General features: G+C 42.3%; 1 protein-coding gene across 1 annotated transcript; it reads right to left on the bottom strand.

Moving 5' to 3' along the window:
• Nucleotides 1-12,881: 12,881 nt before the first annotated feature.
• Nucleotides 12,882-50,273, bottom strand: SLC45A4 (solute carrier family 45 member 4). Its single transcript, XM_065399752.1, has 7 exons — nucleotides 50,030-50,273; nucleotides 22,621-22,809; nucleotides 18,814-18,993; nucleotides 16,114-17,186; nucleotides 15,927-16,026; nucleotides 14,295-14,506; nucleotides 12,882-13,244 (listed from the first exon to the last, which is right to left on the bottom strand). Exons 1-7 carry the CDS (start codon nucleotides 50,271-50,273, stop codon nucleotides 12,882-12,884), a joined length of 2,361 nt encoding a protein of 786 aa, XP_065255824.1.
• Nucleotides 50,274-72,089: the final 21,816 nt, after the last annotated feature.

Below are 72,089 nucleotides of genomic sequence, written 5' to 3'. Positions count from 1 at the left end.
GTTCTGCAGCTGGCTTATCTGGGCCCTCCCAGCCAGCGTACACCCACCCACTGTGCGCTGACTCAGCACGTCAGTCCAGCAGGGCTGCCCTGGGCCTCCCCCAGCCTTGGTTACACTTGGCAAGATGTCCCCCAGCCCCTGCCCCCCTTCTCCTGCCCTGAATTTCCCCAACACTAGGTGCTCAACAATGTCCCGCCCTCTCCCGGACCCTTCAGAGCGACACTAAGGGTTGCTTGTTCCTTTAAAGTGGGGGTACTCAAAGTCGGGGTAGGGACCCCTCAGGGGGTTATGAGGTGATTACATGGGGGGTGAGCCAGGAGTGTGCCAAGCAGCTGCTCAGCAGCTCCCCCCGCTGGCTGCCTGCTGTATCGCAGGGGAAGGAGGTGCGAGCTGCTCCATTGCTTGCCAAGTTAGGCCCTTAGGGACCTCGAGGGGGCATTGAGCCCAGCCCCTTGTGCTGAGGCAGGGCCCCGTAACCCTGGCCTGGCCCTGAGAGCCCACAGAGGTAACGTGCCCAGCTCTGGCTGAGTCTTGGGCACATGTAGCCACGGTTGGCTCCCCCTCCTTTAGTCACACAGGGGTCTCTGCTCCAGGGGCTAAGGAGAGCCAGCCCCCAACCCTAGCCAGCCTCTACTCCACCCCCCCTCGACACACCCTTCTCTGCCCCAACCACCTGTGGGGAGGGGGGTGCAGCAGCTCACTCTGTGTCTGCTGGGGGCCCCCACTCACGATGCATTTCACTCCCTTTGGCTGAGTGGAACAGGATAGAGCAGCTGCCCTAGAGCACGGATTGCTCCTCTGGGCCTTTCTGACATCATCCACCTGCCCAAAGCTCAAGACTGGCCCAGCGTTAGGGGGTTAGCCTCAGCCTCAGGCTACAGGATCGAATCAAGTCCCCGCTCTGCCTGTGACCATGGGCAGATCAGTTGCGCTGTGTTCCAGGTGTACAGTGGGGACAATAGCACTGCCCCACCTCCCAGGGTGTTGCGAGGATAAGTACGGTAAAGCTTGTGCAGCGCTCAGCCTGTGGTAGGCTGGGCTGGTTGGATGCCACAGAAATGATGGAGCGTTGGGGGGAGGAGGAGAAATAAATCAGGCTGCTGGCAGATGAGGCAAATAGGCGTTAGGCTGCCCCACGTCCAAGGCACGTAGCTAAGGGTAGAGCTAGGCGATGCAAGGCTAGTGCCTGAAGAGCCCTTTTGTTGGGGGGGGCCGAAGTCAGACACCCCCAACCCCTCCACCCACCACCCCATTTCTCCAACAGGGTGTGAGCAGAGCAGGGGGGCAACAGGAGCGCGTGGGAGGTTATTGCAGGAAAGACTCATGCCCCCACCTCACTAAAGGCAGCAGCAATGCCCCCCCCCCCCGGCTGAGTCCTACATCAGCTGGTCCACTGTGCGCAGGAGCTGCTCAGGGCACTCCACTGGGGGCTACTCAGCTGGGAGCAGGTTCTCCTTCAGTCATGAACCGTGAGGGCCCTTCTGTCCAAGCCAGCAGCTGGCTTTGCCCTTCCAGGGGACAGATAAGGACAACAGCTGTTCAGCTTTGCCTCTCTCAAACAGGATTAAGTCTCTGATTTTTTCTGGTCAGCCAAGGGCTTCCACAGTGGCACAGCCTGACGAGCCCACCCACGCCCATTAACTCGGCAAAGACCAGCATGACCTTTCCCTCCAGCTGCACCACCGACAAACATGCTTTACTGCAGCATGTGCAGGCAGATCCAGTGTAATTTTTGCCCTACGACTAGACCCTGGCCTTGAGGGATGTTTCTCATCAGTGTCAGAGAATTTCCTGGCAGCGTTCAGACAGGCCCTGCATGCAGAGCTCAGCGCTGTGAGCAGCGTCTGTCTGCACACAGCTTTGCTAGCCTTCCGTCAGTCCCCTCACAGCACACGGGCCATAGCAAGAGGGAGGGGTGTGCAGTTTCAGGCAGGGGCTCTCGCTGCCCCTGGGGAAACAGATCACGTTTCAGTGTTTGCACAACAAATGATGGGATTTTAGTTCCACCAACCTTTTCAAGTTTTTAGCTTTTCATCTCACGGTGGGATAATTTTTCTGGAAACTTCAACTATTGGACTCTAATTTTCTGTTCCACCAGCCAGCCCTACTCATAAAATACTATGTAGAGCGCGGTGAACAAAGCAGCACATCATGTGTAGCATGGGCTCTACAAGCATGCAAAATATTATTGCTCTGTGTTTGTACAGCACCTCCCATAATGGGCTTCTGGGTCATGACTCCTAGACAAATAAGTAATACCACCATTAAATGAAGTTCACAACCCAAGTCCCTCCCCAGGAGGAGGCAACAAGCCAGTAACAAACCAGAGGCATAAAAAGACTTCCATAGATGGAGACTGCAAAGAGCTGAACTGTTTGCTTTAGACTGAGACACGGTGAATAAGGGGACATGATAAAGATATGCAAAATAATACATGCTATATACAAAGTAGAATGGGATCCCAGCCCACTGTCTTGTACTGAATGTGTGAACAAAAGGACAATAAATCAATTAAATTAAGACAGCCGATTTAAAAAGGAAATACTTATACAATGCAAAATTTGCCAGTGGAAGTCATTGCCAAAAGATACCACAGAGATATCATGAAGAGCGTAGCAGGATTCATAAAAAGGATTAGATATTTATTTAGATAAGAACATCCAGAGCTTAAAAAAAGTTTGGAAGAGATTGAAACGGTCATGCTTCGGGTCATAGATCAACCTATAACTGAGGGGCTTAGAAAGAAACTTTCCCTTCTTGCACCATTGTCCAGCCACTGTCGGAGACATGTTACCAGACCAGGAGTCGTTATGTTCAGTTCTGTAACCATACTGTGATCATTTAGCTTCAAACTGTTGGACTATATTTATAAGATCTCCTTATGCTTTGTACTATAACCGCAAAAAAAGTCTTCTTATTGCCAAGGTAAAAACCAGGTATTTTATTCCGAGTCCCAGATCTAGACACCAGTAAGTGGTCGTTACCAGCGTAGGAGGAGCAGCAGCATTGCGGGATGAGACCGTGTGTCTGGCACAATTCGCAGTGAACACTCTTCTCTGGCTTGTCACCTCATGGAACAGATTTTAGTCCTGGAGTCTAGGGTGGGTCTATCGCTTTAAAAACAGCTCGGATACAATTCTAATGTTACCGGGCGAGTCTATGGTGTGGCATAACAAACACTGAATGCAGACAATAACCTGGGTGATGGAACCCTCCCTTCTCTCACGCCTTCAATGGCACTTTTCCAAAGATGCCAAAACCCCCCCCTCCCTGACCCGTAACATCCTTACATCATTAGCTGTTCCCGATCCTCTAGCGATAAACATGATGTACACCACCACCGGGCAAGGCTGCTCTCGCAAGGGGCTGATTCATTGGTGCTTTTTGAGGAACCCTATTCTGTGGAGAGATCATGTCATCCAGCACACAGGGCAGAGCCTGACACAGAGAGCCAAGCAGTGAGCAGGAGTATTAGTCATTTTTCCTGAGCTATACAATGGGCATTTTCTCCTCCCTTTGCAGTATTCTCAGGGGGTGCTGGTTGTATCCTCTGATGCAGGGATTAGTACTAGGGCTTGTGATTCTTTCTAGATCTGGATTAATTCAGGACACTTTCGTCTCTCATAGGATTTAGCACACCCTGCAGCATACCCCTCCCTTCTACTGCCATCAGTAAGGCACTTCTCCCCACTTCAGAAAGCTTTTCCTCTGAGGGGTTCTCCCCTGCTCAGCCCCTTTCTTTCCAGAGGGACACTCTCCCCCAGAGTCACTTCAAGCAGGACGCAGCAGCACAAAGGTTGACCAGGATGATCATCTCCACGCACCGGCTGCGTAACTGTGGTCAGCAGAATCTTTGTGGAGTCAGAGTTTGGGTACATGTGTAACAGGACCCTGCCAGAGGAATTCAAAGCGAAGCAGCTTGTTGATGGCCCCATGGGCTTCTGCCTCCCTTCTCTTGAAGCACAGAATGTGAGAAGATACTCAACTGAGTAAATGGAGCTATTATGAGGGTGAGGGTCTTTTCTTTAAGCAAGCTGCCTGAGCACACTGCCGTATCAGAGAGGAAGGCTACAATCTGTAGACTATACTCTTAATGGGGTACATTCACAGGCACCACAGAGCAGACCAATTGCCGGGGGGCTTAAGACTAGTTCTGTGCTAGGTTTTCCTTTCTATCACACTCCTTACCCCCTAGCACTTTGGTTTTATAGCTTGGCTGGTCGCAGATCGTGTTTCATGCAATCTCTCAGGGCAGAGCACGAGAGGTCCTGTGAATGCCAACAGAACACTGCACACTTCTCTTCATTCCAGAGTGATGGGGGGGGTTTCTTGGCATGAGCGTGAGGGGTTGGCAGCATCACTCGCAGCTTGCAGCATAAAGCCCTGGTAGCCCAATGTTCTGGGAATGTTCGCCTGGACAAAAGGGGGTGGTTTTACTAAAGAACAGAAGAGAGACTTACCTTTGAGGGGAGTCTTCTGAGGTATTTATAGCAGGATCATTCTAAGTTGGGCAACTTCTGGCTTGCAACACAGTAAGCTGCCAGCTCAATTAATTGAAGTTTTTTTCCCTTCAGGCACTGCCAACAGGCCTCGCCTGAGCAAGCACACCATGCCAAAGGTCAGATTTATTGCTATGATAAGTTTTCACCTATGCCGTAACCTGAGCAGTAGTTTGAACCCACTCCCATGTGGAAGAAAACATTCTGCAAATCCATGAGCATTCTGTTGGCTGAAGAATAAAGCTCTTGGGAGGTGGGTAATACGCCCAAAAGTGAAGTTGACCCAGATAAGTTTGCTCAGGGGTGTGAAAAAAACCACACCCCTCAGTGATGCAGTTAAGGTGACCTAACCCCTAGTATTGACAGCGCTATGTTGATGGAAGAATTCTTCCATTGACGTAAACAGCCTCTCGGGGAGCTGGAGTAGCTAGAGATGAGAGAACCCCTCCAGTCACTGTAGTGAGCATCTATAATCAAACACTGCAGTGCTACAACAGTGCCGCTGTACCGTTTAAAGTGTAGACATAGCTTATTTTAAAACCAACGCTAGGAAACACAGGTTATGTGGGTAGATCGGGATAAGACTGAAATGCATCCAGTCTCCAACTAGACAAAGTGAGCTAAATGCTGAGGTGGCGTAATGGGTGCAACTCCATTGACTTCCATGAAATTGCACCTACTTAGATCAGTTGTGAGTTGTCCCCATGAGAAAGGGTTCAGAATAAAAACCTTCCAGCAGACTAATAGCATTGGAGGTTAGAAGTGAGACAATATTTAGAGAGCTTCATGTTGCAAGTTTGCAAATGTCAGCTGGTAGGGCTAGTCGGATTACTGATGTGTCTGCAGAAGCCTTCAAGACTCCTTCAGGCTTCAGTCCTGCCAGTTTACCAATACAACCGAAGTGGACGGTCAATTTGAACTGGTTTCTTTGGACAAAGGCAGACAAACACTGGTTTCAAAGCCAAGCTGGGGTTGGTTTCCTCCAGATTAAAAAAATGACTGTGGATTCAAACGTGCCTCCCAGCAACATGGATCCTGAGTGGGTCAGAAATATAGGCAAAGTTATTGCCTAGTGATAGGTGGATCACTGTACCATCTAAGGTAATGAACTATGGATGCAGAACCACTGCCTCTTCACCGGAGCAGACCAGTTTCCAGAGCATGAAGTCTGTAAACGTGCTAGGAATTAAAGTCCCAATAGCAGTCTCTGCAACACAAGGTACCTCAGCCAGTTCACAGAGACTAAACGGGGGTTTGCAGCCAAGCAGACTCTACAAGGCTCAGACTACAAAGTATGGTATGCAAAAATCAAGGTATAATAGTACAACCCAAGGCCAGTATACTAGTGACAGACTTGGGTTTTATTATTTTATAGACTTGCTATTGAAAATGATAAATGAGCTCAAGTGCCTTTTAATGGTCTAGTTACAGACTTACGTTTTTGATAACTCAGTAAGTGACAGCTTTTCATTACACACAGGACTGGTTCAATCCAAAGGAGAAGACCCAAGCTATTCTGCGCTTACGTAGGTTTACTACGTTCCAGGCTGGTTTTGGTGTTTGACAGATGGTATGTTCTAATATTTCTCGCTGTGTCATGACCATGTCACAAGGGTTAGTCAAATATGTGAAGGGTGTAACGTGTTTGGAGCATGGTCGAGGCCTGAACTGTAACACTTTGTATTTAAATGTTTACACAACACAAGGTAATTAAGACTCTCAAACTTTGAAAGGTTGAGGAATATTATTTTCATTTGACAGTTGAGGAATGCAAAGAAGAGCGGTTAAATGACTGGCCAGAGACGGCACAGAAAGTGAATATTAGAGGGCAAGAGTTCTTGGCTCACTCTTAAAACCAAGTCACACCTCATTCACTAGTGACTCGTACTCTCCAGAACACTTGGTTGAGATATGCACCAGACATGCATTTTCAAGGACAGTACCGGCCCTTGTACTTAGGATTCAGACATCACACAAACTCTTATTTAAATGTTTATTAAGATTGAATTGTAGAACAACAGATTGGAACACAATGCAATGTGGAGTAGAGTATTTCTAAATCCATTTTTTTCTATGCATAAATGAGAAATCAAGATTATACAAAAAAGAGAACAAAGTGCAGAACACAGTAAAAGTTTCTCATGCAATAAAGTTTGACCTTAAAAACAGAAAATAAGCTTAACAGTGTAGAAATAAAAAAAGTATGCTGTCTACTCAAACACATTCATCTGTGACATTGCTTTTCTTTATCCCTTTTTCCTCATAAAACTTAGTATGTGTTTAACACACGCTTATAAACATTGCTAAACTCAGCAAGAGCTATTATACTGCCCCAACTTAATAAGTTGATAAAAAAGTAGTTGTCATATGGCCAGTTCACAATGGAACCAAATATTTTTTTCATTAGGAGATGCCTATATGCAGCTTTCTATTAATATGAGGCATTTTAAATAAGCTAGTCATTTGGCTACCAAAAGGGTTTGGTGTCCATGTTACATCAGAAAGAAAAATTAGGAACCACCAATTTGTTCAGAGTTAATGCCACCTGGGGTTTGTTCTACTAAATACAACTTGGAAATAATCTGGCACTGGTGGGTATTAAATCAATAAAGCTAATAGTGTTTTAGGGGTACATTCCTAGATCTTTAAATGTGATTTTAAAATTTGAATAAAAAGAGCCAGAGTTCATCAAACGTGGACTCGTGTGGTGGGTTCTCTCTTACGGAAGTTTGCACTGGAGGCCTATACGTTTGTATTAGGGTGCAATATTTGCTGGGGGAAAAATTTGTTTGTAGTTGTGTTACATTGACAGCAGCTACAGCACTACAAGAAGTCTGTGTTTACTGCTGGCATCAGAAATGACAGCTCCTATTGTCATTGGGTTAATCAGGATGCTGTATGATGCAACAGGTTTTCAGTCCCCTGTGCATAGACAAAGCTATTTGTCTCCCCAGAGGTCCAAAGCAACTGTTTGCAGACTGGAAAGGCCAGGTTAAAAGCAAGACAAATTTGAAGGTTGTTCAAGTCTAGAAATTCAAATCAATCTTACAGGAAATTATCTTCAATTTAAGCAGGGCAAAACCAAGCATCTTAATGGCAGTACCTTTCTACCCTGACTGGCTGAAGTCACGCATTAGTGACATTGTGAAAAGAGAATGCAGTCCTTCTCGGATCCAATTTCCCCTTGCTGAAGTGAAAAATCCCTTCAAATAAAAACAGAGAGTTTAACATCTGCGTTAGTAGAAGATGCATTTGCAATATGCTTATTCTGGATGCAACATGAGAAATAGAAAACTCTGGGTAGCTTATCCTTTCAGAATGACCCTTTTCAATGCAAATTTACAAACTTGCAGTGTGGCGGCTTAAGCTCAAGGACTATATATAGCCATAAAAATCACCTTAAGGAAAAATAAAATTTGGTATTTCTTACACAGTCATCAATACCATTCATGTGCAACATTTGGCGTGCATTACATTTATTTGGCCTATCAACAGAAAACAAGGGAAAGGCAGCTGCAAATAGAAACAATCACTCTTCCACAACAGATACTTCAGATGCTTGGAATTTCATGCAGGTGTTCTTGAAACAGGATATATATTTTATAGCTTAGTTCATCTTGCAGCAGACTAAGAAGTGGGGAAAATGGGAAGAACTCAAGTGAAAAAACAACATTACTTAGTACAATTTAGGAAGAGCCTACACCACCAAGGATATTTTGGCCCAAACTATATAATTCAGTGCCTAGTTTTACCTCTAGCTCAGTCACTGAAAGTTTTAAATTCTATATATAAACTAGAGGTAAAACTAGGTACTGTCATGCAACCAAATCACATTAAATTGCAGTTAGGAAAAATATGGAAATGTTGAAGAAAAATAACCTTGACTATCAAAATAGGTTTCAAGGAGGGAGCCCACCAGCTGTGCTTCTGTTGTCTCCAGCGAAACTATTTAACTTTCTCCTCCCGCCATTTGTAAATTTAGTCTTATTCCAGAGAGCTGCAAATGGGTATTAAGGACCCAATCCAAGGCCCACTGGAGTGAATGAAAGTCCTTCCATTGACTTCCCTGGGCTTTGAAGCAAGTCCTACATCACCAAAACCCAAGATTAGCGATATGGGTTCTAGCGAGACTACTTAGCCTTAAACGGCCTACTTCCCAATACTGCCACCTCTGCCATGTAGTTATTCAAATGCTCTGGGACAAGAGGAATTCCTCCTAGAGTGAGACTCCCCTTGCCCTAGTATCCATGCCCTTTTTATAAAAAAATTAGCTTTCTGGGGAATGTTTGGCATGTTTGACAACTGAATCTGTCGGCCAGATTTTCCATAGTGAAAGTCACTCATAACTGTGGCTAGCGATGGGGAAATTCTGATTCCCAGGAGCAGGAGTCTACGTTCAGGGTGTCCCTGCTGGTCAGACTTCTGAGGTGGGGAATGTTCCATATTTTACAAACAGGCCCATCTACGATAGGCCAGCAAGGACACAAGAGATTCAGAGAGTTGTAATTTGCACCGGATTTGTTGTTTCTCCTCCAAATGCTTGTTTGCACCTTGTTGTGAAAGGCATGCGTCTTTCCTCACCAATAGTTGTCCTGAACTGACAGTTGACAGAGTGGATCAGAGATAAATCAGCTTAAAATTATTTAAAGGTTATTTAGGTAATAAATCTCCATGAAAATAATTTGAGTAATTGGAAGAAAACATTCCTAAGAAATTATTGCTTCTATTTTTTGAAATCCTTACTGGGCTGCTTGGTTCAAATACAATTCGACTATGATAAACCAAGGCAGCCAATTCAATTTTATAATTTCCAAAAATGGTTATGTTCAAGCCTCTCTGACTTTATGCAGCATAATGCTAGACTTGATGCCTAGCAACTGGATATCTCACGCAAAGAGACTTTTAACTAATTTAACCTTTTAAGAACATGAACCTAAAGCTGTCAAGTGTTATCAACAAAGATTTTTAATGAGTGGATGTAACATACTATATGGTACAGAGAAACACAGGAAGAATTAAACTACCAAAACTTAAACCTGCTGAAGTATGCATCTTATTTGATAGCATACAGAAGATGAAGTGGACTAAGTAGTAATAGTGGCAAACCTAAACACTATTTAGAGTCACCAGGAAGTTAAACAGCTCCCCTCAGCTTTTTTCCTCCCTTCAATTCCACAACAAGAAATAAGGTGATTACACTTTAAGGTTGCACTAGTCAAACCCATCAAAGTAATAATCTCTTTGCAGGTGAAGATAAGGGATAGGATATGTTACCTACCCCAAGGAAAAGCCTGGGCTACAAAGGGAATCTCTCAAAATCAAAGAGCTCTAGAATTAAAAACCTCCGATAATCATCACTAGGAAGCAACCTGTCCAAGTTCAAAGCTGAAAAGCATCTTTAATTTCGCCAGGCTCCATAACCTGGCTAGGCTATAGAACTAGCTACTTCGGTTACAATTCATTGAAGGCCTAAGCAGGGCTACCCAAACCTGAAGTATTGCCAGCAGGATGCAAACGGGTTTACACTGAATGATTGTTTCCCTGGGACCTTCACTTTGCTGCAGCGCAGTAAAACGTTGTGCTACAAAGCAGCATAGCTAGTTTACATTTTAATGGGATAATCCAAACAATGCTTTCCCAGCCCAAAATATGCACATTCTAGTCTCCAATTCTTAGGAAAGAGGCTTGGTAAAGGCTGGTCAGCACAAAATTCCATCTGACCTGATTGAAATCCTCTGGATCTGAAATTGACTCCACCCCACAATCAAACCTTCACCTCCCTATTTTTTTGGGGAGGGGGGGGGAGAGAAGGGGAGAGAGTAAGTGTGCATGCGCCCAGCTCCAAAAAGCAAAGTTTTATGATCCCTCTATTCGCTATGTAGCAAGAGGCAGCCAACTGCTCTTTCCAAGGCTAAATCGTCACCAGTTGGTGATGCCAGTGCACATTTTGGCTCAAGAAAGCGCTATGTTGGGTAATGCTAATTTAAATAGCATCCAGTGAAACATTTGTCAAGAGGAAAAAAGGACCAGATTGGTATTACAGATTAAATTGATAGACAAATCTCACACGCAACGGTAACTTTAAAACTTGTTTCTATGTGTAAGTTACTAAGAACTACTGACTGTGTCCGTTTAACGAAGAAGCAGAATCCTTAGAGTATTTTAAAATAAAATATTGATGCCAAACTTTAAAACTGTCTAATTAGGTTTGTATTTCACAGGAATGCCAATTTTAGGTGAAACAGCACTGCAATTCTGTTATATGTGAACCCTACTAGACTATATACAGAGATGATAAAACTCACTCCAAGAGTTCAGTGAGAAATATTTCTGACTGATTTCTTCAATAAGGTCTTAAATGCTTCAGTAGTATTATTCTCCTGTCTGAACACAAAATTCAGAAGTGTTCTAATAAAAAAATATTCACAGGAAAAAAAAAAGAAAAGAAAGATTTTCTCCTTAACACACTTCAAACAAGAGTCCTGTGCAATTCTGTATACGTGGTGGAATTTCATAGCACTCAATGTAAAAACAGTATATTCACTCCTGTCAGAGACATGAGTACTGCCTAAAATCCTTCAGCTAAGAAGTAAACATATGATGCCATCAGTAATTTATCAACGACATTGGCAAGACGGCCAGTTAGCTTCAACTACACCAGAATATAGATCTTCTCTTAAATACACCTACGATTCAAGTAATTAAAAACGGCTTGTCATTTTGAAATATATATAACTTTGCTTTTGAATGACTACTGCAGCATGATTCAGACATGCATTCTAAAGTACTGCAACAATTTAATGAATTTGAGGCAGCAGAAATATTACAACAGTGGTCTGGATTTGCCTGATTGAACCTGTGAACTCGCTGTAGTCTCTTCTATTCCATGTGGAAATGAGTAAATAGAGTTACAAACACTTCTTATAAAGAAAGGACTGGAAGTTTGGTGGTTTTGTTTATAAAGACACTTTAAAAGGCTGCTGCGTCTGAGTTACGTCTACCCATGGTTTTGGGCATTGCTAAAAATTCGGATAAGCATTTAAATTAAAATAGTATCTTTCCTATCGCTTGTCACTGAAAGTTTCTTTGCACTGCAGCTATGTCCTGAATTAGACATCAGGACAGCAGCTCAAAAGAGCTCCAGCATACGACTCCTACGTAGGGACAGGAACTGCATTACATGCTCCTGGATTGGATTTTAAGGACCAAAACTATTTCTGACACAGATTTTTATATAACCAGACTATGGCATAAAGTTATAGAGGTAGGCCTTCGGTTTACCTTGTTGTACTGACACCGACTATACTACTGTGATTCCCAACCAGAGGGTTAAAGGATCCTAAAAGTGCAATCAACAACCTCCTTCCCCTCTAAAGAGAATTCTCACATCAATTCCATGAAGGCAACTGAATGAAATCCCCTTCTCCATGGCAGTTTCATCAAAATGAGATGATCAGCTTTAAATACCAAGAGAAAAATCAACCCTAGTAAGTTCAACACACAAAGCTCCCTGCTAAAATTGTCACAGCATGTTCCAATGCCGCTTGGTAAATTCTGCACTCACTGCAAATGCTTGCTGCAAGTGCTGATCACCTTCCCAGCTGCTGTTACTTCCAACAGCAGCTAAACCATACACCCAATACCATCAATTTCTGACAAGCAGCAGTACTTGGGAACAGATTTGTTGAACGGTTTGAATAAAAATTGACAGCAGTTCTCTTAAACTGTAGTAATTGCTTTTTTAAAACAATTAATTGCAAAGAAAAATACTTGGTAGTAATTGCACCCACTAAAATAGGATGAAATCCAAATAAAATGTTAAAAAATTGTAGCTGTCAAACCAAGTATTGGGTGTACAGGAAAAAGAAAAAAAAAAAGAAAGGCATCTATGCATTTGATTCACCTATTACATTAGCAAGATCTGAAATGTTCAGACAAAAAAATTAGCGAAGCCTAGGGTCAAAATAGCTTTTGTTTTCAATTACAGTCTAAAAATTGCAAGCAACCTTCATTTTTCTAAACTGCTAATTGTATACACTGTGAATCTGTCATGACATTTTCAAAAACATGCAAGAACGAACAATGTACCTGCAGATTTATATATTTGAAATCTGTGTGTTCTTAATTTAAAAAGTGTTCAGAAGTGACAATTTCTAAATTGTAGAGAAAGCAATCAGCATAATAGCTATCTGTTCAAACCTATCCTAGGACTACAGAATTTCATCTACGTTTTTGCATGAAAGAGCCATTTTTTGCTGCAATTTAAGCAAAAAGTAACTATTGAAGAGAGTCAGAATTTTTTTCCTTAAGAATGTCCTCATTCATGCATCTGCATTCATGCACCTGAACTGCTTGGAATGTGTATAAATAACAATGACCAGTTCAAACTATTGACTCGCTTTCTAATTCTGATGAGGCTGCCCCTTTACGCGAGAGCTTTACAGCAGTTGGTTTCTCTGCATCCACACCATTGCTTTTGGTGGTCTCTGGAGGGCTCAGTCCTTTCTGTTCTTCCTTTGGGTCCTCTGTGACATCAGGATAAATCACCAAAAATGTAGCGGTTAAAAAGCCCAGGAAGGATCCTACTGATGCCACCATTGGAATAACCTGGACTGTGCCTACTACATCCACCACTCCACCGAGTGCTGAGGCCACCAGGATCTGGGAGATGTAAACCTGGCATGACAGGATAGCACAGTCTATGCCAAATCCTCTCTTTGAGTTTCCAGGGCTGTGGTGAATATACTGAAAGACAAGGAATATACATTAGAAGTCAGGCATCTAAGCGTAAACAATCTTCCCAGACTTCCTGAACCACATCCCCTCCTGGACACACCATCTCTCTACCCAAGAGAGAGAGAGAGAGGGGAGGGGAATGCTGAATGGTTAAACAGGCAACACTTTCGCTTGAAGATTAAATGGTACACGGAGGCGATAAAAATACTACTATCCACACAGCTCCTATTAAGGTCTATCAGCTATATGGAATCCGTTATTCTGGAGTGATAATTCCTGCTTATTTTGCAGGAGACAGGCCATTAATCACTCCAGTTTAAGGGCCTTTGCCATCACAGTTGGCTCAAAATTAAATTTTATAAGAGGTCATTTTTTAAATGAATTGACCAGTAGAAACTTCAATGATTTTAGACAATGTCGATGAAAACAGATGTGTCCAAGAAGTACTCTTACAGGTTGGAACCCAAACACAGCAGTACTAAGAATCTGAAAGTGAAGTTGACTGCACTTCTGTTGTCCTGACTCATTTCCAGCAGAATCGTTGCACTTACGATACCTGGGATTGTATCTCCAGACTATTATCAGAACCTCTAACAGGTTTACAATACAGCAGATGGTGCTTAAATGGGACAGCTCTGTAGACAGCCTATCCTCCCAATTAAGGAGACAGGTCCTTTAACAAAAAGGTTGGCCAAGATTTAAGACATAGCAATGAATGAGTGCAATGACTGCATTCATTGCGTCACTTTTTCATCATCGTTTGACCACTCCTTTTTAATTAAAAGGCCTGCGCTCATATTTCATATGCATTTAACCCCTTTTACACCATCACTTAGCAACTTGGCATCAAGCTCATGTGTCCCCCCCGACCAGAGTTTATGCTAATTGTGGCCTGATTAAGTAGCAGTCATTGCTGTTCACTATCATAATCTTTTCTCTGGGAGATGCCCCAACAATGCATATATCCCAAGCACGTGGGTGTGGCAGATCTATTTTGTCACTCACACAATCTAAACAGAGAGGTGCAAGTGAACTGCTGTGATTAAATATTTCACATACCTCTTTAATATCATGGTATTGTCCTAAAAGCGCATAAGGACAGTAGGATATGCTCATAGAGACTATTCCCATAGTGCTGATCATTATCATAGCAACGTACACATTGGGGAACATAGCCATCACTGCAGTTCCAATAGCAAAACCCAGTGTGCCCAGAATGTAGATCACCTTTATACTAAGGTCGTAGTTGTCCAGGTATTTTTGTAGTAAAGCTGCAGAGAATTAAAAACAAAAATCAAATACACATTATCAGTCTATTGAATTACGTTTTACAATACTCAGTCCTTCAGTCTGACAACATTTAAGGATTACATGGCACTTTTTATATGTTCAGAGTGTTGAACAAGCACTATTAATCTTCACCACCTACCTAGGAGGTAGGAACATGTTATCCCCATTTCAAAGAAGGGGGAACAGACACAGGTTAAGTGACTTGCCCAAGGCCACAATTCAAGCCTGTGGCAGAGCTGGGACTAGAATTCAGGTGTTGCAGGATTCCAATTCAGTGCTATCATGGTACCACTATATGTGATCAATGGTATTAACTAACATTTTCTGTTAAAGGAAAAAAAGTGTCCAGATATTTTGAGCAGAGGATAGATTCAGTTCTTAACTCAGAGCTATTTACTAAATTACATGCTTTTGATAATTAAATAAATAATCCAGCCCCAGAGCCAGACTTCCTTTTGTATTTTAGAATGAGACATCTGGCTGGACATGCTTGAATAATGAGATGGTCCCAAGGATATTAAATTGTAATTCAGATGTGCATATGCACCCATGTGTGGGCTGCAAAAGGCAGATTTAAAGTAGGTCTAAAGCTCTATATTACAGTATATTTCAAGTGCAAATGGTAGCTCTAAAGTTTATAGGGTGCTTATCTGCCAAAAACTTAACACAGATTCATGTCTTAGAATGGTGTATATATAAAGTTTCTGGCAGATAAGCACCCTATAAACTTTAGAGCTACCATTTGCACTTGAAATATACTGTAATATAGAGCTTTAGACACACACTTTTTTTTTTTTTTTTTTTTTTTTTATAAACACACACAAGATTAACATTTTTGATAGGCATAGTTTTAGTTTTCTGATGGCTGGCTGCCTAAAAGTCACAAATGTCCTCAGAAGTGGTTTTAGGTTTTAAATGATTAGAAAGGAGCTGTTCATATTTCTGCATTTGAGGTACTTTGCCATACAGACACTTGAGGAGCCGCCTTAAGACTCCCATTAGGGGGAGGGATAGCTCAGTGGTTTGAGCATTGGCCTGCTAAACCCAGGGTTGTGAGTTCAGTCCTTGAGGGGGTCACTTAGGGCTCTGGGGCAAAATCAGTACTTGGTCCTGCTAGTGAAGGCAGGGGGCTGGACTCGATGACCTTTCAAGGTCCCTTCCAGTTCTAGGAGATTAATTTAATTTATGGAGATATCCTAATTATAACATGTGAAATGCATTTGCAAGTTTTCTCATGCCCCTCCCTCAATCTTGCAAGAACTGATTGGAAGGTGCACTCTGGAGTCTAGACAAAATTATATTTTTACATTGAAAAATATATTTAACATACTGTCCCAGCAGTATCCCACTCACATGATTAGTGAGAAATACTTCATTGCTTGTCTGCATGGAGTCTCTTACCTGAGCAAACAGCAGCAGTCGCAGCATAAATGACCAAGCCCCTGCAGCCCATCTGAACTCCGGCATTGTAGGCATGCAGTTCAGTAGAATTAGAAGGGCCCTGCATGAAACAAAGATTTACCAGCGTATAATCAAAACAGGATAATTACAAGCAGTTCTGCATTGGCTACATAGGCTCTTTGCTCACCTTGGGATCCCCTTTAAAGATGACCTGTCCCATGAAATCCGTATAAAACACTGCTTCAGCAATGATGGAAAACCAGGTTAAGAGGTGACAAAGGCAAAGCCTCAGGAGCTCATTGGGCATTTTTAGCATAGACAGCCACAGAAGTCTGACAGTGGTTTCAGTTTCCCCTTCTTCACTCTCAGTGTCTCCACTAGAATTCGTGGTGCCACTCGGATTCCTGTGCCTGTACCTCTGCCGCTGTCTCTTCTGCATGTCGTAGATATCATTCATGCTGCGGGAGGACTTGATCAAGACAATGGCATTGGCCCGTCGGAAACGATAGCGGTGAGAACCTATTTTGCCATAGTAGGAGAAGGTGTAAGATGGCTGACGATAGAACATGTGCCGTCGCCTGCGCATGGAGTTTGAAGTACTAGATTGCTTCATGCCAATCCTAGCATGTCCATTGAGGAGATCTTTTGGTAGGGAGCCATTGTCATTTGGGACTTTGGCTTCATTCAAGTGATTATCAAGCAACATCTCCTCTTTTTCATTTTCCCTGAGGAAAGCAGACAGGCGGTTAAATTTGCACTTCAGAAGTTCCTGGCTGGTGCTGAGGGGAGTGTTTGGGTATGAAGGGTCCTGAAAAATGGAGGGCTCAATGTCATGTAGAAAAAGCAGCTCTGATTCAATTTCCAGAGTAGCATCTGGCATGTGCAGAACAGAATCGCTCTTACTCCTTACAATGTCCACCTCAAGGAACTCCATATCAAGGTCCTGCTCTGACTGAACCTCCTCTGGGTACACAGAGGTCCCATAGGGATCTTCCTCGCTAATTACATTCAGTCGATTCAGAGGTGGAAGGCTGCCACTGAGCTTAACACTAGAAAGTGTATCTGCTTCATCTTCAATTCTGTCTTGTTGAGGGTTATACTGCTCTTCTTCAATGCTAAAAAGGTGAAGAGCAACAGAGACAGAGAAAATAATGGCTGCAAAAAAGAAAAGTACTTGTTCTTGAGATTTAAAAAGGTCACCCAAGAAGGTCTGCATCCAGTCCAGCCCTCCTAACATATAGCCAATGGCTCCTCCAAGACCTGAGGAAGGGAAAAAACAAACAGTTACTATTTTGCTGCATGAAAATAAAGAGGTTACATTCAGTCTGACCCTCCAGTCTGATCTCAAACTTAAGTTTCCCTTGAAATACCATCTCATCTAAAGCACTCAAAGGTGATCCAGAAATATACAGAAACAGAAAGTGAGACATGTAGAAGTTTCCACTACTAAGTTTAAGACAATTTCTTGTTTCATGGGAAGTAGGAGTCTCTGATTACAGGCAAAATATTTTTGAGACTGCCATGAATTATTTTAAGTGGTGGTGCACTGGAATTCTGGATTTCCCAGCTTTAATTTAATATATATTTCCAGTCAACTCTCAGTCTGGCAATGGGAAGAGGTTCAAGAAATAAAAAGCGGTCAGGCAAATTCTCACAAAATGGAAAATTCATTTTTTAAGTCTACAGCTTTAGATAAAACTCCGAGACCATATGTGATCGGTTAATCCAATGTTATCACGTGATAACAAGCTGATGCAATTGACAGAGTACATAATTTCAATACTGCCCTAAACCAGTGGTCCCCAAGCTTTTCCATGGGGCAGGTGCCGACGACTAGCTGCCGAGGACCGTGGTCGCCGGACAAGCATCCGCCGAAATGCTGCCGTGAAGCAGTGTCATCAAGAGGCGTCGCCGCCGAAATTCGGCGGCATTCAGTTGGTAACGCTTCTTGACGTTGCTGCTTCTCGGCAGCATTTCAGCAGCTGCTTGTCCGGCGGCCAGTAGGCGGGCGCATATGGATGCCCCGGAGGGCACCACGTTGGGGACCCCTGCCCTAAACCCACATATTTCTAATGATGTGGTTCATTTACAACTATGGGAAAACCAGAGTTTTAATATTAATGTCTTTGAGGGAACTGAAACAAATATCCATTTGGTATGTTACCATACATTTTAAATATACACCACACCCAATTTTCCTTTCGGTTACGCTGGTGTACGTCCAGATTATTCCAGATTTATTTTAGTGGAATAACTCACTGACAACACCATAACGGTGAAACTTGGGCCAGTTTATTATTTTTTGTCTGTCTTTTCTATTTAGATTGGAAGTACTTCAGGGAAGAGAATGTCTTACTACATGTTTGCAGAGCACCCAGTGCAACAGGGCCCTTAATCTTGACTGAGTCCTCCTCTAAGTGCTTTGGTAATACAAATACAGGCAGTCCTAGACTTTACGACGTTCGACTTATGACAAACGGCACTTCCGACATTTCTGAATTGACACCCTGATGCAACTTACGACCACTGGTTTCAACTTTACGATGCTCGGTCCCGCAATGGAGTGTATTGCGGTTCCGAGTTACGATGTTTCGACTTATGATGCAATTTACAGGAACCAATTGTGTCGTAAATCCGAGGACTGCCTGTAATCATATGATGCTTTATCCGGTCTCCACTTGCAAGTATTATTTTGCCATAGCCAGGGTTCTTCATATAAAAAGTATCAAGACCCTCCACACTGGGATGGCTACGATGCAGTATAGACATGAGGAGCAAGTTCAGTGAACATCTATAGCTAATCTTTCAATGAAAGTCAGACAAATGACGACTTGTCAACTTCATGCAGATACAAAAATTGCAGGAGAGATACAAGTTAACTGCATACCAGCTGAAAAGGCATGGATATTGAGTGCCATGTCTTGTTCTTCACTGTCCACCACATCTAGTAAATAGGCCCGAATTGGCCCCTCTGTTGCATCAGCACAAAAATCCAATACCACCACCCCAAGCACTGTGAGAACTATGCCAATGGGCTGCTTGTCTGGGACATCTCCAATGGCCAGACCTGTGGGGGGGAAAAACAAACAAAAAAAAACAAACACAGGGAAAAAAAATCTTTAAGCATTTTATCCAAAAGGGGCAAACTGCTCAAAAGCAAGGTTCATCTCCTTAAGAGAAAGGCAGCCAACACACTTACTGGAAACATTCCTTTACTGAATAAAATGGCCATTTCAGTTCTTTGGCACAGCTTCTTGCATGGTCTGGGACAGAAGATACGTTTTTACATTTATGAGAATGACACTTGTTTCTCAAGAGTTTATCTGTTTTAAGCACCTCAAAAAGTATCAGCTACTATTTTTCATTTCTCATACATGTGATCCTCCAAATTCCAAAGGCAGTTTTTGTGAAAGGTAGCCAGGGTAGAGAGGTCAGCACCCACAAAATTACATAACTGGTCAAAATACTGGTTATAAATGCAGTTATACGAGTTTCATTTTTCCCCATTCAATGTTATAGATTGCACCCTTCAATATAGAGCACTCCTAGATGGTCCCGCCGGCGTGAGCTACGCTAATGGTGCATTCCAAAAGTGGAAATGTGCAGAGGCCACTCAAACAATACTGCCCATTTCTCAAAGGCCCGCAATTGCTTCTGTGTTTTAAAAAGAATCCTATGGAACATATTGAGCATGATGCTATTACATGTATCTCTATTCCCTCGGCAATACTACAACAGCCCCGCCATAGTGACAAAAGGGTAATAAATTAGGACTGTCAAGTGATTAAAAAAATTAATCGCGATTAATTGCACTGTTAAATAATAATATAATACCATTTATTTAAATATTTTGGGAGTTTTCTACAATTTCAATTACAACAGAATACAAATAGTACAGTGCTCACTTTATATTTATTTCGGATTACAAATATTAGCACTTAAAAAACAAAAGAAATTGTATTTTTCACGTATTATAGTGCAATCTCTATCATGAAAGAATTCTACATTTGTAAGTTCATGTACAAAAAATAACTGTATTCAAAAACAATGCAAAACTTTAGAGCCTACAAGTCCACTCAGTCCTATTTCTTGTTCTGCAAATGTAAACAAACTTATTTGTCTGTGAGCGATTGGCAGGAGATAATGCTGCCCGCTTCTTGTTTACGTCACCTGAAAGTGAGAACAGGCATTCGCATGGCACTGTTGTAGCTGGCATTGCAACATATTTACATGCCAGATGTGCTAAAGATTCATGTCCCTTCACGCTTCAACCCCCATTCCAGGGGACATGCGTCCATGCTGATGACAGGTTCTGCTCGATAACGATCCAAAGCAGTGCGGACTCATGCGTGTTCATTTTCATCATTTGAGTCAGATGCCACCAGCAGAAGGTTGATTTTCTTTTTTGGTGGTTCGGGTTCTGTAGTTTCTGTATCGGAGTGTGCCTCTTTTAAGACTTCTGAAAGCATGCTCCACACATCGCCCCTCTCAAATTTCAGAAGGCACTTCAGATTCTTAAACCTTGGGTCAAGTGCTGTAGCTATCTTTAGAAATCTCACATTGGTACCTTCTTTGCGTTTTGTCAAAACTGCAGCGGAAGTGTTCTTAAAATGAAGAACATGTGCTGAGTCATCATCCGAGACAGCTATAACATGAAGTATCTGGCAGAATGTGGGTAAAACAGAGCAGGAGACATACAATTCTACCCCAAGGAGGTCAGTCACAAATTTAATTAACACTTTTTTTTTTTTTTTTAAATAAGTGTCATCAGCATGGAAAGCATATCCTCTGGAATGGTGGCCAAAGCATGAAGGGGCTACAAATGTTTAGCATATCTGGCATGCAAATACCTTGCAATGCCGGCTACAAAAATCCCATGTGAATGCCTGTTCTCACTTTCTGGTGACATTGTAAATAAGAAGTGGGCAGCATTATCTCCCATCAATGTAAACAAACTTGTTTGTCTTAGCGATTGGCTGAACAAGTAGGAGGACTGAGTGGACTTGTAGGCTCAAGTTTTGTATTGTTTTGATTTTGAGTGCAGTTATGTAACAAAAATATATTAAAAAAGACATTTGTAAGTTGCACTTTCACAACAAAGATTGCACTACAGTACTTGTATGAGGTGAATTGAAAAATACTATTTCTTTTATCATTTTTACAGTGCAAATATTTGTAATCAAAATATAAAGTGAGCAGTGTACACTTGGTATTCTGTGTTGTAACAGAAATCTATATATTTGAAAGTGTAGAAAAACATCCACAAAATATTTAATACATTTCAATTGGTATTCCATTGTTTAAAAGTGATTAAAACTGCAATTAATTAATTTTTAAAATCGTGATTAATTTGAGTTAATTGCCTGAGTTAACTGCAATTAAGTAATTACTTTTTTTTAAAGTGTTCTAAAAGTTTGAGAACACAGACCACTGATTGATTTAGTAAAAATGTAATCACCAGAAGATGAAATGTTGCCAAGTAAAAGTTTTAGCTGATGCATTAAGCTATGTTTGCCAATATCAACAGATGCAGACCTAAACTAACATGCAGAGGTAACTTAAATCAGAATGGGCTTCCTCTTTATCTAGATAAATCTATTAGGAGGCCTGCAGTCAGATGGCTTTCACAAATTTGCAGGGGGAGAAGGAATAACAGGAGCAGAGAGACAACTAGTGGACAAAGCAACCACCACATCATATATTACCCATTCCTCCAAGCATTAATATTTTCTTGCAGGGACTAAGTCTAAGAAAACTGGTAGAGCAAAGCAATGGAAGTTGCTGATGTCTAATAAGTAGACATGATTTGTTTATTAACAGGAACAGTTTTTATCCTGGGCAAACTGTAGGAAGTTAAAAACGTCACATGGTAGGTCAGTCAGGCTTTGGAAAGGTAAAATGCTGACCCAATGCTCAGTTCGCTTCCTGAAATATTAAGACTTCTGTTAAAAATAGAGCTGTGTCTACCACACAAATAAGAGCAAAAGAGTTATGGCTCGGTTCCTTGCTATTGTATCAATCCAAAGGTGATGTAAATGTTTGCCCAAATTTACTTGCTGCTGCCAGTCCCATACTAAATTTCACAAAGATTCTCAGATCCTAGATTAAATCTTGTAGTAAACTATGTTCTAAGCAAACAATTTATTTTTAACAACTTTGATGGGGACTCGGGAAAAATTATTTTCCCACATACAGTTTCTGATAAACAAATATTAACAGTGTTCTGGACATTTTCAATACCAGGACTAAGAAAAGAACAAGAAAAAGTGAAAAGATAATTTTTGAAATAATGCTGGAAACAGGATGTGTTGCCAGATATGCATTAAAGGGAAAATGGAGCACAACAGGAAACATTTCCCTGTGAACAGGTTGCTACAGTTTTCCCATGTCAAGAACTGGCCGAATTCATCTTAGCGTCTGCAAATATGCTGGCAACCACTATTAATGACTAGGTATTACCAGTTACAGCTAGGCTTGCAATACATCTACTCTAGTATTTAGCACAGTACTGTAATTTTTGAAAGAGAAGAAACAAAGTTCGGGATAGTTCACATGTTAGAAATCTCAAGACTATATATTAATTTACTACTAAATATCATATAAATCAACCGCATATCGTCTGTTTCTTATATAAATATTTTAGATCCAAGACTGTTAGCAAAAGAGGAATGCAGGTGATTTCCCCATTATTTACCTATAACAGAGCCATTAAGGAAAAGTGCAACACCAAAGAGGACACCAACGCAGAGAGCAAGAATAAAAGGCCGCCGGCGGCCCCAGCTCAATGTGCAGCGGTCACTAGCCGAACCTATGAGTGGAGTGAAGATCAGGCCCAGGATGGGGCTAAGGAACCAAGTGAGGCTGTAGTATTGTTCAGGAAGACCTAAAACAAAGACAAAGAGGGTTCACAGATTACATGGTGGACAATGAACATTTTAGACCTAACTGGATTTTCTAGGTTTATGAAAGGTATAATACATGAACAACAATACGTCTGTCTCTAGTAATCACTCTCCTGAATACACAACTGCATTAGATTCCCTAACTGGCAGAGAACTCACAGGAGTTAGACAAGTTCTAGTTTCAATTTAAAACCACATGCAGCATGAAGATTACAGTTAACATATCTGAATGGCTGAAATAAAGATTATAAAATGAGTAGCATTATTTAGGAGTCGGTGGAGAGATGTCATTAGTCAATGCCATCCAAAAGGCTATTCTGTTAGTGTGTGTATATATTCTGATTTGACCCTGTAGGGAGAGCAAAATAGAGGAGTCCGTGTCAGCGGTGTAGGAGTTTAGCAGGATGATTTTTGGACTTTACTTGTACACGGACATATAAAAACAGCAGTGAGCCTTTTGACATTCTTGAAGAATTACCTGTAGGCCACTGCATCTGGTATTTCCCCTTCTTGCAGAACTATTGATAACCAACTGATGCAAGTCTGAGAAAAGCAACATTCAGGGCTAATAAAGCTTTAATATCTTGAGACCTATGGACAGTTTTACAGCCATATAAGTGTTCTGTTTCCCATATAACCTTCACCAAGCAGTATATATTCCCTGGGCTCAGTTTTTGAAAATTGGACTTGTATATAAATATCTCAACGTGTTAAAATGAAACCAGTGCCCTACTCATTGCTGTGCCTATAATTTTGTACCAAAGTGTTTACTCCGGATAAAATTGAACAATGGACAAAAAGCAATTATTTGATAGCCCTCAGAATGGATAAATAGGTTGTTCCTCTCTAAAACCAAAAGGGTTTTTTGTTTTGCCTTTCTCCTCCTCCCCCTCAAAAAATTGAGTTCTGTGTTCAGGACTGAGGGGGGAAGTGAAATGGGTTTACCTGGGAAAAAGCTAGTGCAAGTGATGAATAACATCCGGAGAAAGACAAGTGAACAGAAGGAAGGAGACCAACAAAAACACAAAACAAACACCAAACCAACCACACAAAGGGAAAAAAGTCTACTACCCACATTTAGTGTGAGTAATACTGTCCTGCAGCCTATAGATGGCTGGAGTGCTTCAGAGCAGGTGTTACTCTTACTGAATGTATGTTCAGAAGTGTTTTCCCTCTTTAATACAGCACTACCTCATATACCCTTTTGACACAATTTACAACAAAGCAATATGGGCAAAATAGTCCATTGTTTATTGTCTAAGTAGCACAGAGCCTAAAAATGCCAATATTCTAATGCTAAAGAAAAATACTCAATTCAAAACCATAGGTAGTGATCACAACTGTTTGATCTTTACCACTGAGGTCAAGCTGCACTTCATGTTTTCATCCTGTGGATATTAGTTATCAAGTGGGATTATGACAATCATTCAGAAAAACCCATATGGTAGTTCAGGAAAGTCTAATCTCATTGCTATTTAAAGTATCATCAAAACTTGACTAATATGATGACTTGTTCTATGAGAACTTGGTTTCCCAAGATAGCAGGAAACAGTATGTGGTACAGTAAATAAGCTATATAGACAGAATTTAGTTGTTGCTTACTAAATAAGGGTATTTCATCCTAAAGACTCTGAATGATGTTCTGAAGCTAAGAACCTCTGTGTGATGGGACCAGCTTTTGCCAACTGTAACATGTTCACAACCACAGCTGCTCGGTCCAATATTGGGCTATTAAGTTCATCAGACCGTACTTGGAGCTTTGTCAGGACTTCTGCTACTCGTGGAAAGGCATACAGAAGCTTTCTTCCCAGGGGATGGAGCAGGCACTCTTTGATAATAGTCCTTTCTTGGTTGGAGCTGAAGACCAGCAGCGCCCTGTTCAACTGACTGGCAGAGATCCACCTCCAACATCCTCCACTAGAAGAGGATCTAGTCTCTCCTTGATGTAGATCCCACTCATATGGCTTAAGTTAGCTTGCAGTTTTGTTCTCCTTCTGTGCTAGCTATGAGAGAACGACCAGTGGCCTATGGGACAAAGCTCAGAGAGACGTGCCAAGGGAACTACAAATAGATGGGGCTGTGAGACCAAGTGTTCACACCATGGCTCAGGCTGCCACCTGCTGGCTCCTGCTTCGCTTTTCTGACAGGCTGATGAAGTCTGGGATATTGGCCATGGGTGGGAAGGCTTTGAGTTGGGCTACACCTAGAAGGGAGCACCAAGATCTTGTGGGACATGTGAAGTTTACCTCCCAGCTTTCAGGGACAATTAGAAGTTAACAGCTCTGATCTTGGCTTTCCTCAATCTCTGCTCAGACTACAGCTCTAGCTTGCATCTACACCAGCCAGCTCCCCTCGCTGAGCCTATTACTGGTAGAGCACTGCACAAAGTCAGCCAGCAGGGGTGCACTCACACAGGAGTAGGTCTTAGGATACAGTCCTGCCTGGGGGCCAGCCTCTGCTTGCACACTGGTTTTATACCAGTGTTCATTCCTTTGGCTTCACTAGTTTACTCCAGTATGAGAGCAGAATCAGGCCCTGGATGTTTAACATGTACCAAGCCAGACCATATAAGAGGTTAACACTTATGCATGCCTCAGCTATTGCACAGGCTGGAGCTAGTTCAATGCAGAAACCAAGCTGAGGAGGAGGAAATTCTTCAGCACAACAATGTACAAAGCTCAAAGCCAGACAGGTTTTTAAGTCACTTATGGTTGGATGACTTTTTGCACCCACTACATACCTGCAAGACATAAGAGGAGAAGGAAACGCCCAGCACTGTTTTACCCCCTAGAAATCCCCTTTCGTCAGGTTAGCCCTGCATCAGTGGTTCATGTCATGTGATGCAGCTTGTTATAACAAGTACTACCTTAAAAGACATCCAGTAATTACAGTTTCATTAACATAACTGGTCTGTGCAGAAGTCACCATGACATGAAACAAGTCAAATGCCACCTTTTGAACATATGTATGCTGGGAAGAGTTTAAATTTTGAGCTTCAAAACTGGGTAATTTTTGTTTTGGGACATTTATTGACATCTTAGCTCAACTCAGAAAGGCTTAATCTATTTAAGTCAAAGAGAAGGTGTTGCATGCTAACCATACAGCTTCACCAAATAAACACAGCTGAAGACATCCAAAGCTAGCAAAGTTTCAATTACTTACACTGACAATATCAATCTATTTGAAGTCAAAGAAATGTACCAGACATGTAGGTACAAAACAGTACATAAAAATTCAGACTTTCCTCTGGTATTCCATCCTTCAGTTAAGAGAAAGGAACTTGATACAGCATTAGCTTGTATATCAATCTTTAATCCGATTTGAACTGATCACTCAGGTACAAAATTAAAACCCACTTTTAAACCTTTTCCGTCAGCTGCAATAGAATTTGCACTTCTCTAAATTCTACAGACAGGGGACTGAATTTGCATGCTTTGAAGCAAGGTTAATGAATTGCAAAGAAAGGTTACTGAACTGTTGCACAAAAGTCACAAGATCCTTTTTTTTTTTTTTTTTTAAACCAATGATTTTATTGCTAGCGTTACTTCTTTCTGTTTACTACTTGCAAGGTCAGCTTGTTTCTGGACATTATGTAAATCACAGAATAGTCAAAAGTCAGGCTAAGACAAATGATAGAAAAGGCCTAAAGATTTGATGGAAAAAGCCTAAAGGCCTAAGTAGAATTAAGGATATGCATTTAACCATGTATTTAATCATGTTAGCTATTTCCCAATCAATTTAATTGGCTCATTTGGCTCACAAGTATATGCAGCTGCTTCCCATATCTCCTCAAGGTTTTTAGTGCAAAGGGTCAGCAAATGTACCTTGTTTTCCCTTCGAAATGACAAATGTATCCGCCACAGATGTCTCTTGTATCCCCCTCCCCAAAAGTAATATATGTATCTTGTGTACCCTATTATCTATCCATAGGTCAGCGTAATGACGCAAAAGGATGAAGGCTAAGTTGTTTGTTACTGATTATAAAAAGGGCCTGTTCGGCCATGTAAGGTGTGTCTCTCCTCTGGCATGAGCCGATGAGAGCGCCCGCTCAGCTGATCGATCAATAAACAACTTGGTACCCGTCTTCCTGGCTCTCCGCGCCTCCTTGGTGTAATTGGGTAAGCTCCGGGGAGAACGGGCCCTATTTGGCCAACACAAATTGCTGTGATGAAAGTTTACAGTCTTAGTTGCCACAAGCTAGGCTCCTAAATCCACATATAAGAGGCACTGAAAACTTTAATTTGCAATAGTTTCAGAAGGGGCTTAGTACTTCGGAGGGGGGGGGGGGGGAGGGAAGAGAATAGGCCATTTAGACACCTAAAGTAAATATGGTTTTAGATGTCCAACTTTGAAATTTTTCAGCAAACTACTTTTTAGTAGCCAGAATATTCTTCTTTAGAAATGTATTATAAAGGCTTGTGCAAAACTTGAGAACACCTTCTGTTTTTCTGCAGAGCTGTCAAGGCACCTAAACTTGAATGGGTCAGAGGTAACTTTGTAGAAATGGCTTCTACAGTGATTTGACCATTGTACATTCATTTAGTGGTCGGAAGACGGGAAACCTTTGACATCGGAGTATAGGCTGCAGCTGCACCTTATCTTGTCTGACTAACACTACCGCTCTCTGCCATTACAGTTCAGCTGCCACATGTGAACCTTGCATCCACCCTGCTGTTTGCAGGTCAGAAGTTTGCAACAGCACCCCTCTTCCCACCAAGATTCACAGTGGACAGAGAAAGGCATGTCTGGCTTCTCCAAACATTGAAAGTATGCCTACACTGGGAGGGCACCTCCCAGACTGGACTGACAGGGTGGTGTTGGCAGGGCTCACACTAGTGCATTAAAAATAGCAACATGGACTTTGCAGCTTGGGCTCTCAAGCATGCAGAGGGAGGGGATGGGTTTGGGCACCCGAGCTCCAGCATCACAGCAATGTCCAGACTATGGTTTTTAGCACGCTATTGCAAGTCCCACAAACACAAGATTGTTGCCCCAGGCTGTGAGGCTCAATCCCAGACGTAGTATAGACCTATCTTGCCAATTCAGTGTTCGTAATCTCAACAAGCCTCAGCGGTGAGACTCCTCAAGACATCTCTCCTAGATGTTCTTCATAAAGCCCAAACTATCTGCATGCCTAAAGGATTTTATTTTTTGAGGAACAGAGAGGAGCACAGTTTGGGGAGGGGGGTACTTTCAAAAATAGCATCTTGGTCACTCCAGTAGTGCTAGGTTTTGTATAGCAATAGGCATTTTGTGTTACAGTCAAAAGACTAAAGACACTTTTGGAGTAGTTCTTGACAAGAGTCTGTTTCTACTTCTATCCTAGCATATGAGTTACTAATAGCAAACCAGTCTGTCACAGTATTTTCACATGTGTGCACACACATACCATTAGGAGAAAATAAACAGAGGGAATTTGAAAGATAAGCTGAAGTGCCCCAAAAACATTTAGACACTGCATAAATAAAATAAATAAATGGAGATCTCCTATCTCCTAGAACTGGAAGGGACCTTGAAAGGTCATTGAGTTCAGCCCCCTGCCTTCACTAGCAGGACCAAGTACTGATTTTACCCCAGATCCCTAAGTGGCCCCCTCAAGGATTGAACTCACAACCCTGGGTTTAGCAGGCCAATGCTCAAGCCACTGAGCTATTCCTCCCCCCAAAGTAAGGATCAAACACATCACAGAGGGGGTAAGAAGGGTGAAAATGATATTACAGATACTTATGAAGGCACATGTGCATCCCCATAGTTCCATTTTTTGCATTCTTCCCTCCCCTTTACAGGCAGGATTAAATAAGGTGAGGGAGATGGCATGTTGAACATGTCCAGCCATGAGGAGAAAAGATGAAGGGAGTACCTTCTTTAAGTTTTTGGCACTGACAAATCCCCTACTGTGTTGTGCTGGGGAATATTCATTACCACCATCTAGTGGTAAAAAAGGCAGCCACATGGCATTTTAAAAGTGAATTTCATTCAGGTGAAATGTGTCAGATTATTAGCCCTGTAGATTCCAGTTCTCTGCGCTCAGAACAGGTACACCGAGGCAGACATTTTGACTGAACTTGGAATGAACTAATCTTTTACAGTGTGGTACTCATCTATTCCCATCCAGTCACTGGTCCTTTCAGCTGAGTCTTGCTAAGGTGACACTTTCTGTCAATTGCTATATTCAGCTGGTAACTGGACTGTAATAAATTCGCGATTGAGCCTATATGGGCCAAATGAGCTATCAGACAGTAAGCATTTTTAGTCAGATGAGGCTTGAATTGGGGAACCTAGAGGTGAAAGCACCTGTATCCTGTTACCAATCCCATGAGCTGTCTGGTGCTGTCCCTTTATTATAATCCTTTTGCCTGCAATTTTCCACTATTGTGTTTGTCCGGTCAGGGAATAGGATCCAAACTTTATGCTTTGTGACCATTAACAGTCATGCACTGAGCTAGGCAACACTTGTAATTGTTTTTGATTTTTCTGTTGACCTCTTGGGGGGCAAAAAGTAATTCAAGTACTGTTATTTAGCAGTGAAAACACACAAATATTGAAGAGGAAAAAAATACCCTGGATAAACAAGCTCTAGTTCTGGCCCCATGAGCTGACATTGTGGAGAAGGTTAGAAGTCCTACACAACTCAATGAAAACAACAATTTCATTTCTATTAGCAGCTACCACTGCCACTGAGACCCTTGCAACATGGCATTTCCCAGCGAGCTATAAACAAACAGGACACTGGCTTCTAGTAAATAAGTTTTTGTTTTTTCCCCAACAATAGTGGGACCAGCACTGCTCTTGGTTCACAGGAAATGCTTACTGTGTCACCACTAGTCTGAGGGCTGTAGGAGGTCACAAGTTGCATGGAAGAAAGACTAAGTCACATGCAGCAGTTTCTATTCAAAACCTCTTTCTGATAAAGTTCTGGGTGGGGGTGGAGGAGGGGGAATAGTTCCTTGCAAGTATAAAACAAAAGATCGGACATGGGAATAGGAATTTAGCTTATATTTTCACCTGTCAAATCATCATCATCATCATCATCACTTAGAGATTTGCTTGTATTCTTGACATAAACCAAAAATCAGAACCAAAGAGAAATAAACATCAGACAAGTATATGTGCACATAACATAAAAAGCCATTGTGTTTTGCAAATACTATGCATTCTGCACTACTGTCCCTGAATTAAAATATTGAATTTTGCTCAATATTAGTAATAATCCTTTACCTAGTTAAGTTTTCCAGACCACTTGTTACAGACCTTGTATTTTGTTATTGTAACAAACAGTACTAGGACAAGATCAATAAATATTTGTCATAACCTTACCACAAAAATATTTTTCAAGAGCCTGTAAATAAGTGTAAAACCCCTCAATGTCTGCACATTAGAAGAGAATTTTATAGAGCAGTGTCAGCTTTGTTAATTTCTTCCTCTTTCAAAGGGTTTGGATAAAGAATGGGGCTTCTAAAAGAAGAATGCAATTTTACATTAATGTTTTTATATTCCTTCCCTTTGAATTAGGCAAATATTTTTAATGCTAAGTTGCCACTCATTCATTATTTCCCCAAAGAAAGTGGGAACATGGAGGCTGCCAGAAGTTTGCATGATCACCCTGGTGAGCATTATTTTCACTATGAACCTTTATCAGAAACATTAAACGGATTATACCTCTCTACTCCTCATACAAAGCTTCCTTGTAACATTCCTGCAAATCAGATGGTTCAATCTCAGAAGGTTTAGGGTTCAAAATAGACTCTGAACTACCTAGCAGGTTCCCTTCACCTGGAGAAGTCCTCTCCCGTGGTGGGTTGCAGGGGAGGGATGCAGTCCTGTTCCCACCTCTCCTGGAAACTTCAGAGGTTGCCTTCCCCATTATTCACCCCAGATTCCTATCCTCCCCATAAAGGATCCTTCCAATTCCTCTCTAATTCTCCTATTGATTCTGTTCTCTTAATCCCCCACCCCCAATGACAGTCCCACTTATCTGATTCATTCTGCGTTACTCTACTGGCATGTCCCACAACTGATTCTCCTTTCTCTCCATGAAGGGAGCTGCTCCATGTCTGAAAATCACTTTGGTCTGTGAACATGACATCACTACTAGTAGCAAGAGGACTGGCTTGGAGCCAGGCAGAGGGCATAGCATTCTTCAGCCAGCCTACCACCCGTTCTACTCAGAGATCACTACTGAGGTGAGGCTGACTGGTCTGTAGTTCCCCGCATTCTCTTTTTTAAAAAATGGGCACTATATTTGCCTTTTTCCAATCATCCGGGACCTTCCCCAAGCGCCATGAGTTTTCAAAGATGATGGCCTATGGCTCTGCAGTCACATCAGCCAACTCCCTCAACACCTCTGATGTATTAGATCTGGACCCGTGGACTTGCGCATGTCCAGACCCCTCGTCCCCAAATCAGCAAAGACTGAAATCTGTAGCTCTGACAGTAAATCAGTTTGCATCCTGGTGCCTAATGAGCTGAAAAAGACTAGAAATTAAATTTAATTCAACCCTCTAGCTTGTTAAACCAGTAGTGATTGACAAGTGCCTTTTGACCTGTCAGCAAGAGGATCTAAAGAAGATTAATTCCAGATACAAAACACTTTAAACAAGAATCCCTGAAAGCTGACAGATCTTCCCCTCATCTGAGAGGTGTAGGTTATATACTCCATGAAAATACAAGTTACACCTAACCAGCCCCTCAAGATTAAGTGCATAACCTAGGCCTAATTATCCCTAAAAGACACAGGAAGCTGCCTGTTACGGGCAGTTCAGAAAAGCTACAGATACACAAGGACTTTAAGGTCACATACAACAGTACAAGGAGTATGCAGTGCACATTGGTTTATAACTGCTAGGCTGCACCTATGTTTAGGTGAATGCAGCAGTCAGTAAGTTACTTTTCTGCACTGTAATCTCTCTCTCTCTCTCTCTCTCGTAAGGGATGGAATTAAAATGCATAAGCTGTGCATGATGCCCCACTTATACTCCACATGCGTTACGTAAGACTGCAGTATTTAGCCATTCTATCTCACTGCAAGATTAGACAATTACAATGACATGTGTTGCCTGCAGATATGCAGCATCCCAATTTACCCAAAGCTCAATAGTGTTTTTCGTCACAATTTCACATTTAGAAACAGGAGTGTTTCAGTTAAAGATATAATTTAATAAACTAGACCAACACAAGGAAATCTTATTTATAATTTAAAAGCTTACACTACTGCCCAATAATATGAACTCTTATTTACAAGATATCTTTTTTGCTGCATTGATTAACATATTATTGTCCCTGAATAGGATTATACACTTTTCATTTGGAGAAAATTTTAAAGCCAACTCATCTCTGCAATATAGCTACCTTTTTGCATTAAGGACTTTAAACTGTACACAACTAGAAATACTAAATTTGCTTGAGAGGTCAAATTAGATCATCGGTGAAGAATGAAAGCCAATGATTGCGCATCAGGTTAGAAGGTTTAGGAAACTAGTGCAGACCATTGAGGACACTGCTTGCAGCTTTTAGGTTTGCCAAAGCCTCTCCTGTTTGATTCTGAATGGTCTTTTAAGAATATGAGTAGGCAACATCTGGGATCTTCAGTTACATGAAGTGTTAATTTATTAGTTAGGTATAACAACAGTCTCTCACATTTACAGACGGTCTTCCTTTCCAAAGGATCCCCAAATTTGTAAGCTGCACACACAACGGAATAACTAACACTAACGCAGACACTGTTTGAATGGATGGCAACAACCCAGCATAGAAGGAAGTGGGGGGAGAGTGAAGGGGATATTTTGGCCAAGGACATCAGGGGAAAACTAATCCTATGAAGACATCTCACTGCAGGGCAATTATGACCCCCCCCGCCAGATCTCATCTGACAGACCCATGCACAAAGCCAGGACAAATCTGACTGTTTTGGGAGGGTTAGGACAAACAAGGTTCCAATCTCAACATGACATACAACTACTTACTGCCTGCCAAGCAAGCTACTTGCCTGCACTTAGTCTTGGATACACGGACCAAACAATATACATTACCCAAGGCTGAAGAGGCAGGGCAAGCGGACTGAGGGCAGGTCTACATTTAAAAAGCTGCAGTGGGCACAGCGGCATCAGTGCTGCTGCGCTGCTTTACTGAAGATGCTACTAGGCAGATGGGAGAGCTTCTTCCGCAGGGCACCATAGTTCGGTGGTAGCTGTGGGTTGATGGGAGACACTTTCCCATTGACATAGCTCTACCTACACCAGGGGGCTAGGTCAATATAATTATGTCGCTCAGGGGTGTGAAAAATCCACACACCCCAAGTGACAGTTATACCAGTATTTTGTAGCATAGACCTGGCCTGCGGGGAGCCTAAGGCAAAAGTTTAGCAAAGGCACAGGTAGGCATGTTATTTATTCCTTTTGTTACTTCATATTTACAAGGAAACAAAAAGACCAGTTTTTATTTTCAACCTCGGGTTGTATGCGTTGGTGAGACTAGGCATCTAGGATACAGAAATGCCAGATCACATCAGCAGCCAGTCTTTGAAGGAAGGACATACAAAAACGTACCCACACTTTTTTTGGAGTTGGAAATCATATTTAGAATCCTGGTTGAACAATTGTAAAATGCCACTTTCTTACTGAATGTAGTGTTGTTTTAGCCCAGGATATTAGAGAAAGACAAGGTGGGCGAGGTAATCTCTCTAGTTCTGTATAAACTCGAAAGCTTCTCTCTCATATATACCAACAGCAGTTGGTCCAATAAAAGATATTACCTCACCCAACTTGTCTCTGACCTTTTTACTGAGTCTCTTTTTCCTCTGTGTATTTAGAGTACTGTTTGTTTTAGAGCCAACATAGCTAAGAAGGAGTGAGATGGGTTTTTCTTAGATATCACCAGAATTGTTTACTAAATTCAAATTGGTCACACTTGTGCAATCTCACTGAAGGCCATGGCACTGCACAGGTATTATAAAAGCCATTATGAGTTTCACAGGTGTAGCTAACGGCCTAATTTAGCATTTTTGTTATTGGTGAAGACACATGAGAAGGAAGAACCCAGCTGAAGACTCAGCCCAGAACAAATCTGAAAGGCTGGCAGCTAGAAAATATTTTCATCTGCAAGATGAGCAAGTTTGATATGGAATCAGTGAAATTCATGGGGAACTTCAGTGTCACAGTTCAGGATTAGCTGCACCTTTGAGCTGGTTTCCAGTTTCACCAAGTAAACCCTTTCAAATGTCAGGCCCCTCTCATCTGCTCCTGTCCTGGAGTGGGATCCCACAATTCTCGCACTCAAATCAAGTAGCCCCTGAGGCTACCAACCAGCTGTGTTGCTCAGCAGTCCCAACTGGGTTCCACAGCCAGAACACTCTCTTTTGGGAACTGTGACCAGTAGGTGAACAGAGTGAACCAAACCAGACTTTGTTTTAAAAGTACACTATACTTTCTATAGTAGGAACAAAGCACAACAAAAAGTGTTTTTTTTTTTTTTTTTTTTTTAAATAATGTCTACACAGACATCTTTACCTAAAGCTTAAATAAGCCTAGCTTCTTCTAGGCACCCCCACTTCTGAGAACTGGGGTTCAGTCTGCTCCCCATGTGGTCCCTGTCTCTTCCCCCTTGTGTTTCAAGGGCATCATTTTAAAACCCATTCCAGAGATCTTAGACTAGAATCACCCCACCTTTTTCCCTAGCTTGATGCAAAGAGTGACCTTAGAAGGATTAAAGGCTGAGTTGATTCTGCATGGATTCAAACCCTCAACCTATCAAACAGCAATTGCTACCATAATATACATTTGAGGACTTTATTGTGAATTGTCATCATGCTGCAGCAACAACCTCCTCTTTTTTCTAAAGGCTTTAGGACGGACTATTGGGCTGTTTATAATAGGGATAAACACACCCGCCATTGGCCCAATCATTTTCTGCCCCAGTTGTGCTGTCAGGATGTTCTACTGACGAAAGACAACACCAAACAAAAAACTCATTTCTAAATTTGCTATTTAATTTGGGGGGGGGGGGGGAAGAGGGGCTGATTTAGACATTCCAACAGATGCATCAATCCTTTTAGCCCACTATTCAATGTGGATTTAAAAAAAAAAAAAAAAGGAAATTCTAAATAATGTATACTAAGCTCCTAAAAAGGAAGTACATCTTGCTATGCCTTTGCCTTTATTGCAGTTAACACCCCATATAGCTACATTGAGGGGTGCACAAATCTTATTATTGCTTTTCCTATTATCTTAGGCAAATGAACTTTGAGTTTTAGTTTGGATGCATGGTTTAATACTTAGACAATCGCTCCAGGAAAGCACTACAGTACATTGGTTGTTAATTGAAATGTCATATGAATGGACTGCTATATGCACTAATGGTGGTAAAAGGGCCATCATGTGTAGCATTTAAATTCAACAGATAAATAGCTTTTGTTTGGTCTGTCTTTTGCAAACAGTTCTTCCTCTCTAAAGCTACCAAGCATATTCAGCAACAGTCCCTCAGCTGCCTTCTTGCCCTTGGGAGGTAGAATCCATGTTAAAGCAAAGTAAGGAGGCTGATTAAAGAGGCAGAGTTCAAACCAAAAAATGAACGTCTTGTAAGGCAGTTTTTTGGAAAGTTTGAAGGAGCATGTGACAGGCGGTGTGAGAGCAACACTAAGCCAACTGAAATATATTCCAAGAATGGTCTTTCCGAAGAAGAATATAGATAGAACTAAGAGGTTCTAAAACAAACATTTCAGAAGTATCACAGGGGTAGCCGTGTTAGTCTGGATCTGTAAAAAGCAACAAAGAGTCCTGTGGCACCTTATAGACTAACAGACGTATTGGAGCATACGCTTTCGTGGGTGAATACCCACTTCGTTAGACGAAGATGCGTGTGATGAAGTGGGTATTCACCCACGAAAGCTTATGCTCCAATACGTCTGTTAGTCTATACGCGACAAAGAGTCCTGTGGTACCTTATTTCAAAAGTAGTGCAATTTACTAGGGGAAAAAAAAAAGTCAGTTTTCCCCATTAATCTGTTTTTGGTTGTCAATGGAGAAGGTTAAGCAATATTTTGTGTTAGTTAACTTATATACTTCACTAAGATAACATCCATCTCGAAAGTAACCTTTTTGGCCAGATTGTGCCAATAATTAAGATCTACAATTTGGCATAAGGCATAAATGTGGCAAAATGCTTAATTCTGCAACCCTTAAATGAGTAATCCTTATCTGCATGAGTCCCATCTTATTTAGTCACTAAGCCTACTCACCTAAGTAAGGAAATCAAGAGGGGAGCTAGTTTCCTAAACTTAGAAGTGCATTAAAAAGTACCGCAGTTTTAAAAATGTATTAAAACTCAGGACAGTCCCAGCCAAACTGGGGGTGTTAGCAGGTGTGATTATTGTAGTGTACACTATTTGCCATTGAACCTTTTTTTGCATTTATGTTTTATACTGAACAGTAGCAGGGCACCTAATCTCTCTAATTTCAGATGGACAGTAATGTCACCATCTTTTCCCAATTTTTGAAAGTCAGTATAAGTCAAGCAAGCTATGCATTCCTTCATGCTGGGAAGCCTCAGCATTAAGTCATCAATTCTCTGCTTTGTGGCAACAGAACTGCAGAAAACTTTGTTCAAACTGCGTTTTACTAAGTGTGCTTATTCTGAACAAAAAAGGAAAGAACAGCCAACACTTGGGAGAATAAACTGACTCTGCAACTGAACTTTAGTGACCAAAGAAATCTTAACTCTTCGGCTACTGGATGGAGTCAAAGAAAATAAGCACTGCAGTAATCAAGACCACTGAATGGTCTACTGGACCTACTCCTGTACAATTCTGTTATGTACCAAAGTTCAATGCAAAACAAAAGGAAATCTGTATTTGAGACTCAGATTGAGGCACTTTAAATGGCGTATTCTTAAATTGTGTCCAATCTGCAGAGTGCAATATAAGTGTAATTATATTTTAGTCACACCATGAGACCCGTGTAAGACAGAGCAGGTATGCTTGTCATTACTATTCTTTGCCAAAAATGTCTGGCTATGCATGACTGCTATGCATGACTTTCCAAATGAGGAAACAAAACAGAGCGAACTCCACAATCTATCCAGTGCAACTAACTTTTGCCCATCATAAACAATCTGACTTCTGCATAGCAAAGGCATTTTGTACTGTTCATCTTAAAGCAGTGGCTCTCAAACTTTTTTACTGGTGACCCCTTTCACATAGCAAGCCTCTAAGTGTGACCCCCCCTTATAAATTAAAACCACTTAACACCATTATAAATGCTGGAGCAAAGCAGGGTTGAGGTGGAGGTTGGCAGCTCGCGACCCCCCCCGTAATAACCTCGCGACCCCCCCCAGAGGGGTCCCGACCCTCAGTTTGAGAACCCCCATATTAAAGCCTAGAGCTGTGTTATAAATATAATTAGAACTCTAAAGTAAAAAATGGGGGAAACGGTTTTCTGCACCTCCAATTAGTAAGTGGAAGTACAATTTTATATTATATATAACTGGCTCAGAAAAGGCTCAAACTGAAAAACATAGGAGCCATTTAAGGGACACAGAAGCGAACAGGATAAAAGGAGATGCAGGTGAAATCAACCTTGACAATTCTTCTGTAACATTAAAGCAAATAGTGGGGATCTGGCATTTTGGCAGCAAACACGCTGCTGGTATCAGAAACTGAAAATGGGTTGCAGTCCCATTTTCCCAACCATATTAAGCATCTGCAAGGAAACAGCCCTCTGGGAGCCTGAGAGCTGTTCATTAAAGTGACCTCAAGCCAGTTTTTTCAAAACAAACATTGTTTAGGATTCCAAAAGGTACACCGCTACCTGGATATAATGCGACCCGATATAACACGAATTCAGATATAACGCGGTAAAGCAGTGCTCCGGGGGGGTGGGGAGAGGGGGGAGCTGCGCAGTCCGATGGATCAAAGCAAGTTCAATATAATGCGGTTTCACCTATAACGCGGTAGGATTTTTTGGCTCCTAAGGACAGGGTTATCTCGAGGTAGAGGTGTACATAGGAAGCAGAAGAAAGGATGAACGCAATAGAAGTTTATATGCAGCTGGTCTCACCTAAACTTTACCAAAACTTGCAAGTTTTGGTAAACTCTATTTAGCCCAGCTACCTCCATCTCTGGGCTGCAACAGAGACCACCCTCCTGCAGTTCTCTGCCCCACCTGTCCAACCAGCTGCTGCCCTCTCACCCCCCCCCCCCCCGGCAGGGGTTAAAGATGTAGTGTTCTTTTGATATTAGGCGCTGGCCTTGGAAAAATAAGCCTGTTAAACTGACTGGAGACAGGCAGGTAGGCATGTTCCAATTAATAGCTCACTCATTGTTCTCTTAAAGACCCTCGGTATTGTTCCTGGAGATATCTTCTCTTTGTCGGTGTCTCCTTTCCTGTTTGCTTCTCCCTACCAGCCTCCTTTGTGTTAACTCCAAGCAGTGGAGCAGAATATTTCATGCAGGTAAACAGAGGTACATAAAGTATTCATACAACCCCCCCCCCCAAAAAAAAAAACCCCAAAACCAGATCTTTGTATTTTTTCCACCTTCTAGTAACTAAGCATTACACAAAATCTCACATGATACACAGAGCAAACAGAGGCAACTCCAGAGTTCATCTGCAGCTTTCACGTGATAGTTGTGCACACTACTGTGGCATTGCACTGTGACACGGACAGATCTCTGTCTGGGTGGACCAGGTCCCAGGATTACTCCAAACATTTCCCTTTCTTTAGCTTCTGAAGCAAGGAGACTTAACAGGTGAGACTAGAAGTGGATTGTCTTCCTCCGGATACAGAGTCCGGGTCTCCATCACTCTGTGCTGGACACTGCTTGTGGCTGGTAATTGCATGAGCCAGTGATTGACTTCTCTCCCTGCCCAGTGTTTTCTCTCCCTTACCCCCTGTGAGCTAGGCACTTCTGATTGGCTCAGCCATGTGGCAGAGGCAAAACTGAGTTCTTTCTCCTCTACCCTGCAGAGATTAACCCAGAAGCTGTTCCTCTTTCTCCTGCTCCAAGCTCATACCCAGTAGCCAAACTTCTCCCACAAACACACTATCTGTCCAAGACCAATGCATATTTGGGCATGGGCATTAGGATTGCCAACCCTGCAGGATTGTCCCGGAGTCTCCAGGAATTAAAGATTATGTCATGTGATGAAACCTCCAGGAATATGTCCAACCAAAATTGGCAACCCTAAATTGGGCAGGCTGTCCAGGCCTGCAATGAGTCTCCCTAGCATGTCTATGTCTACTTCTGAAGCTACACCTCTCTGACCCAGCCCCCATTGCTGGTCTGGTTTCATACTATCACTGACAGAATAACAGAAATCACCACCAACAAAATGAAACTTGCTTGAAAGTCTTCCTCTTCATCCACAAAGAGAGAGAGATGAAGAAACAGTGGTTGGGCAATAATTTTTCTCAAGTCAGCTTCTTAACTGTTAACTAATTGCATTTGGCATAGAAGTGTGCGTGGAATAGACACGCTTTAGCAGTTTGCTCTTTAAGATCTTATGTACAAGTAAAAGGTCATGTCACATGCATGTCCTAGATCTGACCAGGCTTCTTATATAGCCCATGAGATTTAGCTCTCCAACTAAATTCTTCAACTCTCATTGGAGAGCAGAGTGCATTCTCATGTGCATATATACTAAAAAAATTAGAACAAGGAAAATAATTCATCTGTTTCCTGATTGAGATTTTCAAATCCGTCTAGGGGATTCAGGTAAGTTTCATTAATCGTAGTGGAAAATATGCCTACATCCCTGCACTGCTTGAAATTCAGCCTCCATTTTAAAAATATTTTAAAGGATTAATTCAAGTTATACAGCTTCAAGAACATGAAGCCAGCTCAAGTCCTCATATTACCTTGAGTTGAAAGTTAGATTCACAGTAAGAACACAACTAATTTGATCCTTGGCAGAATGCACAGCAACATCTATTAATTTTGTGAGACACCTCAGGGGGCATGAATTAGTCCATTATTAAAAAAAAAAAAAGTGATAGGTGGGGATGTTTCAAGATGTTATTAACATTTGCCTCAGGTGCACTGTTTACAGTATTATAGGTTCACCACCTGAGACATGTATTAATGGAATAAAACATCACATCCTTTAGGCTCTTGGGATATAGATAAAATTAATGGCTATATGCCTAAATCTATTTTAAAGGTTTTATTCAGTTAAAAGAAGTCTTTCCATTCCAGCCTTACCAAAGATCTTAAATTTTTTCTTCAAGTTTAAAATACAAATTTTTTCGCTAGCTCCCAAATCTCTATTTTGCATGAAGAATTTTTACTCAGGACAGTAATAAGAGCCTAATTCACCATCTGTATTTGAAGAAGAAGAAAAAAAAAAAAAAAAAAAAAAAACGTGTTAAGGAGCCCAGGTTACCATGAGCAGCTGATGGACTGGAGAGGTGGGGAGCAGGCCAGAGCCATAACTTGAAGACATCTTTCTGAAGTCTGTGCACCTATTATCCAAACCACACTAAAGGCAATAGAAAGATGCCCATTGATTTCAATGGGCTTTGGCTCAGGCCCAAGAACTTCAAATGGCTCTTGGTTTTCCCTTCATCTTTCCTTACTATTTTGTCATTATCACTTTGATTGTTTCAAAGTTAGATTTGGGACAGGGATGGCCTTTTCATGCAGGATGACTGCACCATTTCTCCAAGCACAAGCTTGTACTATTGCCCAGTGCATCATTTTAATTTGAACAGTTTTGCCTGCACCTGGGCTATAAGATCATTTGAGCACGGATCACAGATCCTTAGGTTTGTGAAGTACCCAGCATGCTATTAGCACTATCTCATCATGCCTAAGTTGACAGACAGACCGACCAGAGGACAAAGGCTACTCTACATGTAAATCAGTGAAATAAGTGAAGTGCTTTCTTGATTCTACATTATATGATGAGAAAATTCAGACAAAAAATAACCTATTGTATTTTGCTTGAGTTGGTTCCACCTTTTCATTAGAGCCTATTAATTAGAATTGAAGTATTCGTTTCCTGAAACACTATTGCTTAGCGTCACTGCCTGAAAAAACATTATATTCAGAGGTAAGCCTGAAACAAACAATGTGAATATTTAATGTGCAAATGGCGAATGTTTACAATAAGTGGCCATTTATTCCCACATTACAATGTAATGCCATCAGATATCCACTTGAATATGAAACAATACATAAAAAAAAGTTAGCGGTGCTGTTGTAATAAAGCATGAATTTCAAAACTTGAAATATATCAAAGACCAATTGGGCAGCGTCACCTGAAATGGATACCCCTTATTCATCACATTAGAGAAAGAGGGCCTAGAGTTTGTCTCTCTTTTATAGGGAAACATTCTTACATTTCTAAGTCACACATAAAGGGTAGATGGGATAGTGTTAAAAATGTTCACTTGAACCTTAAGTAAGAGTTCCTTTTAGAAAAGGGAAATAAGTGAAGAGTAATACATTTAATCACGTATGCTGTTTTAGAAAGAGGGAGAGTGGAACATTTCTGTTGCTGACAATCAGTTCTGTGCTTATTAACTATTCATAGAATACTCAATGACATGGGGAAAAGCCTTTGAAATACAATAAAGGCTTAGTGAATCATTTACCATATTAACTATAAAAAACTATGGTACAGTTGTGACTGTTATAAACGTCAAATTTTATAGACACTGCTGAAACACCATTACTCAATTGCAAGGTTATAAACTTTTCTCTTTAAAAATATAATACAGTAACAGTTACAAGAGAGATTTCTTACACTGGAAGGCCTTTGGAATCTTCCTGATTTCCTGGGCATACAAAAGTTTTACCTTTTAAGAAAATGGTGAGTAGATTTACATGAATTAACAAACCCAGCAAGCATTTATGTCTGTTGGCCACATTATGCATACATTTCCCTATTTTCTAAGGATGTGAAAAGTGTTGGTAAAGGTCATGCACACTAACAGTCTAATGATTTATCTTTTTTCTGGTATTATGAACCAATTACTTTCTAGTTTAAAAAAAAAAAAAAATCAAAAACTTAGTAAGTTATAGCAAAGCAACATCAAAACTGCTAACCCTGTTTTGTTCCTTTCAAATCATTTCAGTGGTGTGGTAGACAGATACACGGTAGGAACGGTTTCAACTGAAGGAAAATTTATACCATATAGGGTTAAATGTTGGAAGAGCGTTAATAATGAAACGACATCATTTGTAAACAATGGTAGAGAACCTTAGGGCTGGTCTAGATGGGGCATTTTGTCTGGACCCACTCGTAGTTAGCATAGTCTGAAAAATACTTGTGTACGCACACACACACACACCCACACACCCCTCACAATTCATGGAAATCCACCAACTCTGCATTTACTTCTGCAGTCTTCTTTTGAAGTGTACTAAATTCAACGCTAGTTTAGTTAGTGCGGTCTAGTATTCTCATACATGCAATGCTACCACATGCTCCTTTGGTAGTCCTTCAACTGCTATCCCAACTGCTTTGGGGGCCTCTGTGACCAAACTATCTGTTGACCTTTGTGCCCTCCACTACTTGGAGTCAAACTGACCAGATGACCCCCTCCACTGTAAAATCTGGCACGGTGCCAGGATCAGCCCATTTGCTCCTGGATTATAATATAATGGCATTACAGTGATATTACTCCAAAAGCCTTTACAACTTGACTTGAGCAGCTGCTTGGCACCATGTTAAGACCCAAGATCTCCTTGCCATATGGAGAGAAGCATCAGCGCAGCAAGCTCTTGGGGCCAGCCACCAGGATAAAGGAGTGTTTATGGACATTGCTATTCAGATTCCCATGGGGGGGGGGGGGGCGGGTGTCGCAACTGGGATGCCGCCCAGTAATGGATAAAGAGAAACCCGCTTAGGAGAACTTGCATTAAAGCCAGGAACAATCCAGCTGTGGAAATGTAACCTGTCAATTTTTTGAGGCACTAACAGCTTTGAGCATTTACACCACCACCCTCCCGCCTAAGCAAGTTGGGGACCCTGGGCACTCTACACAAGGACAAGCAGCAAAAGCCATCCTTGACCCCTGACCGCCCCCTCCCGGGACCCCTGCCCCCAATCCCCATGCTCACTGTCCCCTGACTGCCCTCCCGACCCCTATCCACACACCTACCTCCTGACAGCCCCCGCCCCCCGGGACTCCCACCCCATATCCAACCGCCCTCTGCTCCTCATCCCCTGAGCACCCCCTCCCAGGACCCCCTGCCCCTAACTGCCCTCCAAGATCCCACCCTCTTATCCAACCCCCCCGCTCCCAGTGCCCTGACTGCCCTCCCAACCCCATCCACATACCCACCCCGACAGGCCCCCCGGGACTCCCACTCCCAACCCCCCCCAGAACCTCCGCCCCATCCAACTGCCCCCTCCTCCCTGACTGCCCCCCAGGACTCCCTGCTCCCTTACCCAATCCCCCCGCTCCCCACCCCTTTACCAGCGGCAGGAGCTTGCAGCCGCGACACCCGGCCAGAGCCAGCTACGCTGCCCAGCGGGAGTGGCAGGCCAGAGTGTGGCCCGCGGGACAGCAGGGGAGGGGCCGGGGGCTAGCCTCCCTGGCCGGGAGCTCAGAGGCCGGGCAAGACACTCCTGTGGGCCGGATGTGGCCCGCAGGCCGTAGTTTGCCCACGTCTGTGCTAAACCCTCTGGACACCATACAAGTGCCTCCAAGGCACAGCATAGACTGCAGTGTTGAAGGGGGAACATAATGCTATCCCTCTCCTCCCCCCACCCCCCTTCTCACCTCCCCAGCCTCCCAGGCATAACTGCAAATGCAGATGGAATACACTGAACATCCAAAAATCCCCACCTAGCCCTCCTCATGCACCCCACTTATCAACTGATGTTTCCCCCCAAAATGGAAAGAATCTCAGAAAGGGGTAAATACATATTAAAAAAGATTGACAAAAACCCACAAGTGATTCCTACTTCCCCAACCACAGCACCTGTAGCTGCCTGACCCTCAAGGACAGGGCCTTTATCAATGGTTGAGTGGCTGGCTAAACTGAGAGGGGAGAAATGAAAAACTGGAGATCAAGTGTGAGAAGAACTCATTGCATACGCTCCAAAAAACTGAAAAAGTAAGGGAGAGCCGGTTTCATAGAATATCAGGGTTGGAAGGGACCTCAGGAGGTCATCTAGTCCAACCCCCTGCTCAAAATAGGACCAATCCCCAGGCAGATTTTTGCCCCAGATCCCTAAATGGCCCCGTCATAACTATAAAGGGAAGGGTAACAGCCCTCCTGTGTACAATACTATAAAATCCCTCCTGGCCAGAGACTCCAAAATCCTTTTACCTGTAAAGGGTTAAGAAGCTCAGGTAACCTGGCTGACACCTGACCCAAAGGACCAATAAGGGGACAAGATACTTTCATATCTTGGTGGGGGGAAGGCTTTTGTTTGTGCTCTTTGTTTTGGGGAGAGTTCGCTCTTGGGACTAAGAGGGACCAGACATCAAACCAGGCTCTCCAAATCTTTCTGAACAAGGCCTGGTCTACACTAAGCCCCAAATTCGAACTAAGGTATGCAACTTCAGCTACGTGAATAACGTAGCTGAAGTCGACATACCTTAGTTCGAACTTACTGCGGTTCAGACGCGGTCCACACGCGGCAGGCAGGCTCCCCGTCGACTCCGCGGTACTCCTCTCGCCGAGCTGGAGTACCGCAGTTGACGGCGAGCGCTTCCGGGATCGATTTATCGCGTCCAGACCAGATGCGATAAATCGAACCCGGAAGTTCGATTGCCAGCTGTCGAACTACCGCGGTAGTGTAGACCTGGCCCAAGTCTCTCAGATTTCAAACTTGTAAGTAAACAGCCAGGCAAGGCGTGTTAGTTTTATCTTTGTTTTCTCAACTTGTAAATGTACCTTTTTACTAGGGTGTTTACCTCTGTTTGCTGTAACTTTGAACCTAAGGCTAGAGGGGGGTCCTCTGGGATCTTTACAGGGTAATCAAACTTAAAGTTATTTTCCATCCTGATTTACAGAGATGATTTTTACCTTTTTCTTTAATTAAAAGCCTTCTTTTTAAGAACCTGATTGATTTCTCCTTGTTTTAGATCTAAGGGGGTTGGATCTTGATCCACCAGGAGTTGGTGGGAGAACAGAGGGGGGATGGTTAATTTCTCCTTGTTTTAAGATCCAAGGGGTTTGGATCTGTATTCACCAGGGAATTGGTGAAGAGTCTCTCAAGGCTACCCAAGGAAGGGAATTAGCACATTGGGAGTGGTGGCAGCGGACCAGATCTAAGCTGGTAGTTAAGCTTAGAAGTTTTCATGCAGGCCCCCACATCTGTACTCTAAAGTTCAGAGTGGGGAAGGAGCCTTGACACCCCCTCAAGGACTGAACTCACAACCTTGGGTTTAGCAGGCCAATGCACAAACCACTTGTTGGAGATCAGAGAGGAAAGACACAAGGAACTATCAAGAGAGTGTGAGCGAGAGATGAAGTGGACAGAGACCACACTGTCATGGCAAGAGACACTGTAGTGAGAGACAGGGACATGCAGAGACAACAGATTGAGGCAATACAGAAGCAGAATGCTCGGGTACAGCATTTGCTGGTAGAGGATGTCCAGACAATTCAGTGTCCTCAACCAGGACACAGCCATGTTCTGTAGCCTCTGGACAAAGGGTACTAGGAACATTGGCACATGTTCCCTGCTATGCCCCTACAGCAGTGCTTCCAAATACTATTCCCTCCTGGGCCAAGGTCAGGGCAGGGAGAACAATTGTACCTGGGAGCCCAGCTCTTACAAGTCATCTAACATCCCTGGTAACTTTGAGCCCTGACATTCCCCACAGGAAGACAGAAGAACAAGAGGCAGCGGAGGAAACAGATGGATGTACAGCTGTACACTTTCAGGCCTGAAATTCAATGTAACCGCAATACATAACTCTGACAGTACTGACCTGGCTCTTGACATTTTCTAGTGAGTGCCTGGCTGGCTGCGTAAACTGCTGAGCAAGTCTCTGCACCTCAGCTACCCACCCACTGGCAAGGCTCTCCCCTCCCCCACCCCGGCTCTCACAAATATTGTGCAAAATACAACATGCAGCTATAATCTCAGGCTTTTTCCCCCTGCAACTTCCAACCTAGCCCATTAACAGTGCCACCTGCCTTTCAGATGGCCAAATGCACACTCCACGGTCATTCTACAACTAGTGATGTGACAGTTAAATAGTTCCTTCCTTCTATTCAAGCAGCCTGTGAATGACTTCATTAGCCAGGGAAGCAGAGGATAAGCCAGGTCTCCCTGGATAACCCGAGCAATCTCCACACAGTTAATGCCCATAGTGAGCCTGGGGGCAAACTGTCCATTATTCATTAAGGTAAATAGGGCTGAGTTCCAAAAGATCCTAGCATCATGGCCTTTACAGACCATCCTGCATTTGTGTTTGTAAATCTACCATGGTGGTCAACCAAATCATTAAGCACCATGGAGAAATACCCTTTTGTTTAGAAACTGAGGCCTTGTGCGGGGGCAGACTGTAGGCACATGGGTTCCATCAATTGCCCCAATACAGTTTGGGAACCCCATGTGTGCAAAGCCATCAATCTCCTGAGCATTATCAAGCTTTATAACCTACTGCAGCAGTACTTTATGGATAGCATCGAACGCCTGCATGACAATAGCTCCAGCAGTTGATCTCCCTTATGCTGAATTAGTTGGCTATGGACTGGTAGCAGTCAGGGGTGGCTAGCTTCCAGATGGCAGCAGTGAGTGGGGCACTCTGTTGCAGCTCTGGAGCGACTTCAGTACAGATATCCAAACAAGGTTGCTTTCACCATGCTGAAATTCTCTCACCACTTACTTGGTCCTCCCAGATGTACAGAATGATCATTTTCCACCAATAGATGCTGGCTTCCCAAGTCCTGAAACGGCACCGCATGAAGCTGTTCCAGGAACAGCTCTGTTGTAGCAGTTGCTTGGTGTCATCCTCTTCTTCCTCATCACCCTTCTGGTCACTGCTGGAGGAGCGGCTGCTGCTACGCCATCGGCTTGGTGGTGCAGCAGGCAAAGTCCAAACTGAAGCTACTCAGCTTAAAGAGGTCAAATAAAGCCCAAGCAGCCTCTGTACAGTAACTCCTCACGTAAAGTCGTCCCGGTTAACGTAAGGAACATGCTCGTTTAAAGTTGTGTAATGTTCCCTTCTAACGTCGTTTGGCAGCCGCCTGCTTTGTCTACTGCTTGCAGGAAGAGCAGCCCCTTGCAGCTAGCTGGTGGGGGCCTGGATCCAGGGTGGACTGGCAGCCCCCTATCAGCTCCCCGCTCCCCTAGAGTTCCCTGTGCAGCAGCTGCCAGCAGTTCAGCTGTGTCCCTCCCCCCACTGCCATGTGCTGCTCCTGCCCTCTGCCTTGGAGCTGCTCCCCCGAGACTCCTGCTTGTTGTGCGGGGGGAGGGAAGGAAGAGGGGGGGCTGTCAGGGTGTCCCCCTCCCCCCTGCTCCTGCACCCCACTTACCCCCATCTTCCACAGAGCAGGGCTCAGGATGGAGGGAACTTGCAGCAGCTGGGGTCTCAGCAAGCTGATCTAATTAACAAGGCTGTGTACTTAAGGGAAATGCGCATATCCCCCTCCATTCCTGCTGCCTTGCAGAGTGATAGAGTTAACCCCTGAGGGCTCAGCCCATTGCTAGTTCATCATTTAGCAGTAAGGGAAATATCCCACCCTCTGACTCCTCCACCACAACCAAGCTTCACAATCATCATTACTGTGTACCAGTATTAAATTGTTTGTTTAAAACTTACACTGTGTGCGCGCACACACAAAATACATATATAGTCTTTTGTCTGGTGAAAAAAATTCCCTGGAACCTAACCCCTTCATTTACATTAATTCTTATGGGGAAATTGGATTTGCGGAACATCGTTTTGCTTAAAGTCGCATTTTTCAGGAACATAACTACAACATTTGTGGTCGCGAGCATAGCAATGCAGCCAACCATTAAAAATGTTACTAGCCTGCCCAGAAAAAGAGGAAGCATGGAATCGAGAGAATAGAATCAGATTTTTTGAGAGTTTGGCCTCAAGTCCCAGAATTCCACAGGTTTCTGCTATGCATCTGACAATGTGTGAGAAAAATCCCAGAGTACACAATGCTCAGCAGTGATGCAAAGGATTGTGGACTACCTTCCCAGATTGCCATGCGCTTAGTATGCTGCATGTACACGATGCAAACTGAAAGAGGCCAGAGCTAGCATGCACACAGGACGTCGGTATGGCTTCTGTATAGTGCAAACAGCAAGTGTCAACTGAATGCAAGCTACACCCTACTCCCCCCCATGTAGACAAGGCCATGGTTCTCCTTCAGCGACGATTGTTTACTGTTGATATAACATGGTCACTCAGTTTCGGCATGTGCACATACCTTAATAGTTCAGTTGTATCTTTTAATCATAAAATGTTGAAATATATAAAATTAAGATACATGAAAAAAACCCACACTGAGTGTTACTGACTCACATCTTCTATTACTGTACAACCATTCAGCACTATCAGATTACCATATAGATTACCTGTTGGGGCAAGCCTAGAAAAAAAATGGTTTGAAGTTGTGAGGGAGGGGGAATTAAACATCTAATAAATTCATGCAGGACTGGGAAAAAACAACAACTAGTGTGCCAATATTTAAAGAGAGTATATGCTATGATCCACAAAATTATAGCCTCATTAGCCTGACATTGATTCCACAAACCAATCTTCAAGTTACCAAACCACATAGAAAGGTCAAAGTAGGACTCGATCAAGTTTGGCAGTATCAGGTAATGAAGCAATATTGTTTTAAGCTGTATTTTAAAGCATAGATAGTACATACAATAATTCAGACACACCACTAAACCTGCTCAAATTCTGCCCTCTTCCCATTCACCACTTGCTGCAGCAAATGATACTGAAGTGTTTATTAATCTAACACACTTAATACCTGGCCCTCACCTTTGGTTAGAAAGTCTGGAGTGTCATGTCCTTTAATGAGCCCAGCAATTATTTGGGAAACTGGCACAAGCACTTCCTTAATATGCAAGAAGCAGAACAGTCTACAGTCATTTTAATCCTCATTTTATTTCCATTACACAATGCACTGTGTACTGCAGCAAGGATGCCCAAAGTTGTTCTCTCCATTAATGGATTTCTTGTTACCAAGATGGCCAACAGGTAATCTTATGGACATCCTGTACCAATAACCCTGACCTAATTAAGAGAGAGAGTTGTTGGCAGCTAAATTGCAATCTAGTTTTAAAACATGCCAATAGTTTAGATCGGCAACTTTATTTGAGCAAACAAAAACTTTTAGATGTTTAGTTAACATTAGCCGTGGCATATTACTTCAGAGCTACACAGCTTCATGTTGACCATGAATCCATGCTATCTTCATTTGAGATTTTTCAGGCCCATTAAGCATAAAAAGTTGAAATATTGTAGGTGATGCCGAATGTTAAACTATGTAAGTGAGAGGTTGAACTGGGTATAAGTACTCTCTCCTTTTCCTCATGTGCCAGTTGCCTATTGCATAATATGGGCAAGTTCTTGGCACAATATCTCTTTGTATCGTTAAACATATAAAAAGAAAGATACCAAGCAAGAGCTTTACTGAATTACACACAAGATAAGATTCGCTAGAAGCTCAAAATAGAACATACAATATTATATAGATCAATAGTTATTGTCAAAGCCAAACCATACAATATTCTCAGCATTTTCTTGGGCAAAGTAACCTGATTAAATTTCCCAGTTCTTGTGTCAAGACTACCGAAAACAAGTTTGTACCTAAAGTCCGCTGGACTAAATATTTGTCCAATATGTTAAAATGGATATTTGGCTATAATCGGACATGATTTGTTTTCAATGCATTTTTAAAAACTTAACACATTTGAAAATACATAGGTTTTATATATTTGTACTGACAACTTAGAATATTAGCAAAAAATACTTGGTGCTTTTTCCTCAAATCTCCTATAAGAACTAACCCTATGAAATAACAAGCAAAACCATTATACAGATGGTATATGCAAGTTCAAAGTGTTTTACAAAATGTTAAAGATCACACAATTAGTCAGTAGCAGAGTCAAGAACAGAACTCAGATGTTCCAATTTGCAGCCCACTGCTCTAGCTGTAACAAAACCACTTCTTCCTATGGCATTAGCCAAAAAACAAAACAAAACATTAAGAACAAGCAATGGCTTTATGTTTAAAGCAGTATATTAGACATGAAAAAATGTACTTACCAATTTGCAACAATACTGGGGTTACCAATGCTGTCTCCATGGCATAACAGAATTCCCTGCCAAACATCACTGCACCATGCATCACCCACAGGCGTACTGGTATCCGGTTTATGGATCCTTCGCTAATAGTCTCCTCCCTACTCTCATTCTCTTTGTTTGCTGGTTTCTGAAGATCTGTCACAGGTAGCTCTTGAACTTGCATAGATTCCGAGTCAGCATTCTGGGGAGCCATTTTCATTACCATAAAAATATATATTTATTATAGCTCTATAAATAATACTATCATATCTCTAAGATGTCTTCTCTTTCAGCTTCTGTTGTGTTCCTGGTGCAAGTAATGCTTATATTCCTCTTGTACAGATAGGTATTTCACAACTTCTCAGGTAGGTATGAAACAAAGAACAGGAAGCTACTTAGTAGGAATTTCAACATATGGCTTGCTACGTTTACTGTGAATTAGAGTTAAAAATCCATAATTGCCATTCAGTTAATACCAGTTTCATAATTATTATTGACAAGGTGCTGAAGTTGTTATTCTTGCTACACAGAGGTGGAAAGGCGACACAAAAAGGTGCTCCACTGTTAATCCCCATCGAGTGGCTGATTAATCTGCAACAAAGCAATAAAGTGCAAACCATTAGATATCCAAGCAATAGATTGCAAGCTGCAATCACCCTTCTGAATGTATACACTAAACAAACGTTTTCTTCACTATCAGCACCCCTGCCCAATATAGGGCCTTTATCCCAAAGCACTTTAAAAACAGTGAACAAGCTTCACATCACACATCATTAAAATGCAGCTGCTGTTTAACTGTACTAAACACTACTCTATAGTTTAGGGCATGAGGTGAAGGTTATTTAAGTTAGATGATTTGCAGGAGAAAAATCTAAGTAAGGGTAATTACTATATTTAGGCTTTGGCCAGAGTACTAGGTAGAAGACTCAGTAATTCACAAGTTCTTTCGTGAACTCAGCTTTAGGTTCCATTTAAGAGATGTCACAGCATACGCCAACACCGCTCTCCAGGACACAGGTTCAGTGCGGACAGGTGAGACCACCATGTACTGACTCACCAAATACCACTTTCTGAAACACCTACAATAGCCCTCCGAGGTCTCAATGATAGAAAGTACTATACTTTAAATACCTGAGAGCTCCACAATTGTCATTTACACTAAGCACACAGTAATATCCATTATCCCACGGTTTCCGCCCCAAATCTTCATAATACTTGAATGCATGATCTATTGTACAGGTTGACTTCTGTGGTTTACTTTAAAAACCTGAATACCCAAGAGTTTTTATTTATTTTATTATTAATTATTAATTATTATTATTATTAAAGTGTGGAGCATTCTGATAGGAAAAACTTGATTATCATGGTCTTTCCTGTAACAAATTTAAGCAGAAGTGTAAAAAAGTCACACAGCTGGGAAGAAACTTTTGACGTTCAATACTTCAATATTGAACTTCTGAATATGTCATGTCCCTAACGCTTACCTCTTCTCCCTACAACACCAAGACATCCAATCACAGCCCTTATCTTTCAAAGCCTGTCAATACTGCTGATTCTAAAGTTGATCACAGTGGAGTGATGCAATGCTCTCCGGCCTGCACAGTATTCCGAGACTACGTTCTGCCCAGGGACTTCTCATGTCTCCCATACAGCAGGGCAGAGAGAAGCATCACTGAGCCACAGGAAACCTTAAGTAGAACTAGCCATAACGCTATATTTTTAGCGAGAAGGATAAGGATTTTGCAATAAGTGCAACTGTTAATTTCCAAGGAGTCAGATTTGACATATTAATTTCCATGTTTGTTTCAGAGAGATGTGTATGAAAATCTAACCCAAGCACAAAATGTATTTGATTCTACTGAAAGAAACAACGTGGGTGAGGTAATGTCTTTTGTTGGACCAACTTCCACTGGTGAGAAGCTTTCGAGCTCAGAGTCTTTCTTCAGGTCCACAATGTTATTTTGTAAGTTACCCACATGCTAGGTTCTCTTTGAGAAAGGTCTGAGCAGTCTCTTGACCCATAACCAAGGCACATTCCCTTCCTGTTTATCATCGACTCTAGATCCTGTACTGTGGATCATCTACTCCTATAGGTTTCTCATCTGGACAAGCATTATCTCCCAAAAGCATAATTCTGACAAGGGGTCCGATTTAAGGAAAACCATGGAGATTAGCTCAATCTTGTTAAAAAAAAAAATTATAGTGGTATCATATTGAAGAGTTAATCTCAAAATTCAAGATCAAAGTTGCAATATGTTGAGGTTTTTTTTTTTTTTTTTTTAAATATAAACAAAAACCCCACCCCACACACCCTGCAACTGAATTTTCACCCCAGCACAAAGATCCCCACAAAAGAGTTTAAGTGATGCAGAAAACCTTAACACAGAGTTTATGAGATGCACAGGGCCCTGTCTGCCCTCTGCACTAGGGCGAGTTTCACCCTATGAGACTGGCATTTTATTCCTGTCTTTTACCAGTGTTTTGGTCCTGCTGCTCCAGCATACTGTCTGCCATTGCTTTACAGCACTATAAAACTATAGCGCTATTTGTATGGCCTTACCCAGTATATGTTGTCACAACCAGATAAAAGAAGGCAATGAGCCCTCATAGGAAGTATTTTTCCATGGCACAAAGGTTACCAAGTTCATCCAGACTGCAAGGCAGCTGAGTATTTTGGTCAGACTAACATCCCAGGGTTTTAACAGCTGCACTAGAAACCCCACAAAGTGACTTTTTCTTCTAAACTATTAAAATTACAGGAGCTCTTTAATGTAATCATTTGATAACAAACCTTAACTACTATAATGTGCTCCATATGTGGCTAGATCTTGATCACTTGGAGATATTAAACCTGTGTTAGAATGCAGCAGCTTGTTTATCATGCTGAGACCACTTGTGCTTTAGGAGTGCCAAGTGTCTGTTTAACCTAGAGAGCCCTAAACAGTTTTGAACAGGGTTACCTGAGAGTAGGGTGACCAGGGGTCTGGTTTTTTGACTGGAACACCTGGTCAAAAAGGGACCCTAGCAGCTCTGGACAGCACCGCCGACCAGGTTGTTAAGAGTCTGGTCAGCAGTGTTGTGGAGCTAAGGCAGACCAGCCCCTACCTGTCCTGGCACTGTGGACTACATTGCGCCCCAGAAGCTGCCAGCAGGTCTGGCTTCTAGGTGGGGGGAGAGAGAAAATGTGTATCTGTGCGCTGCCTCCACCCTGAGCACTGGCTCCACACTCCCATTAGCCAGGAACCGTGGCCAATGGGAGCTAGGGGTGGGCCGTGCCCGCGGGCAAGAGCAGCACAGCGTGAAGCTGCCTGCCGCGCCCCTCTGCCTAGGACCCGAACCTGCTGGCCGCTTCTGGGGTGTAGCGCAGTTCGCGGTGCCAGGACAGGCAGGAAGCATGTCTTAGCGGCACAGCAGGGGGGCTGACTGGGAGCTGTTGCAAGTAAGCCTGCACCCCAAACCCCTCATCCCCAGCCCAGAACCCCCTTCCACACCCTGAACCCCTCATTTCTGGCCCCACCCCAGAGCCCGCACCCCCAGTTAGAGCCCTCACCCCCTCCCACATCCCATCCCCTGCCCCAGCCCAGTGAGAGTGAGTGAGGGTGGGGAAGAGCGAGCCACCGAGGGAGGGGGAATGTAATGAGCGGGGGGCAGGGCCTTGGGGAAGGGGGGGGCTAGGGTGTTCAGTTTGGTGGGATTAGAAAGTTGGCAACCCTACCTGAGAGATCATCTCTCCCACACAGCAGTACTACTGCAGCAGAGATGTTTAGCTTGGGACTAGGACTTATAAAGCACAGGGAGCTGCTGGCTGGAAATCCTCCACAAAGACCCCTCGGTTTTGGAATTGGTTTCCAACCTTGATCTGCCTGCATAGTCTGTGGACATTACTTCCTTTGTGGGGGAGGGTAAGCGGCAGGCTGAGGTCAGGTGAGGGGTGTAATTGTTATTATGGTTTTAGTATTAGATGTGTGCACCTGTTGACTATTCAACCGGATAAGGGGCAGTGTTATTTGTACTTGCATATTTATGGTAAATGCAAATATTAAGAGGGACATCATATTTTTATGAACAAAAAAAAAAAACCCAGCTGCAAACTTGTAACAGATGCTAGAATAGACAGACAACTACCTTTTAAATACATCCAAATATCAATTTAAAACACTACTAAAAATAGTATGAAATGTGTTTTAGGACCTGTCACTCAGCAGCCTGTCTTAATAGTATTAAAACACCAGTATTTGCTAAAATACCAACATTGTGTTGTTTGGCACTGTGGAGGAAACAAATATGAAGACATTCTCTGCCCCAAGGAACTTATAGTTTAAGACTCATCACTATAGGAAAGTGCAGACTTGAGTTTCTGCTTTGTTTCCTCTCATTTTACTCTTCAATAATGTAATGATGAGTTGGAAGGGGGATTTGACTTGGGTTTTAATATGTCTACACTGCAAAAAACCTCATGGTAGTGAATCTCCAAGCCCAGGAAAATTGACTTGGGCTCTTGGGGCTCCAAGATGCTCCCCCTCACTGGGTTTCAAAGCCCAGGCTCCAGCCCAAGGCCAGATGTCAACACTGCTCTTTTTAGCCCCGCAGTCCAAGCCCCATGAGTGCAAATCAATTGATCTGGGTGCAGACTCTGTACCATGGGTTTTTCTTTGCAGCATAGACACACCTTTATAATAGTCATGGGATTCTCTCTGAAGATATTTAGAAGGTATTGGAATGAAACCCGAGTGGTGCTTAGTTTATCAGATTAGAATGTTTTCCCATGCATGGGGCAGGATTAGGGAGAAGGATGAGGGTGGGGGCTGGTATCATTGGCAGAGTGAAAGGGATGAGAAGATGAGATCAGAGAGTTAGGCCAAGATACAGTTGAGCAAGACCCTGAAGGTGAGACTAAGATGATTAAACTTGATATGGATGACAAGGGGGAGTCAGATTCAAAGAGTGGAGTGACAGGCTGTGATTGATAAGGGATCCTGGCTTTCTGTGATAATCCCTCTCCCGCCCCCAAATTATCCAATAAACCCCCCCCCCTCAGAAAAATCCATGTTTTTCTGCGATTAAAATTAAATGCAGAACTTGAGTTTCCCTAAAGCGTGCGCTCTCTAGATTATATCACTGGAACACAATGTTTTATTGATTTACAATTTTTAAGCAAGCTCAAAGCCTACCAGTGCCATCAATCATAATAAAATTAAATACAATTGCAGTTTGTATTTCTTACATATACCAAATACTTCTATGTACTGGGCTCAGCACTGGGTTGTTTAATATGGAGAGCTGGATAAACTGGATTTTACTGTATGTTTCTATTTTTTCACAAAGTGTAAAAACTAAATGGTTTTCTGTCAAAATGTAAATTCCATGTTTTTCCACAGCAAATAGATTTCTAGGATCTCTGTTGAGCAACAAAGAAAATGTTAACAGCTGCATTTTTCTTGGACTGGAAAGAGACAATCTGGGTATCAGAGTTTGAGGCCACAGAGAAAGTAGTTATGGTAATCAAGACAAGTGACCTGGGCATGGACAGGTTTTATCCACTGGAACAAGAAAGGAGGACTAAAAACCCAACAACATCTGCTTGATGGTGAAGGATTACAATAGCCTTCCCTCACTACTGCAATTCAACTCCAAATGCAAATCTAATGCAAAAATACTATCTTGGAAGGGACTATCACATCTTCATAGTGAGGTCTTTTGCAAGATTTGAGAAGTATAAACACAACTAGTTTATTTTATAATAATCCTGCTTCCTCCTCTCCCCCACAATTAACTTTGCAGTGACACAAAGATTAATACAGGAATAAAGTTTGCCAGGACAAGAGGTTAATGCTCATTTACAGAACCATGGGGGAATTTCAGGAGCAGTGGGTTCTTCCTTACAAAGATTCCAGGTTATAACAGGTCTTAGAGAATCACTGGTTTCATTTTACTGGATCTGAAGGCTATAGGGAGAGATTAATTCCTCTGCATCACGCTCTGCTCTTCTCCCCGCCCCATGGCATGTGGAAATCAGAAAACAGGAATACCAAGTAAGTTAATTTCTTGGCTTTGGGGCCAGCTAGGGTTGCCAACTTTCTAATCGAAACCAAACTGAACACCCTTGCCATGCCCCCTGCCCTGAGACCCCACTCCTGACTCCCTCCATCCCACCTCACTCGCTCTCCCCCACCCTCAGTCACTTTCGGGCTGGGGCAGTAGGCTGGGGTGCAGAAGGGAGTGAGGGCTCAGGCTGGGGGTGTGGACTCTGGGTGCAGGAGAGGGCTCAGAGCTGGGGCTAGGGATGAGGGGTTTGGGGTGCAGGAGGGGGTTCCGACCAGGGACAGGAGTCCAGGAGGGGGGTTCAGGGTGTGTGCTCTGGCCAGGCAGCAGCACAGTGGGGCTAAGGCAGGCTCCCAGAAGTGGCCAGCACAGACATGCAGGGTCCAAGGGGCTCTGCGTGCTGCCCAGGGTGGCAGGCGCCGCCCCGCAGCTCCCACTGGCTGTGGTTCCTGGACAATGGGTGCTGCGGAGCCAGTGCTCAGGATGGGGGCACCGCAGGGAGGCTCCCTAGCCCCTGCGCCTAGGAGCCGAACATGCCGGCCGCTTCCGGGAAGCATGCGGAACCAGGGCAGGCCACCAGGGTCCCTTTTTGACCGGGTGTTCTGGTCGAAAACTGGATGCCTGGCAACTCTAGGGCCAGCAAACAATGGGGAAAGTAGCAAGTTATCTAGAAACATCATAAAACTTCATAGCTGAGAAGAGTTACTATAGTGGTATCACTTCAGAAGTAGTTAGTTATTTGAAAGATAGAGCGTTTGTGGCCATTTTTAATACAGTAAAGCTTCAGTTACAAAACATCAGAGTTATTAACCGACTGGTCAATTACACACACCTCATTTGGAACTGGACATATGCAATCAGGCAACAGATACAAAAAAGCAAATACATACGGTAAACACAGTACAACTACTGAAAAAAGGGAAAGTTTAAAAAAGATTTGACAAGGTAAGGAAACTGTTTGTGCTTGTTTCATTTAAATTAAGATGGTAAAAGGCAACGTTTTTCTTCTGCACAGTAAAGTTTCAAAGCTGTAGTAAGTCAATGTTCAGTTGTAAACTTTTGAAACAACCATAACGTTTTGTTCAGAGTTATGAACAACTTCCATTCCCGAGCTTCTACTGTATTATGAAAATCCTTTTACTAGTGTCTAGGGCTCCAAAAATCTTACATTTCATGCAGCTTCCATTTAACAAAGCAGTCTATTCATTTTATTTTAAATATACCAATAAGTAGCACAGGTCAAATTTCAATGAATTTCAAAATTCGGTTCAATAATATTAAATCTCAGTTATACTTTTAGAAGCGATGAGTTTGGTTTACATTTTACCTGGCATTCAAGCAGTTTAGGCATTAAAACAGCTGGCTTCCCTTCCTCAAGTAGTGCAAGCAGAGAGGCATAGTAAATAGATGGCAGTGAAGGTCCCTGTGGAAAACTATAATGTTATAAACAAGCCACAAGGCATCTTAAATGTAAAGGAGGACAGAGTCAGCACATTATGCTAACTTTGTAAAACATTTGACTCAGGAAAACTAAACTATTCCTCCACCCTGCCATACGAGTTCACTAAGCTTTCTATCACTGTTTTTGTATCATACCCAGCACCGTAGTATCTCAGCGTGTTCCATAAAATAGTGTGAACAATTCTACTACATTTATCTATTGCCTACCTAGAGATAATCTTAATAAGCATGTGGCTTTTTACGCAACCTTTATACAAGACAATTTAGATACGAACAAATCTAAAGTGGTAAGATGTGTACTGGGGAGGATGGACTGCTTACATAACAGTTCTTCTCCAACACTGATTTCTATGCATACTAGTATTTTACCTTGACCTTTAGCCAAATAAAGACAGTAACAACTATAAGTTTAGTTAATATTTCAACAGGAATATTAAGTGAGCATTATTTTATAACATTCTAGTGCAAGTTCATCTGTGCTGTTTTTTCACAGATATCCTGAGAAACATGAGAACTCTAGAAGGGTGGTAATCTTATAATTTAGTGTCAAGGTTTTGGGTAGACTAAAAAAAAAAAAAAAGAGGGAACCATTATTTGTGAAAAAAAAATTCTATCTTTCACAGCTTTCTGGTCAAGCATTTACCATATCTTTTGATGCTGCCCAATGAATGATTATGGAGATGGTGAAGGTCTATAAGCAGTAGGGAAAATAACTGGAAGTTGAGGGAGGTGGCAAGGAAGAGGAATAGTTATATTGGATCAGACTGAAGGTCCAGCCAATCTGGTGGATTTTCTCCAATGGCTAGTATTAGATGCTAGAGAAGTGTAAAATGCTCAAACAATTACACACGGGTACGAATCAGGCAATTGCCTATGAACCCTCATGCTTCACAGCATGTATTATGCCAGGGGGGGCCAACCTGAGCCTGAGAAGGAGCCAGAATTTACCAATGTACATTGCCAAAGAGCCACAGTAATACATCAGCAGGCCTCCCCCCACCCCCACCCATCAGCTCCCCCGCCCACCAGCAGCTCTGCCAATCAGCGCCTCCCCCTCCCTATCAGCTGTTTCCTGGTGTGCAGGAGGGGGGGGGGGAGGGAGGGAGATGAGTGAGGGCACAGCAGGCTCAGGGGAGGAGGCAGGAAGGGGTGGAGTGGGGGCAGGGCCTGTGGCAGAGCCAGGGGTTGAGCAGTGAGCACCCCCCGGTACATTGGAGAGATGGTGCCTGTAGCTCAAGCCCTGGAGTCGGTGCCTATACAAGGAGCCGCATATTAACTTCTGAAGAGCCACATGTGGCTCCGGAGCCACAGGTTGGCCACTCCTGTTTTATGCTTTTTGAGAGAGGTAGCCAAATATTACACTTCTGCATCTGTGACGCTCTCATTAAAGAGATCAGAGTGCATCACATCAATCCCAAATTGGTGAATTCAGGGGAGCATAAATAGTTAGAATTTTCTGGAGGAAAATAGTGGTAACCTTGAACATATTTTAAACATTTGTTCTCTGTAAGCAAAAAACAATGATGGGATGTAGAAAATGGATTGTTCTACAAACAGTCTCAGAGAATACTAACAATCATCCCCATGATTAGGGCTAATAGTCATCCTCCAGAGTTGAGGAGATGCCAACTTTTTTTTTTTTTAATTTTATTTATTAAATAAAGTAACTGGGCTTTGCAGATCCAGCTACAGTCTGCTGAGGATCTGTCCGTTCCTTGTAATGCAGGACACTCTCTCCATTGATGCTTTGTGTAGTTGGCTTCCAAAGAGGCTAAACTTTAGCACAGTCTAAAAATTTAGACTGCATTCTTTAAAAAGCAGTCTTAAAAACGTATTTTCAAATTATTTTCCCAATTGGATTAAGTATTTGCTTGGACTGTTTACAGTCCAAACATTGCTGCATTATTCTGTGCAACAGTGCAACTGCTAGTATGTTTTCATTAGCCAAATTAAGTGAGAGACTAAGTAAACTATTCAAACGGAGTATTTTAAAGATTAACTAACATTGTAGATTATAATAAATAAGGACATTGGATAGCCTGACAAGTGCTCCTTTGTAAAAGGAAGTCATAGAATATCTATTGCTTCTCTCCATTTAAGAAGGGGAAAAATGGAGATAATCTGGACTTCCTTCCACAATTCTGAGTATTTAAACTTCCAGACTACTTAAGTACACAAGTGAACTTAAAGTTCATTGCTTAAATACAATGCAGAAATTCTGTAGAAGTTTAATAAAGTGTTTTAAATAACCCCTCATCCAATGGTACCCAAAGTAACTTATTTTATAAAGTGACATGTTCGCTAAACTGCATGCCTGAACTCCTTAGCCAGAGAGGTGTTGTGCTTTTGGGATATATTGCTGGGTGTTTCTGAACATTCAGGGACAATATTGTTATGATTTGCAAACACAAGGGGAGAAGCAAAATACAATTGTTGAAGTCAACAACTTCCTCTATTGTCCTGTTTGAAATTTAAGGGTAAGGGATGCCAAAACACGTGACTCTGCTAATGCAGTAAACCCCAGCTAATGAAAACATGTTTACCATATATTTGCTAAGCACGAGTAGTACTACAGATCAATGCTGTGGATACAATTATTAGGACTATTCAGGTGCCAATTCCTTCCTCTATTAGAGATTTGTTATTCTCTATTTTAAAAGCAATACTTAAGGTTAAAAATATGGAAACTCACAAAAAGAATCCTGTATAGTAACAGATACCTAGAGAATATAAACAAGTATACCTAGTTGCAAGGAAGAGGCTCTCCGAAAGATACAAGTTCTAGCCATAGAAAAAATAGGATCACCCCAAAATATTCCTTGAGATCTAATGTGATGCTATAGTTAGCCCAACAACTTTCCTAAAAAGCCTTTAAGCTCACTGGTCTATTTGTGAATTCCTTACCCATCATGATTTCCAAAACCAAATATTAAATATAAAACAGAAAAACGGGGCTATTAGAATACAAGTGGAACAGCAGCACGACAGTTCTACAGTTGTGTTAGGGAGCGAAGACAGACACTTAACCATGACTCCTCTGCAACAATCATGATATTAAGAACTTCCTCCACTTCTCTCAACTAGGCCGGTTACTCTTGACAGGTTTAATTCTTTGGGTGGAGGGAAGAGGAACTTCTGCTGGGGCAGGGGGAGTTATCCTGCCCTTTTCCATCAGTCAATATTCTCTGTAGCCCCAAAAGGCAGATTTGAGTATTCCGGATTCTTAGATAAGGTCAGAAGGAACGATTGTGATCATCAAGCCTGACCTCCTGTATAACATAATTCAAGGAAGTCCTATGGCCTATTTGAACTAAAGCATCTTTTAGAAAAAAGAAAAATCTAGTTTTTTTGTTTTTTTTTAAATCAAAAGTTTCCAGTGATGGATTACCAATCACAGCCCCTTGGTAAATTGTTCCAGTGGTTCATTATCCTCGCCTGTTAAAAATTCACACCTCATTTCCCATCTGAATGTGTCTAGCTTTAGTTCCAGACATTGGGTCTTGTTATACCTTTGTCACTGTAGAGCCTGGTTATCCAATTTCTATTATTCCCTATGTAGGTATTTATGAACTGTGATCAAGCCACCCCTCAACTTTTTCTTTGACAAACTAAATAGATAGACTCAAGGAGCTCAAATCACTATAAGGCATGTTTTCCAGCCCTATAATCATTTGTGTGGCTCTTCTCTGAAGATTCTCCAATTTATTAACATCCTTCTTTAATTGTTGACAGCAGAACCGGACACAGTATTCCAGCAGCGGTGGCACCAGCACCAAATACAGAGGTAATATAGCCTACTTACTTTGACTGAAGATTCCTCTCATTATACATCCAAGAACAGCTTCATGCTGGGAGTTCATATTAAGCCAATTATCTGCCATGACCCTGTGTCCTTTTCAGTCACTGATTTCCATCCTGTAAGTATGGCCTGCATTTTTAGTTTCTAGATGCATACTTTAGATTTGGTCATATTAAAGAATAGAGTTTGTTTGCACCCAGTTTACCAAGCAATCCAGAAAACTGCACCACTGACCTGTCCTCTTCATTATTTACCACGCTCAGATCGTTGGGTCACCTGCAAACATTAGCAGTGATGATTTTATATTTTCTTCCAGGTCATTAACATTTTTATCAATTAGGAATTGATTCTTGGCCCTATGCTACAGGACCACACTGGAAAACACACCTGCTTGATGATGGTTCCCTGTTTACAGTTACCTATTAAATGGCTTAAAAACTGGCTGACATACCAAGTCAACATGGTACAGAGACTGTTTTTTTTTTTTTTTTTTTTTTTAAATCAAAAAGGTCATGTGGTACCAAGTCAAATGCCTTAAAGGTAAACCTCCTATATTATCTTCATCAGACCTGTAATCTCAAAACAAGATAATTGCTAACCAACATGGGTTTATGGAAACTAGAGCTTGTCAAACTAACTTGATATATTACTCCCCCTTAATTCTATATTTAAGGGAGTACCATATCAATTGTTAGTTTTTTGTCCAGGACTGATGATGTGAGGCTCACGGGCCTATAGTACCTAGGTTGTCCCATTTACCCTTTTTAAATAGTGGCACAACATTAGCTTTCTTCCAGTGTTCCAAGTCTTGCTAAAAATCCTAACATTACTGGCCCAGCAAGCTCCTCTTCCATCTTTTAAAACTCTTGGAATGCAAGTTAACCAGACTTGCTGCTTTAATAATGTCTAGCTTTCGTAGCTACTGTTCAACACCCTCCTAAGCTATTATGGATGGAAAGTGTTTCATCAACACCTCATCTAGTTTCTCCTCCCAAATATAGAACAAAAAGTATTTATTAAACACATCTGCCTTGTCTGCATTATTGCTAATCCTATCATTTTCATTTAGTAATGGACCAATATCCTTTTGCTCCTTATATAGTTAAAAATACTCATGGTTCTTAGCGCTGATTAAATCATGCCTGTAGCTTCCAACGAGGTTGGTGCTTGTATATTAGGCAGAGGCATGCTGTCTAAAAGGGAAGGGAGGTAGACAACCTGGGAGTAGGAACAGAGATATCCTGCAACGTGAAGCAGGATAGCTAGGATGAACAGGCAATCTAGGAAAGGAGGAACTTGGATGTTCCCCATAAGGTAGATGAGGCAGCTTGAAGAGAATCTTGGCATGCACACATGGTGGGCTGGATAATTACGCTCTTCCTTCCTTCCCCACCACCAGACCGCTACTGTGATGTTCTGAGGCCACAATGTAAACGCATCAGCTGCAGGGAGTCAGGATCTCAGAATTTCCCAGTACTCTATACCATAATACTACTAGTTTTTAAATCTAAACAGGCGACTAACAACAATTTAACTTTGATAGGCAACGCAAGTGTGGGTTAGTGTTAGTATGAGAACTTATGCATTTCCTGATACTCAGTAAGCTATTAAAGTAATAAGGTTGTAGATAAAAAGTAATAAATACCAAACTCTTATCTAGGTGCTTTACATCTGCCAATCTCGAAATGCTTTAAAAAGGAGTTCAGGATCATCATCCCCATTTTACAATGCAGGAACAGCAGTAGGGAGAGGTGAAAAGATTACTTTCTTAGTGCACGCATTTTTGTATTTTAGATTTATTAAGTTTTGTGGCTCTCCGCTCTATTGGATTTTTGAAGTGGCTCTTCAATTGTTAAGTTGGTGGAATGCCACTGCAGTGAACAAATCCACACTCGCTTGATTTTAATGAATATTTTCAGATGATCTAATTACAACAACGCTTCTCCCGCCCCACCACTTTGAAAAGACTCACATTAAGTGGCACAAACATTTCTTAAAAGATTTGATAGACAGAAAAGAGTAACAAAATGGCTACATCAGCACAGGAGTTCACATCCATTTTAAAGTTTAACGAACAGGAACTTCTTAGGTATTAGTGATATTAGTTCTGCTGAGGGGCTGGTCGGTCTGTTTTGATTGTTCTAGCTGCACATAGCATGAGTGATTAGTGAAGAACCTTTCAAGGACTTTGTAATCATTTCTCTGGGGTCACATCTTTCATACGCCACCAAGGGCGGTCTTTCTTCTGCATTTGTACAGCACCTGGCATAATAGGTTCTTGATCGATGACTAGGGCTCCTAGATATACCAAATACATTTGTATTACTGTATTGTCTACTTTTCCCCCTGCATGGGCAGAAAAAAAAAAAAAAAAAAAAAAAGACTAAAGTGTCTTACAGGAGACACTTTGGGCTTATACTTTAAGGTGAAAGTATGCGCTTTCCAGCTAGCCATTCATAACCTTGGTTACGTTTTGAATAATGAACTGAAAGTGCAAAGTTCCTTATTGTGCAAATTAGCACAGACTGAATTGTGGTGCTGAAGAAGTTTATCTTTAAGCATTGGTGTACTGTATGTCAGTGACACCTCAAAACTGAAGATCCATTTCAACCAATGGCATCACAGAGCCACAATATCATTCCAGGGCTGACATTGTGCTGCTTGTTGTGACACTATCTTCTTGACTTAATGCTTCCATGCATTATGCAATGAAAAATCCCAGTGAGAAGAAAGCACTATTAGGACATTCTGATGCAGTTTTGTGACTCTGAATTTGTTCAACAGTATTTCTCTACTCCTCTTTCCCATGTTCTCGGTGGGAGGTGCTATGTTCCCTTCTCCAAAAAAAGGACAGCTATCCAAAAATCTCTAGGAAAAAGCCTAGGGACTCAAGTATTTTTGTTCAATACTCCCAAAGCCTAGCTGGAGTCTGCGAGCATGGGAAGCACTCTTGGGATCAAAGCTTTGCTGAGATATTAGATCAGTAGACTTCTCAAGAGCCATAGAAGGAGGGCACCAGAAAACTATTACTGCATATAGAGCACTATTTGAAAGGACCTCCTCTTTCACAGCCTTTAATAAGGCCAAGAAAGTACATTTTTCAGAGCAGCCTCTTCCTTCCTTTTATTATAAGGAACAATAGACAGGAGGTAGTGTTCTGTTCTTAACTCACTGAAGGCCAAAACCATAAAAAGGATTTAAAAAAAAGTAGATAAGTTAATGGAGAATTGGTCCATCAATGGCTATGAGGCAGGATGGTCAGGGATGCAACACCATGCTTTAAGTGTCCCTGGTCTCTGTTTGCCAGAAGCGAATAGTGGATGACGGGATGGATTGATGATTGCCTGTTGTGTTTGTTCCCTCTGAAGCACCTGGCATTGGCCATTGTCAGAAGACCGGATACTGGGCTAGATGGACCATTGGTCTGACCCAGTATGGCCGTCTTATGTTAACTCCATCAAAAACGCAAAGTTCTTTCTTAGGCAGTGGTTCTCTAGGTAGTTCATTGGGAAGACCACTTTATAAAAGAAAAATTTCACCAAGACTCCAGCACGTGATTCTCCAAAGTAAATTCGAGACACACATTAAACTAAAATTAACGGTGAGCACATATTTTTACCTTTTTAGGTTATTGATATTTTTCACAGCCAGGTTATCCCAAAACCAAGCACTACAAACGCAGGAAATTCAGAGCTAAGTTTAAACCTGAAAAACTCAAAACATGTTAAAAGATGGAAATACAGTTAGGCACCCAAACAACCTTAATTCTGCATTGTAGCAATGCCATGCAATAACCATATTAAGAGCACATTAAAATGTGTGTTCAGCATTACTGAAAACTGACTTTGAAAGGATCTCCCCTCCCCCCTTCATTTTCCCCCCTGTGAAAAAAACACTAGAGATCAGAATTAAGGTGATTTTGGGGTACCTCAACTACACTTTCCCCAACATGCTGGTGGTTTGGGTGGCAGGGGTTGGCGTGGACCTCAGAATCTGCATGCCCAGGGTGACTGCTACCAGCAGCATTAAGGGAAGGGGTGGGTGGGCTTCCTGTGTTCTTTCATGGCCGCAACACCACTCTCCCCCCGAACTGCCTCGGACAAAGACTGTAATTTGGGAGGTTTAATGCTGGTCCCTGGTCTCAAAGCAGCATCCATGTTGCTAGGGGGAGGGGGCATTGTCCACCTGCTCACTTGTGCTCCTGACGCAGGTTTCCCACAAGTTGCAGCACAGGGCCTGTTCCCCATGCTGCTAGGCCATACTCACCATGGCTGGAACAGCAAACCAGTTAGTTGAATAGTTAAGGATTCTGATTATGTTCTGGCCTGCACTTGCGTTAAATAGCAACCTTGCACTAGACCCAGGGAATGCACTGACAAAGATTGCCTTGTGCTTTGCATGCCTTACAGTGGAAAGCTTGGCCTTCAGCACATCCTCTGCACCAGCAGAGAGGCTACAGCAGATTAGAAGGCAGAAATAGAATACGTGATGACATCTTCAATGAGATCATTAAGGCCTCTGGGACAGATGACTGGAGGATTTCATTTTCAGAAAGACTGGACATGGGGATGCTCTCCTGCTCTCAGGAGCTTGAGCGTGCCACACAGGATGAGATGCTGTGGATCATGATGGAACAGACGCATTGACGCGTCTGGTTGAACTTCAAGAAAAACAGCTTGAGGCTAGACTCCCTCTGCAGTCCCTACACAACGGCCTGCAAGCATCACCCTGTTCCCAATTCCCCTTCCCCAGATGTTCCAGGAGGCCGGTACTAAGAACAAAAGGCAGCTATTCAAAAACCTTTGATGGACAAGTTGTTTGGCAGCCGCCTGCTTTGTCTACTGCTTGCAGGAAGAGCAGCCTGTTGCAGCTAGCTGGTGGGAACTTGGAACCAGGGTGGACCGGCAGCCCCCCTAAGTTCCCTGTGCAGCAGCTGCCCAGCAGGCTAGCAATTGCAGCTGTCCCTCCCCCCACTGCCATGTGCTGCTCCTGCCCTCTGCCTTGGAGCTGCTCCCCGAGACTCCTGCTTGTTGTGCGGGGGGAGGGAAGGAAGAGGGGGGCAATGTCAGGGTGTCCCTGTCCCCCCTGCTCTTGCACCCTGCTTACCCCATCTTCCATAGAGCAGGGGGGACACACCAGGGCTCAGGACGGAGAGAGCTTGCAGCAGCTGTGGTCTCAGCAAGCTGATCTAATTAACAAGGCAGTGTACTTAAAGGGGAAATGCACATCTCCCTCCATTCCTGCTGCCTTGTAGAGTGAGAGAGTTAACCCTTGAGGGCTCAGCCAATTGCTAGTTCATCATTTAGCAGTAAGGGAAATATCCCACCCTCTGACTCCTCCACCTCAACCAAGCTTCACAATCATCACTGTGTACCAGTATTAAATAGTTTGTTTAAAACTTTATATAGATATATTTATATCTACATAGAGAGAGTCTTGTCTGGTGAAAAAAATTTCCCTGGATCCTAACCCCCTCATTTACATTAATTCTTATGGGGAAATTGGATTCGCTTAACATCGTTTCGCTTGAAGTCGCATTTTTCAGGAACATAACTACAACGTTAAGTCTCTACTGTACATCATTTTCATAGCCTAAGGGACATGTTAAACCCTTCAAGTTCTTGCAGAATTCACTGCACCAAAGCTTTCTAAAAAAATCTGCTACAGCTGCTGAATGTTAAGTCTCCAGGATTTTCTGACCGCAGCACAATTTACCCCTATCCACACAAATACTCCTAGTAGCATCCCCAACCTCCACCACAGTCTGAGAGCAAAACCACTTGTACCCTCTCAGCCTCTAGACTGAATTCAAAGTCACTCTTACAAGTGTGTTGTGAGAAATTTATAGCTAAGGCCCTTCCAAATTCACGGTCAATTTCGGTCAATTTCACAGCCATAGGATTTTTAAAAATAGTAAATTTCATGATTTCAGCTATTTACATCTGAAATTTCATGGTTGTGTAATTGTAGGGGTCCTGACGCAAAAAGAAGTTGCGGAGTCCGCAAGGTTATTGTGGGTGCGAGGGGGTGTCGTGGTACTGCTACTCTTACTTCTGTGCTGCTGCTGGTAGCAGCGCTGCCTTTGGAGCAGGGTAGCTGGAGAATGGCAGCTGCTCGCTGGGAGCCCAGCTCTGAAGGCAGAGCCGCCACCAGGAGCCAAACAGAAGTAAGGCTGGCATGGTATGGTATTGCCACCCTTACTTCTGCGCTGCTGCCTGCAGAGCTGGGCCCTCAGTAAGCAGCTGCCACTCTCCGGCTGGCCAGCTCTGAAGGCAGCAGCACAGAAGTAAGAGTGGCATGGTATTGCCACCCTTACTTCTGCACTGCTGCTGGCAGGACACTGCCTTCAGAGCTGGGTGCCCAGCCAACAGTCACCGCTCTCCAGCCCCCTCCTCCCCCCAACTCTGAAGGCAGTGCAGAAGTAAGAGTGGCAATACCACAACCCCCCTAAAATAACCTTTTGTGACCTCCTGCAACTGCCTTTTGGGTCAGGACCTCCAATTTGAGAAATGCTGGTCTCCCCCCATGAAATTTGCATAGTAAAAGCATACAAGAGACCAGATTTCACGGTCTGTGATGTGTTTTTCATGGCAGTGAATTTGGTCGGGCCCTATTTATAGCCCAGGCACAATTACTGCCTACTATTTACTACAGTGATGAAGTCAGCTTGGGAAAAAAACAAACAAACAAACAAACAAACAAACACCCTTAGTCTTTCAAAACTGAAGCCCATGCCACCCCCCAGCCCATATTTGCCCCAGCAGTATGAATAGAGGACTTTTAGCTTGCTCTCATTTTTTCCCAATACTCCCTCCTCCCCTCTCCCCCCCCCCCCCCACCCATATAAGGGGGAAGCTATTGCTGGTCCAGGGTTTCTTATTAAAATGAGAGGTCATTCTCTCCTATCACCACTTAGTGAGGGTCTCATCTGAGTGGCATTGTTCCATATAATCTCAGAGAAAAGGAAATTGGAATATTTAGTTAGTGGTCCAGCTCTGGAATTAAAAAAAAAATCCAGTTGCATTTAATCTGACTGCAGATACAAAACAGGTTAAAATGCTGTCCCACTTATTTGTTAATAAGGCATATGGAAAACATCACTGGTAAAAGGGTACAATGAGAACTGTATTTAATATGCTTTCATAACAAGGCTACGTTCTAAAACATTAGGTCCTAACATTTAATCTGTAGTCCTCAGGTGATCCAAAAAAAATCATAAAAGTGTTTTGTTCTGAGTATTCGATGGCTAGCGGCTCCTAAACGTTTGACACTAAGTCATAAATAACATTTCTACACAAGACGGTTTGTAGCCAATAGTTGATATTTCTTTAAAGAAAAAGTCTGTAAAAGGAAAACGAGTGTTCCAGTGTCAGTTTGACTGACCACTGCAGTGCATAAAAACACTGTAGTACCACCTAACTGACCCAATTTCAAAATAGCAGTCGATGTACAAGGTCTAAGTAACGGAGTCCAAAGAAATAAGATTAAAAGAGCAAAATGTATAATTTTACAGTGCATCCAGAAGCTAGTTTTAAGCCTTTATGAAAATGGTTCTTCATCAAGACACTCATTTTTGCCAGGATGACTTGTGTACTCATGTCAGTTTGTAGAATGTTAGTTGTTTCCTCCCTTCCAGGAGGAAAGAAATTGAAGACATCTACCTCCAGGAGTCTTCATCCACTAATCTATGGGTGACTTTTTATATCCTCTGCATCACACGCCCAATTCTTGAGGTCAGCAAGGTCTCTTGTACAAGTCATCCACACTACTCCTTAAGGTCAGAGGCATGGCTGTTAAATAACCCAAGTCTTGTACTCCTACCCCAGGAGGCAGGCATGCTGCTTCTGCTACTTTCCTGACAGTGCAGGCTTGGAGTGAAAAATATGGAAAACCATGATCCCTTCCAAAACAATGTGGAGCACTACAACCAGGTGACCAGGCTGGCCCAAAGTCTGGGTCATGTTCTCCTGCGGGTTTACTCCAGGAACAGAGGAAGCTATGAAGGAAACTCTGTCACCTTGAGGAATCTACTCCAACCTCCATAGGAAAAGATATTAATCCCCCACCAGAGCACAAAGTTTTAACTACATGAAATGTAGGCTACTTGGTGGTGACTATCAGATCCTCCATGAGGTTTCCTGGCTGTGCTGTTGTGGGAAAGCAGTAACCTCCCCATGAGTCATGCTGCCACTGTTCTCTCCCTCATCTTATTCTACTAGGAAAGGCAGGGAAGGACAGTTCATTAACTTACAATTCCTGATGAAAACAGTATTAATTATGCAGATTTACCAAAGGGAATCCTGCTGGTAACTGACAGCAGCCTGCCATGTACAGCAACTGTTTCTCGGGTTGGCCCATTTTCTGCCCACACATATATATTTCTTCATCCCCTAAAGACAGAACTCAACTGTACACAATAGGCATGGAAGGCTTCCACGGGGTCACTGGACAGAAGTGTCATATAAGAAGCACTACTTCCTCACTTTCTTCTGCAAGACGGCCCATTAGGAGTTAATGGGTAGGGAAGTGGGTTCTTTTATCATCCTTGAGAGAGTTCTGAAACACTACTGGGAAGACTTTTACATTGTAGTTTTTGTTTTTGTTTTTTTTAAAAAGATGCTCTGCAATGGCAGTCACTAACAGATTCGATCACATTTTTCCCTTAAAAAGGGGGGGGGGGGGGGGAACAAAGACGATGAGATAGCGAACCCGGATTAAACTACTTTGGTTTATTGCTAAACACAACTTCTGGTTTCTTAAAAGCAGATTTGTGGCTAAATGTGCCTAAGTACCAGATATATGACCACATATAGTTTGAAGTACGACTGTTTTGGAAATAAGTAATGTAAAAATTTGGCTGATTGATTAGCTACTGCCACCCACAGTGGTCTTCATTTTGACTACACTCCACAACACAACACTAGTTTGCACTGTATTAATGTTAATTAACAAAATCCAACGATAGTGTGTACAAATACCACTTTAAATGTGTGTCATTGATCGAGGGGGGGAGGGGGGAGGAATGGGAAAGTGAAAAGGAGATTACAATAGAAATGACCATTGCTGGTCATAGCTAGATAAGTCCCTTGGAATAAAAATAAATGTCCTTTGGAATAAAAAAAAAAAAAAGTATGTGAAGTGGAGAAGTATGGACATTGAGTGAAATTAATTAATTCTCTTCTATAAACCAACAGAAAGGCATAAGCTCCTGTTGACTTATGGCACTGGGGTCTCCAAATAGCAGGTGCTGTCCAATATCAGGATGAGGCTCATGAGTGTCATTTTGCATAGCCAGGTATAAACTGTTAAGGGCTTTAAAAACAAAAAAAAATACCCAGCAACTGTTTAAAACCCATCCACCATTTATAGGCAGCATCCTGAAAATTTAGAAAGTAATAGGACTGAGGATGCTCAAGTCAGTGAGCAAAAATGTGCTGCTGCATTGTGAATAAGCTGCAACTGACAAGATTTCTGCTTAGTTGAATTCCATTTTATTTAGTTATGGGGTGCTCTTGGGAGTTCAGCAGGTGATAAGGAGACCGCGCAGGTAAACCATATTACTAAAAAACTCGGTCTCTGACTGGGATCCTTCAATAAACAGGGACACAAAAGAAGAGAACCTTCATGATCACTTAAGGATATTGCCAGCTGGATGCACTGGAGCAACCTCATCATCCTTGCTACTGGGAAGAGGCAAAGAATAAGCCACCAAAGGTCCATTGGCAATAGCTATTCAACTGAATCCATATAAAATCAGTGCTACTCTGGCTCCATACTTGCTAAGTATTTCGCCAAGAGCTTTCAAAGGGTTGCACAGTATGGGAGAAGAGTTTATACCAACATTGCAAGAGTTGGTTAATTGCTCTCCAGTATGAGCTATGCTTTCAAGTCATGGAGAATTTTATGTTTTGCATAGATTAAAATACAGACCATAAAAAAAAAATCAAGTCAAAAATTGACTAGTCAAGGATGCATAGCCTTAGTTGTTCCCTTGCATGTATTACAACACTTTAATGAATACATGCTATTCCTTAAATTGTATACTAATTTTCTCTTCAACTTTACATACAGGAATTTAAAAGTACTGTAATCAGTCTTATAAATAGTCATCTCTGCTTGTATAATTCAAGTAGATTAAGTCAGTTTCTCTTTGAGGCTGTTCGTATTGTCAATTTTTAAAGATGACTTACTCATGTAAAATTTTCCCATAACAATACATCTCATCATAGTTTAAAACCTTGTGGAAAGCTATGGGGATCAGAATTATTTACAGTAGATGCAGATTTTAAAAAGTTATAAATCTTTAACTGTCAAAACATTGTATATTTTGACACGCGGTGTTGACAAATATCCTTAAATCAAACTGGCAACTTCTCAAGCAGCCTCTCTTACTTTATCTGTACATTTTAAATCACTGCAAATATTTGTCTGTGTGCGCACACACAGTGAAATTGGTGTTTTATGCATACAGTACTATAATTAGGCTTGGAAGATTAGATTTAATGGAAACATTGCAAAGATTCTTACAATTTAAACCCAACTGTCTAACCTCAGCTATCCAAAACCAGATCAAGCCCAAATTCTACATAAGTTTGGCTAAAGGGAATTTTCAGTCTTGTGACATTTGGATAGAGCTTGAACTGTTCCTAGCTTCCTAATATAAAATGGAAATAAAGTTCTCTTGCTTGCCTTCTGTAACAAACACATCAAGCTGCCATTATTATTCTCCACTGTCAAATA

Source organism: Emys orbicularis, chromosome 2 (genome assembly GCF_028017835.1).
Source record: "Emys orbicularis isolate rEmyOrb1 chromosome 2, rEmyOrb1.hap1, whole genome shotgun sequence".
In the NCBI taxonomy this organism is placed as follows: Eukaryota; Metazoa; Chordata; order Testudines; family Emydidae; genus Emys; species Emys orbicularis.
Note: the sequence above shows the minus strand (reverse complement) of the source record. Positions and strands in the feature narration are given on the sequence as shown.

What these genes read in the sequence shown, in the direction of transcription:
- SLC45A4 (XM_065399752.1), bottom strand. Translation starts at nt 50,273, where the DNA reads ATGGTAATGAAAATGGCTCCCCAGAATGCTGACTCGGAATCTATGCAA. An exon ending in TCTTTAAAGGGGATCCCAAG is followed by an intron (nt 16,027 to 16,113) that starts GTGAGCAAAGAG and finishes TGTTTCATGCAG; the next exon opens with GGCCCTTCTAATTCTACTGA. An exon ending in GACTGCTGCTGTTTGCTCAG is followed by an intron (nt 14,507 to 15,926) that starts GTAAGAGACTCC and finishes AATTCTCTGCAG; the next exon opens with CTTTACTACAAAAATACCTG.